Source organism: Ceratotherium simum, chromosome 31, assembly GCF_057802395.1.
Source record: "Ceratotherium simum simum isolate JZ-2026a chromosome 31, ASM5780239v1, whole genome shotgun sequence".
NCBI classification, from domain to species: Eukaryota; Metazoa; Chordata; class Mammalia; order Perissodactyla; family Rhinocerotidae; genus Ceratotherium; species Ceratotherium simum.
The window spans coordinates 9,563,679-9,635,767 of NC_141930.1; the positions used below are offsets into that span (position 1 = coordinate 9,563,679).

At 36.6% G+C, this 72,089-nt stretch overlaps 1 long non-coding RNA gene across 1 annotated transcript; it reads right to left on the bottom strand.

Annotated features, from left to right (window-relative positions):
- Window positions 1-15,009: 15,009 nt before the first annotated feature.
- On the bottom strand, window positions 15,010-55,465 carry LOC147913019 (uncharacterized). Its single transcript, XR_015549275.1, has 3 exons — window positions 55,384-55,465; window positions 18,808-18,923; window positions 15,010-15,070 (listed from the first exon to the last, which is right to left on the bottom strand). It is a non-coding gene; the product is annotated as an uncharacterized LOC147913019 (long non-coding RNA).
- Window positions 55,466-72,089: the final 16,624 nt, after the last annotated feature.

A 72,089-nucleotide genomic window follows, 5' to 3' on the forward strand; every position in this document is an offset into this window, starting at 1 on the left:
TTACTCTCTTCTTTTTTGTTTTGTTCATTATTTGTTGTGAAATATTTTAATTCTCTTCTCATTTTCTGTTGTGTATATTACATATCTATTTTCTTCATGGTTACCATAGGGATTACACTTGTCATTCTAAACTTATAACACACTAATTTGAATTTTTACCAGCTAAATTTCAATACAGTACAAAAACTCTGCTCCTTTACAGCTCTGTCTTCACCTCTTTTGGTTGTTGATGTCATAAAATTACATCTTTAACATTGTATGCTCCAAAACATAAATGATTTTTTTAAATGCATAATTTTCTTAAATCGTGTATAAAACAAAATGTTGAGTTATAAACCAAAGCTACAATAGTGTTAACTTTCAGAGTAATAATTTTTAAAAATGTGTTAGTCTCTTACATCATGTAGAAAACAAAAAGTGGACTTACAAATCATTGTTACACTATTGCTAGCTTTTATGATTGCTCTACCCTTGGTGAGATCTTTATCTCTTCACATGACTTTGTGTTGCTGCCTTGTGTCCTTTCTTTTCACCATTACAGGACTCCCTTGAGCATTTCTTGAAGGGTAGGTCTAGTAGTAACAAGCTCCTGATTCAGCTTTTGTTGTCTACAAATGTCTTAATTTCTTCCTCACTTTTGAAGGACAGTTTTGCTGGATATAGGATTCTTGGTTGGCAGTTCTTTTCTTTTAGCACTTTGCATATATTGGCCCACTGCTTTCTGACCTTCAAAGTTTGTGATAAGAAATCTGCTGATAATCATATTGAGGATTATTTGTGTGTAACGAGTCACTTCCTTCTTGCTGCTTTCAAGGTTCTCTCTTTGTCTTTTGAAAGTTTGATTATAATGTATCTCAATGTGGATCTCTTTGAGTCCATCATACTTGGAATTTGTTGAGTTTCTTGGATGTTTGTATTCATGTCTCTCATCAAATTTAGGAAATTTTCAGCAATTACTTTTACGAAGATTTTCTTTTCCCCTTTCACTTTTTCTTGTCTTTCTGGGACTCCACAGTGTATATCTTGTTTCACTTGATGGTGTCCCACAGGTCCCTGATACTCTGTTCACTTGTCTTCAATCTTTTCTCTTTCTGTTCCTCAGAGTCAATAATTTCCATTATTCTGTTTTCAATGTCACTGATTCTTTCTTCTGCCTGCTCAAATCTGCCTTTAAGTCCCTCTAGTGAATTTTTTATCAGTTATTGTGCTTTTCAGTTCCAGATTTTTTTGGTTCCTTTTAGGTTTTATATCTCTTTATTGATATTTTTATTTTGTTCATGCATCATTTCTTTGACCTTTTCTCATCTTTCTTTAGTTCTTTGAGCATCTTTAAGACAGTGGTTTTAAAATCTCTGTCTAGTACATCTGCCTTCAGGTATTTTTCAGGGACAGTTTCTTTTGATTTACTATTATTATTTTTATAAATTGGCCATTGTTTTCTGTTTCTTTATGCACCATGTGCTCTTTTGTTGAAAATTGGATTTTTGAATCTAATAATGTGCTATCTCTGGAAATCAGATTCTCCTCCTTCCTCAGGGTTTGCTGCTTTTGTTTTTTTTATTGTTGTAGGCTGTCTCTGTGCCAAGGAAGAGCCTGAGGTGTAAACTTAAGTTCTTCTTAGATCTTTTCTGAGCTTGCACCTTTCCCTGGGCTTGGACAGTCACATTCTAATTTTCCCTGTATATGCAGTTGTTTTTAATGTCCTAGTCTTTAGTGTCTGGCTCCCAAAAGGACAAAAATAGAAAAATAAAGAGAGAGACGTTTAAATCCTCTGGAAGTCACTTCAGACAGAGGGAGAGGAGCTTGCAATCATAGGGAGAGGTGCGACAATGGCCACTGCCTCCTTGTCTGCATCTTAGTGATCAGAAGCAGCAATCAGTGATCAGAACCTAGATCCCCAATATTTGGAAAAGAGTATTCTTTTTGCCCACCCTGCCTCCTTCAAGCTGTATGTTAGCTTCTCCAGGAACACATGCACAGACTCCCACACAGATACCTGCCACAGGTGTGGGAGGTGGGGTGGGTGATGTGTAGCTGCTACTGTGCTAAGAGCTGAAATTGACTGAAATTAACCACAATTTATCTTTCAGGACTTCTACTGGGAGTTGTAAGCCTTTAATAGACTTCAGAGTTCCAAAATAGTTACATCTGACAGATTCTGCCAGTGCAGTTGTTGTCTAGGTGGGAAGACAGATCTCTGAGGCTTCCTACTTTGCCATCTTCCCCAAATGTATTTTATTTGTTTGTTTTTATCCAAGAGAGCTGGTTGTTCAGTGTCGACCTATATCCCGCTGTGTAGATGCATGTGTATGTTTGCTGAGAGCTGTGTTGGGTATTTTTATTGGCAATTCACAAACGTTGTCTTCTTTCAAAGTCCCCCACTCAAAGATAAGATGGAGTAGACAACACTTGTCCCTTTTTGTTCCATTATATACAGTTGAAAAACCTTGATGTTATACAAAAAAAGCAAACAAACAGAAAAGAAAGCTCTGAAAGATGGAGAGAGGATACATATACATATATATATATATATATTTAGGATATATATACATATATATTTTATACACATACATATACACATATATACATATATGTCTATTTTTCTAACCAACTTCTCTTCAAATAACCATGAGCAAGCAATCTTACATAAAGACAATGAACAAGAATATAGACGTTGAATATTGTCATATAAATGTAGTGGAAAATAAAATAAGTATTTATTACTTTACCATTAAATTCATTGTGGAAATATGTTTTTGCCATTTGAATGTAAAGACATTTCTAACAAAACTTTTTTTCCATTCATCTTAAAAATGTCTGTGAAGCCATTAGTTCGTAGTTGCTAATACTTTGGCTAAAATAAAATTGAGCAACAACAGTAAATTCTGGTATACAATTTAGAGTCAAGCATTTTGTGTCCTGTGTGTGATCTTTGGAAACTCCAAGGAAAATACCATAGACTAGGCTGCTTAAACAAAGTAAATTTAATTTCTCATTGTTCTAGAGTCTCAAACTCTGAGAACAGGGTGCCAGCGTGGTCAGGTTCCAGTGAGAACTCTTTTCTTGGCTTACAGAACAGACAACCGACTTCTCACTTGGTGGAGAGAGGAAGCTCTGGTGTCTCTACTGTTTTTATAAAGGCACTAATCCTATCAGGGGGGTTCCGCCCTCATGACCTCATCTAATTCTAATTACCTCCCAAAGTCCCCTTCCCCTAATACCATCACCTTAGGTGTTAGGGCCTCAATATATGAATTTTAGGGGACAGAAACATTCAGTTCATAACAGGTTTATTTTATTGAAAAATCCAAATGAGCTTTTCATTTAAAATAGAACACCCCTTATTGTACTTCATGTAAATTGTTCCTGTAATTCTTTATATCAGTATTGTCCAAAATGAATCTATATCAAAATATCTGTGATGCTTCTTTAAAATTCAGATTCACAGATCCGAAATCCATGTTTTTACAAGCTCTTATTTGCATTAATATTGGGCAACTATTGTACTAAATGTTAAAAAACAGCCATTTCAACAGTCAAGAGATAACTTCATAACATATATACTATTGAAAATGCATATTCATTTAATGGAGAAGTCATTATATGATTATCTGAACATTCAAATTGCCACATCCTTAATGTAAAGATATTAATAACAATGTAATGATAACTACATTTTTTAAACATGAAGTAAGTCATCGCAGTTTACTTGTATTATTACATTTTAATTTCACAGTAGCACTACAAGGTGACTAATAATAACATTCTCAGTTTTATTATGTGGAAACTGAGATTTATATGGATCAAGTCATCTAGCTAACAAATGGAAGATCAAGCATATGAATTCATGATGATCTAGATCTCATTCCATTTCCTATGCTCCTAACCAGAATGAACAAGGAAGAGTGAAGCTACTTTTAAAACCTCATAAAGAAAACACCAAAGAGAAAGGTTTGCATATTTTATTTATTTAATTAATTATTTACATATTTATATTTCATTGTAATCTGTTAACATCACCCAATACACAACTTCAAATTTGCAGCTTTGAAATATGGTCTTTTGGTGACTGGTGCCAGCATTTTGAACTTTAGCATCTTGAGAATCTGCAGGAGAGTAATGAGTTTAATTTTCTATAGAATAAACAGACGTCTTTGGTCAACCAACCTAAAGACTAAAGTTTGCAAATTTCTCATAGGTTAGATCTAGCATATCTTTTCTCCTCATTACAGAAATACAAAGAGGAAGTGACTGAAATTTTTGCTTTTATAGATCCTGCCTATGGCTGCAAAATTCTATGTGGCAAGGGGGTGCTGTTTCAGTTGTGAACTCCCATGCTTTGAAACTGTAGACTAGAGTATATCTTTTGGTGCCTCGGTTAGAAATCTGAAACCCTCATTATTTCTGCATTTGTTAAACTATGTCTTTTGTTCCACTTGTAGACCAAGTAGTCGGCTTTGATAAAACTTGATCTACATTCAGAGATCTGCTCTGATCTTGGCTTTCTGAATGGTTCATCCCAGGGCACCCTAGAATGTTTGAGAAAATACTTTTAACTGGTTTCCTTTTTTTTTTCCTTTTAGCTTGGCTGTTTTCATTTACATACCTGAAACTTTTGAATTTTGCATTTGCTCTGTCTATTTCTAGGACTGGAATGGTTTTATGACTATTTTTAATCATAAAAGTTTTGCATCACATCTATTTTGAAGGGCTTTTATGAATTAATTTTTCTTATTTGTCTTGAGAGCTCTCAGCCACCCGGCCAAAACATTCTTTTGATTGAACTGTGCTGCAGTCTGTGACACCTCCTACAATAATCTTCATTTCAGCACTCTTTTCTTATACAAGACTCATATTTATATCACAAGCTGAAGATTATCTCCACTTTCTCCTACTGCCCCTCCATCTCACCTTCATCTCTAATCCCATTTTGTCTTCTGCTTCTTGGAGAACCCAAACGAATATAAATGGTAACTAGAGTACTTCAAGAAAACTGGTGGTAAAATGAGGATTTGGGGTTGATTCACTCTCCAGTATGCTGGTGAACAGTATACCATTCTGAGTGGTAATTGGGTCATAGATAGTTCTTAACACAAAATAGTCACCCACTTACTAAAAAATTTCCTGTTTAAGACTTAGGAAAGCATCCTGGTAGAGGGAAATATCCTTGAAGCTGTGATTGACTCAGGCATTTGTAAGACATGGTGGAAATTGTGCCTATAAATAGAGTAGTATAAATGGTTACTGCTAATCTGTATGGACTCCTTGTAGAAGATAATGAGAAACCAAGGGCAATTAGCAAGCAGTTAAAGACCTCTTTGGTAACTTACAAAAGGGCCTTTATCTCCCACAGTTCAGGCTAAGCAGCATACCAAAGATCTGTGACAGTGGGGATCAAGAGACATTTGAATGCTCCCCCAAGGCAGATCTGAGCACCTTTGAACCTGAAAGTGGTGATGGAAACTTCTAGAAGGATGCCTCTGAGAATGTGTCTCTGCAGACTGTTGAACCCTAAGAGTTTATAGAGATGTCTCACTTTTTCTTCCAAGAGCTAGCACTTCTCCTGTTTTGGACGATGCTGCAAAAGCCTCTTCTCCACAAGTGACATGTGAGCTTTCAGTAGCTTCCACTGCCACTGTTGCTGCCTCACAAGCTGATAACGAGGGTTAAATACCAGCATAACTTGGCTAGGGACATGCAGGGTCTAATAAAAGAGAAAAGAGATTATATACTGGAAATAATGCAAAAATTAGCTAATAGGTACCAATAGCAGTCAAAGAGGCACCCTAGAATTGGATTTTAATGATGCTTGATCAACAGGGTTGGAATTTAATACTGGATAAATAATAATTCATTGACTTTGAAACATATTCCCTGGGCATGGAATATAACCAGAGTTTCTGCAAAGTCAGAACTTTCTGAGCAAGAGCAACAGGACTAGAGCACATTTACTGCTAGAGAAGCTTCTATAAGCATGGAAAATGTGATGGCCAATGCTAAACCTTTGATATGGCTCTATTCCTATAAAAAAAGCAACTGGCCTTGTTGACTATAAAGGGTCCCTTACATTGCAGAAGGGCCAGCTGTCCATCCCCACAGGGACAGATACTTATTCTGAGTACAAGTTTGCCTTTCTTGCCCTCAGAGTCCCAGCATAGCTATCCATGGGATTATGCAATGCCTGATTCATAGGCATAGAACTCCATACAATGTACGATCTGACCAGAAGACTCACTTTATAGTGAAGGAGGTACAGGATTGGGCCCATGACCATGGAATCTACCAGTCACATCACAAAGTATACCAGCCAGAAGTATCTGGCTGCATAAAGTAGTTGAGTGACTTTCTAAAGGCATGGATAAATCACCAGCTTGGAGGCAAACTCTGAAAGGATAGATTGCTATCCTACAGGATGTAGTTTATGCATTAAATAAGGATGCATACTTTATATGGCACCATGTCCCCAATAGTGCCAGCATACTTGGGATGACCAGCAGGTGTAAAGAGAAGGCACTATTATGGTAGGAATCAGCAGGAGGGGTTAGGGCTGTTGTCATAAAATGCAGTCAAGGAGAAATCCATGTGGAACCCAGATGACACACTTGAGCACCTCTTGGTACTCCCTGGCCCCTTTGATATAGTGAACAAACATGTTCAGAAGACCTGGCCTGAGATCTGTATCATTGACAAGAGCTCTGAACCTCAGGAATGAATGTCTAAGTCATACCTCCAAGACCTTTTGAAGTGATAGTGGGAAACAAGGCTCCATGAAAATTTTCATGTTTCTGCAAAATCAGAGCTTTCTGAGAAAAGATTACTGTGTAAAGGATAGTTGGATGGCAAGCATGCCTTGGAAATTAGATTGTGAATTGTTCAAGTGTCCTTTGCTTGCATTCTAATGTAATAAATCTGGAGATCCCTTTTTTATGTCTCCCAGAGCCATTTGGTTACAATTCAGAGTAGCATAGAGAGGACTTGTTTGCACTGCAAAGTGCAAGTCTCTTGTCTCTCTCTCTTTCTCTCTTCCCTCACCCCCGAGAGGTGAAGCAACAGATATGCCAATCACCCTACATAAGCTCCAAGTCTCATAATTTCAAAGTCCCTTTTCTGTAGTGCAACCCCTGCCCATTCAGGTGACACCTGGCTCATCTTATCCAGTCAGGGGTATTTAGAATTGGTACCAGAAAAGGTCAAGGATGAGTACCAGCTGGGAGTTCTGGGACAATTTGTAGATAGAGGGGCTGTTGTTCATCTCACGGACTTTCCACTTTTAAGACTTTCCTCGGGAAGATAAGCCCTTAGGAACCACGGAGGAGATGTTCCCCTGAACATCACGGAGAAGCAGATATGTGTAGCACCAGGGATGGACTGGGGTAGCTTTGAAAACACAACACTCAGGTCTTCTATTACAGGGAACATAATTGACTGATGCCTCCAATTACTACCACACTTTCTGCAGGCTGCGCCCAGCACAGGACAGAGCCCCATGGGGGCAGGGAAGCAGGCCATTCCTGTGAAATACAAGATTGCTCCAACAGGTGACTTTGGCTCTAGGATGTCCCATTGGCCTTGCCAAAACTTTCTTGGAACTGCAATGTAGTCTGAGATTCTTCCTATTCACTTTTCCTTTCTTTTCTCTGTGCTTCCGTGAGTACCAGATCTGCACCATGTCCTGAAGGCTCTCCTTACCTTCTCATGCTCCTTCCCCTAACAAATCTCTTGCAAGTCTAATCCTATCTTGCCATCTGCTTTTCCATGGACCCAAAATATCTCAAGAAGTAAACTTATGGAACTGCCTGAGGGAATCTAACACGATCTTCTCTTATGCACCTAATGGGAAATTAGAAAATGTTTCTCAAATATCTCTTGAGTGAATATTTGCTGGAATGTGCATGAGGACAAAGACTAGTAGCCATCATTTATTGCTGTTTGCCATGTTACCATATTTTCATCTTTTGTAATGAGTGAATGTAGCCAGCTATTAGCCTGTATGGACAGAGGGAAGAAAGAAAGGATTCTTCATTTTGAGAGTGAGTGAAAATAGCAGTTGGCTCTATAGATGGATGTTGAGAGTTGTACCCTGTGGAGGGACAAAAGGAGATTGTCCCATGCTGACAACCATCTGTTGCTTGGTAGCATAATGCAGAAACATTTCCCTGTCAAATAAATGTACACATAAGTATAGTATTGTCAATCAAGCTGGCTTTTTTTTTAGAAAGTATGAGGGATTCTCCCTCTGATTTGGTCTAGAAAGAAAAGGAGAAAGAAGAAAGAAGGCAAAAAACCAAAACAATCAAGCACAGCATTATTACTAAGCAGTTGGCAGGGACGGTTTATCATTACTATGGAAGAAATTACTATTTGGGATCTTGTCATCCACTCTGGGAATTGTTCATATATAATACAGACTCACACACATATCTTATGCTGCTATCTACACTGACTAAGCTGTTGATTAGCATCCCCAAAATGTTCTGATTGTTGGATACTCACTTGTGCCACTTGGGGAGTTTTAAAAAATACCCATGCTTGGGCCACACCTCTGGAGATTGTGATTAAACTGGTCTGGATGGGGTCTAGGCATTAGTATTTTTACGAGTTCCCAGGGTATTTCTGAAATGCAACCAGGAATGAGAAAAATTGGTAAAGTGTGGGGAAAAAAAAAAAGAGTGAGAGAGAAGGACTGATTATTACTTCTATTTTCTAGATCAATGGAAAGCTATGTGTCCACCAGAACTGTTTGCAGAGGTGACAGTAGTAATTATACTGCACTAGCAAGGTTTCAGAGGCATTTCCTTGTCACGTTATTTCTTGATGGGCTAGATCAAATTACTCTCTGTCTCAATCTAAAGACCCATGCCATACTCTTTAATTGATCACATCTAAAGCCTCCAAGTTGATCCTACTATAACTTTGTCAGGGTCATCCAGCCTAGATCTGTGAGAGTTACATATTATGGTTTTTATTCATATTGTTTTAAACCGTATTTTCAAGTGATTGGTAATTTTATTTACACTTTTTTTTTTTTTTTAGTTCTCTCTTTAAATGAAAGAAGATATTCCATTGTGTCAAAAGACGTTTACAGGAATAAACCTGGCCAAATAGTAAGTCGATGCTCAGGGATTAGACCGCAGGGCCATTTGCTCCCCATTCTGCTGCTTAACTCATTGAGGCATGCTGCTAGTATATAGCTTTGATGCCAGCCACAGACTCTTTGGATTAATCCTTAGCCTTAATGCCTTTAGACTTAGTGAGCTGCAACATACCAATTCCCACACGTCCCGTTTCTCTTAGTGATGGGTTAGTTTTCGCTTCATCATTTCTGCAAGTATCACAAGTGTCAAATGGGTCGATAAAAGCATCACCATTAGGAAAGTTCATGTCCCGATTGTCAGCTAGTGCCCACATGCTGAGAATCAAGTGCTGTAACATTCCATGAATGTCCCCAAGACATGAGGATTAGGCTACATTGACACGTTTCTCAGATGGAGGAAAACAATAATTTCTAATCTGCTGCATTCCATTGTTGGATTGCTCGGTCATTTCATAGAAACTTCTGGTAACAATTAATACAGCCATAAAAAAAGGGAAAATAACAGGGGAAAACATGCACACAAATTGAAAACAGATATTTGAATGCTATTGTCCCACAAATCTACATCAACCACACAACTGCCTGGAAATTTGTGAATAGCATTCATCAGTGACGTTATCATATAAAGTGTGGTGGGGAAATCACAATGGAGCCTACTTGTACATTCTGGAATTAATATCTATGTGCAGATAATTAAGAGAACAATACAAATATGCAAAACGAATGTACACAGGGGAAGGTAGGAACTGAACACGATCCAAAGATATCATACTGTAGAAACCTTGGGGAAATAAGGTTTTATGGGATACTGGCAGATAGCTTTGCTGCTGGAACCAGGATTTTGAGGTCTTGCAGCTTGGAAATAATGCTTTCAGTTACAAGGATGTGTGGGTGGAATTAAACTCACTACTCCCACTATTGTAGTCAGAATTATGTGCCTAATTCCCATGCACTGTCCTGGAAACAATTCTTGCAACCTCTTTTGTGAGAATGCTTTTGAACAAGCCATGGTAGCATCAAATGATATCAAGATAAACTTTCTTCCTGTTGCTTATGTGCACATTCTGTTCACATTATGAAGGTTTATATATGCACACAGGCATCAAGAACACTCCAGTGTGTTCCAAGAGAACAAACCTTAGCCTGGTGACTCAATTTTAATTTTTGACCCAATGAAAATCCTTTCAAAGACTACAGAGGTTATTAAAAGGCAAAGCCACTACATGAAACAGTACCTTCACAATCTAGGGCTTCCTAGTTTTAGGAAGGTGTGTTGAAAGAATATTTGCAATAATAGAGATACAGGGCCAGATATGGTCTAAGTTATTTAAATGTTTTGTTTATAGATCTCACACTATAATGCAGCAGGCTTTGGGAAAAAGCAATTCTCATATCTGAGGCACAATTATGCAACCTTCTGTGCACTATTTCAGTGCACTTCAATTTATAACAGACTAGAATTCAAAATCAATAAGTTTATATTGTCAATTGTGTGTGTTCATGTGTGTGTGCATGTGTTGGAGAAAAAGGAGTTCAGATTTGTTTTAAGAAGTCTTTTGTATTTCTTTACAAAAAAAATTCCAATGAAATTAAAACAAATGAGGATTTTTATAGATAATTGTAAAAGAAAATACAAAAATTAAACATAAGGGAATTTCTGGACATAGTTTCCAAGGACACAAAGACATGTATTTTCTTTTGAGATGATAGACAAAATGCATTAAGTTCAGTGAATAGTGTAAGCACAACCATTTTTGTCACAAATTGCTTTAAAACAATGTGTTTCCATGTTCACTTATCTTTATGAAATTAAATTAACAAGAACAGAACCACTCTCAATAGTAAAAAGATACTAAATGAAAACTTCCACACATACATTTTTAGATGTCCTTCAGTAAAGTGCCCCATTGAAAAAGCCAATAGGGCCAGCCCCGTGGCTTAGTGGTTAAGTGCGCGCGCTCCGCTACTGGCGGCCTGGGTTCGGATCCCAGGCGCGCACCAACGCACTGCTTGTCTGGCCATGCTGAGGCCACGTCCCACATACAGCAACTAGAAGGATGTGCAACTATGACATACAACTATCTACTGGGGCTTTGAGGAAAAAAAAAAGGAGGAGGATTGGTAATAGATGTTAGCTCAGAGCCTGTCTTCCTCAGCAAAAAGAGGAGGATTAGCATGGATGTTAGCTCAGGGCTGATCTTCCTCACACACACAAAAAAAGAAAAAGCCAATAAAAACAAAAAATTAAAACCAAATATATTACCTCTATAATAATAAATATTTCTTTTCCATGATCTTTGTCCTATATCATCTGATGATTCATAATAAATTGTTTTGTATGTCATCATGAGAAATACAACTTTTGTCACATGTCAGGAAGACTTGCTTGACTTAAAATGGAAACACTATTGCATTGGGATGTGTGCTTCTACAGACAAATATCAGTAGATTTATTTACTATTAAAAAATATCTCAGGTTGTTAATAATGAAAGGGCCATAAATAATATTTGTTGTTAGTCCAAGAAGGAGTCAGTTAGTCATCATAGGAGAAAGGATCACATATTGAAAGCAGCTTCAACTCTGTGACACCTGTAGGATCCGTATTAAAATTATTATCCCCCAGCCTCTTGCTGGGAAGATTTGGAGAAAAAGTCTTTTTGACTGTGATGTGGTTCATCCTCCCATTAATTCTCAGGCTTGATAATTCTAGGCAGGAGAGAGTACTCCTGCCAGTGGCAAAACTGTGACGAAGGTGAAGTGTTACTTGATCTACATAAATGTACATGGAGTTACCTGCCCTTCCCCCATCTCTGTCATGCACTTTCTCAGCTCTGCTCCCTAGCAAAACCATCTCTGGAACATAAATTCATTCATACTTCCAGGGACTAAGGGTCACTTCTCTGCTGGGCCTGTGAGATTTTAAGAAATGTACTTAGACTTATTTCACTTAAACTAAAACCTGAGTGACTTTCGGAAATAGAGGGAATGTCCTAATGAGAGTGTGTGTGTGTATCCATGTGTTATTTTGGGCACAGTGGAAAGTTCTCTGGAGGTATAATACACAGTATGGAAACTGCACCCTATTCTGTCTATTTAGGAGGACAGCCCTATTTTGGGCAGCTCTCAGGGATCAAAACTCCTTCACATTCACACTACTCTTAGCAGCCACATCATCAGAAAACTGTAACAAAAGTAAAGCTTTCACTATTTATGAATGTTCTTCAGAATTTTCCTTTACTAATTAGGGTCTCAGTTGTTCAGTGAGTTATTCCTTTAGAGGGTGCCTTGCACATTTCAGACACTCAGTGTTTATTTATTTTATTAGATATGTGATATCCCTGCAAATTATGTTATGTTTGGCTGATATCCAAGATGGGGTCATAAGGGCCACCTTCATGATTGCGTAAGGAAAACCAAAATTCAGTGATAAATTGGCTTCAATAACTATGTACACAAAGAAAAATAAAAATACAACTATTATTTGCTTTTAATGGTCCAATATTGGGAGCTGATCATGTCATAACAAAAACAAAAGTTAAGAATCATTCTGTACCTGAAACCCCTCTCCCCCAAACAAACACAATGCTCTATAAAAATGGAAACAAACTTATTCAGAATTTATAGTATATCCCTTACCTCTAGGGGCATCCTTACCTAAAAGTGAATCTCTAGAGATTAAAAATGACAAATTCTTAATTCTCATCCAAAGCATATTTTTGAGATGTGTGCATTAAGTGATCTTTTTCATATAAGATCAGCTGCTCCCTCCTTCCATTGCTTACTTTAGTCTTTCAAGCTGTTATTGAATGCTATTTTAATCACTGGTGAATGCAGAGATATATGAAATATGCACATGATGAAATTCTTTACTTTGATAAATTCTCCAATCTAGTGCAAAATAGGATGCACAAGCAAATAATTTTATTACAATGTGACAATTTCTTCCATAGAAAAAGTGCTCTGAAATCATGAAAAGGAAGAGATTCAGAAAAATAGGCGATATTTCAGTTGATTATGGAAAGATCGGTAAGGACTGTTACAAGCATAGGTAGAGATAGGACAAGCCAGGCAAGTCAAGTAGAAATCGTATTTCAAAAGCCATAAGAACTTCGTGTGGTTGGAAAATAAAGGTGAATAAGAAGGGACAGAGCAAAGTGTTTAAAGGTAAGCATGACGCGATAGGTTGGGTCTAGATTGAATAAACCATGCTGTGTACAAAAGCAGTGTGTACCTCACCTTATGCACAGTAGGGAGTTTTAAAACATATTTATCAGATTTGTGGTTATATGGCAGTGCACAGATTATGGCGGGGAGAGAATTAGATGGGAAAAGAGGGATAGAATAATCAATTCTGATGGATTTGGAAACTTTATTTCTGTTTTAATGAGTAAGACCCAACCTTGGAAGAAACCAAGTAGCAGACTGTCAAATTTGCATTGATCAAACGTGAAAGCATGCAAGATCAGCATACCCTTTGGAAGGCTGGCTGCCGCTGTGTCTGCCTTGCACATGGTCGAAAGTGCACAGCCAAAATACTGAGTGGTTCTCATTCCCCATGGCTCATTAAGATGAGATGAAAAGGGGTGAGACTCACGTTTTCAGCTCCACATCTCTAATAGAGAAATGTCACTGGGTTGTGGCAAATTGGAATGACAAAATGTTACTCTTTTGTAATACAGGGTATGATAAAATTGTGTGCATAATCTAGTGTCGAAATGCAGAAAAATAATTCCAGAACCAGTGCAGTGATATTGCCCACAATTCTTTACGTTAGCCTGACGTAAATATTCTTTCCAGCGTCATGGGGGTGAGGGGTGGGGTATCTCATGAAAAATTATAATATATCGTGTGTAACATATAATCATCTAAAAGAAGAAGCAGACAACTTCTCTAGATGCTTGTTTAAAGGGATGTTTCATAAATAGACAACGTAAGAGAAATGAACAAAAATCCAGTGTCTTGGCTATTGGAACTCTTTTCTTTTCGGGTGGAAGTAGTTTAGTACTGTATGTGTCTGGCCACTACATTGCATCTGAACTGAGCATGTGACCTTCTAAATCAACTAATGCCAAAAAGGAAAAGTAACAACACATTATTCATTCATTCATCTTATACTTCCTCGTAACTACCCTTTTAAATAACTTGACTAAGCACTGTGGATACAAAGCTAATAAAAGTAATGACTCTGCACTTGAGGAATTTTCAGACTAGTAGAGGTAAAAAGTAGACACGCAGTTAGATAAATTATAACATAATGTGGCAAGTGCAATGCAAAAGTGGAAACAATTCTGTCTAGGATAATCTAGGAAGGATTCACAGAAGTGATATTGGAATTTTGTCTTAAGGTATGAATGGCAGTGAGCCAGGTCTAAAGGGGGAAGTCATACTAATAAAGAAATTATGCTAAAAAAAATGTATCTCTAAGAAAAATAGCTTCAAAACCTTGAAAGATAATAGAATGATACTTTCAAAAGCAACAAGAAACAATAGGTAACAGATACATTGGATGTGCAGTAGGCAACTGGGAGTCTCTATCTTTTCAGGAAGCATCGGATAGTCTACTGCGTTTTGCCAAAAACAGTAACAAAGGAAATCTTTTGTTCCATTCAATGCTAAAATTTCCCCTTCTAATGCTGTACTTTTCTTTCATTATACCCTCATTTTTAATAGCAGCACCATTAGAAACATTATTTAGGATATGAGTATTCGTACATATCATATTGAGAGCCTGCAATCATATGTTTAAATATTTTAGCTTAGTGGAAAATGATTACTGGACTTGAAATTTCACCTGTTTAATTAAAGGCTTAGTTTTGTTTCTTAATAAATATATGAATTTAAGTAAACTATTTACTGAGTTTTCAGAACCTTAGTTTACTAATATATAGAAAGGAAGTAATTTCCTTGCTTACCTGCTGTACAAGCGGAAGAGACATGCTCCCTGGATTGTGTTTTACATTGGAAAATGTAAAACGCTGTAAATGTAAATGTGATGTTATTATAATAATGATTATCTGTGACATCAATGCATGTCTGTTGATTTAGGGTCAGAATGAATGCCCTGTTAACAAGAAACATACTCTGCTTTACCTTTTGGAAGAGAATGGGGGAAACTGAGTAAAAATATCTATTTTCTCATCTTAGCCCTACTAATTATTGGTCATGTGGCCATCACCTTTCCTTTCTGAATCTCAGTGTTTCTCGTTGTAAATTGTGAATGGGAATAATTAACACATATACATAGAATATATTTCTGTTTACAATATAATTTTGCATGTAATAGTTTGCGAAATTTACAACAAACATATTAAGTAAGCAATTGTATAATCCACATGTTTCTTTATGTAAAAACTGAGACTCAAAAAAGTGTATCACTTGTTCGAACCCACAAGTTTAATAGCTAAGGGAGCCAAACTTTGATTCCTCTCATTTTTTGTTATATCTTAGGTTCTTTCTGCAATACCATGTAGTTGCCTTACCTAATTCCTGATACACTACATTTCTTAAAGGGTTGTGGGGAGGACCAAACAAAGTAATATGTTCAGATTCTAATTGAATTAATGCCTAGGCATAAGGCATTGTTACTGTGATGGTGATCTAGAAAATAAGGGTGAAAGACATGTAACATATTTCATGCCTGTTTCCATGTATATACATGTCTTTTTAACATTCACTTTAAATTATATAAATATCTTATTCCCTCAAATTATAAAATAAAGTAAATGTTCTTGGATTTTTACACTTTGATGATTTTCTATAAGTATGGAAGATTTTAATTTTATTCCAGATACATAAGATAAGTCATCAATGTTTTGCTAGTTTGAGTGTTTTATGATAGAAAAAGCCCATTCAGGCCACAGTTGCTCCTAATTCACACACTTAGACTCTGTTTGCTTAAGTTTGATTATAAGCGGTGGCATTCTCAAAGCATTAGCTGTGGGCAAGGAAGAAATCTTTATTCTCTTGGAATAATCAACTGAATCACCCTGGGATAGGAAAACAGGAGTGAAACAAGGGTTTGAGTACTTTCAAGCCCGGTATTAGATTTGAGGACACTTGTCTGCCTACACTAAGGGATTTTAAACAAAAAGGTATCCATTTACCTTAAGAAGTACAAAGTTTATTTAAGAGCCCCTGATTTCTTTAGAATATGATATGAGTCTTGGCAGTGAACAGAAACACGTGATCTCACAACATGTGTCCACATGTGGTTCCTGTACTCCACATGTGTTCTTTCAATGGGTCCCGTGACCTTGCTGTGGATCACATGTGTTTTACATATGTTTTGTATGGTTCACATCTGTTTTAAACATTTTTTTTTCCTGACAGTAGACACTCTTGTTATATTACCATTTGCTATAATAATTAAATTCAAGGAACTTAACTTGAGAGGATTTGTGTGGGAGGGCGTTTGTTAGTTTTGATTTATATTTGGTGCTGTGCTGAGTGATACCCATTATAACTGCTTATCGGATCTCTTTGTAGGCACACTGTTGCTGCGTTTAACCTCACTGAAGCCAGACTAATCCAGAGATGTTCTTAAACTCCTCTGACTCCTAGGAAGGTTATCACTTTAGAAGAGACCTTGAAAACATACTCTGGATTTAGGGTAAAAAAAATAAACTGACATTTCCAAGAGGAAAGACTTATTTTTAATTTTATATTGTAGATGTAGAGCTAAAATATACTTAAAGACATACAGTAAATAACATAATATTAATCATGTAATAAGAATTAGATTTAAATGAGAACCTTATGTAGTAGATCACGTCACAAAAGAAGATACAAAATTAATGTGGACACCTGCCTATTTTACTTATGTCAAAAGAAAATAAAATTTATTGTAATTTATTGAAGTACTGTCTGTTATAGTACACTTAATTATCTCCTCCTTTTACCCCCAGGAAGTATCTTTTTAAACTCACAGCTGTATCTCAATACATGCTATCTATTAGACAGGGAAGCAATACTTTTTATCAATTACAGTGTATTTGTTTTCACCTGGCTTTGAAGAACATTCTAAAATTAGCGACTTGCCCCCTAAATGAAACAATACTGAGCTTAATGAAGTCTGAGAAGCAGTGGCTCCATTGCATATCTTTTCTTGACGTGTGGATGTAATGCTCATTAGCGTTAATAATACTTGGAAGTAAATGAAGCATATTGGATTGTGGCTACCTTATCCATACACTGAGTAGGAACGTGGCGCCCCCCAGCCAACAAGTTACCTAATGTGCAGTTGGCCAAATGTTAAAAGAGATTTGGTGCTGTAGGCGATTAAATCCACAGTCTGCCCCTGAGGACCGGGCAGCCGTAAATAAGCATTTTAAAAGAATCTCAGGCTTTAATGAAGAACAGGGGAATTTCGATCAGTAATCAGAAACAGCTTTGGAAATACCGGGACAGTGGTATGCATATTTTGATTTGGTGCACAGAACACGCATTGTTTTAGACATTCCAAAGAATGGATCCCACTGTATTTGCAAATGTTTAGTGGGTTTTGAACATTTGAAGAATTTAGAGGCAACATTCTAGAGTAAAAAGAAGCATCCTGGTGAGAAATGATTATACTTAATTAAAAATACACGACAGAATGAAATGAGAGAAAGAACAGGTACACCAAAAAAGAAAAATATATGAAATACAAAGTGTAGCAATCCTAATACTTGCAGGACTGCATATAAATTTATGTGTATATTTAGAAAGAACTTTTAAATAAGAAAGAAAACATGCTTTTATCATATAGTCTGTAATAACAAGCACATAATACAGCATACAAAATCATTCCAGCTTTAATGAATCATCAGAATTCTCAGGAGTAAATAAAATTCCATTCCCATGCAGTTAAATGTACTTAGAACAGACCAGAAAAACATTAAAAGTAAAGGTAGTTTAGAAGGAAAAAGTGAGAACTAGTAATGGGAGGAACACACATTCAGACTGATGAAATAAACATGATTTAAAGTGTTTATCTTCATCTATGAGGATCACTATTCTGACTAAATTTGATGGTCAAAGTGGTCATTTATTTTGTTTCATTCTTTTTTTCCTTCTGCTTCGAGTCGATAATCACCCTGAACATCTTGAGTATGAGATTGAAGTTCAGAGATATAATGTCAGGCAAATAATGTCTAAATGTGGAGAGATGGCAAAAAATAGTACCAAGAATTGGTAAGGCTGTCCCTTTGCCTCCCACCATGCGTCTGTCCAACATGCTTGCAGAGATGATCTCATACAGCTCTACCAACACCGTGTTGGGTGGGGTGGCAATGAAGGTATTTTTATTACTTATTGTCATACTAACATGCATGGATGTAATGAGAGAAATGATTAACAACATGTTGTCAATGCATGAAAGTAATGGGCACATTTAAAACATCATGATATGGTGAGTCCATCCTTGTGATGTCACTCCAAGAGTAACCACACCTTGATAATGTACGTCACTGCCTCCTTGATGCTAAATCGGGGTAAATATCTGAAGTCATATAGTGGTCATCTCACATTTCAACAAAATCACAACTAGACCCCTGATTCTCCCTGATTCCCCAAACCCTACCCACCGCACAATTTTGCCAGCTCGTTACAAGTCAACTCCATCCTCTCAGATACTGGTACCAAAAATATTGAAGCTGTCCATAACCTCTCTTGTTCACATCCGCATCCAGTCTGTGAACACACCCTATTTGTTCTATTCCCGAAGGCCACATACCTGGAATACAAATTCTTTCTCCAGCTTCATCACTGCTAGCTCTTGTCCAAGGGACCATCATTTCTTGCCCGGATTATTCCAATAGTCTTCCAATTGCTTGTTTTCTTTCAATCTATCTGCAACATATCAGTCAAAGGCATTTTTTTGTAAACTATGTTTGATTATGTCCCTTCGCTACTCCATCCCTTCAATGGCTTCATGCTGCTCTGAGAGTAATGCAGAAATGTGGCTACACGTTTCTCACACAGGCATGCGTGATCTCATCGCCTGGAGCATCATCATCGCTTTGCTTCCCTCACTTTGCTCCAGACACACTGGATTCTGTGATGTCCTAGACACCCAGCGGGATCCTGCTGCAGGGCGTTTGTAGTTAGTTACTGTTATTTCTCCCTTAGACACTCAGGCCTTAAATATCCTCCTGGATTATTCACTGTCTTCCTGGAGGTCTCTGCTCAAATGTCACCTTATTGGAGAACTGACACTCCCTAGCTCTACATGATTTTTCTCCATAGCATGTCTTGCCATCTGATATAGCACTCATGTGTCCACAGAGTTTAGAATAGTATCAGGCACATAGTATTTATTCGATAAACTTTTATTGAAGGAATTAATTCCTATATGGCAAGTGAAGAAAACTAAAGGCCTGGAAAGCTTATCAAGTCTCCACTTGTCACAAAAAGCTATAGATTAAAGAGGTAGAAAGTAGATCAAGTGTCCATGAAAGGAAACATCAAAAAGAAGAGCTTTAGAGATGTGCTCCCAGGACTGTCCGAGGCTGTTAAGGAACACTAAATGGAAAAATATACATCAGACATTCATCACACGCTTACTCTGTGCTAGGATTTTTTTTCTAAGTACATGGGAGATTCTAACACTATAAGGTAAAGATTACACTTATCTTCTTTTCAAAAATGAGGACATCAAGGTAAAGAGACATCAAATAACTTGTCCAAGTCACTAGGTTAGAAAATGTTAGAGCTGGCATTGAAACGAAGGCAAGCTGGCTCAGGACCTTTTCTCTTAAATATTATAATATGTTGCCTTGAATACTTTTGTGGTCAAGAGGACCCACACTTGTTTCCCTCCTGACTTAGTAGACGTTTCTGGACTTTCAAACTTAAGTTAGTAATTCTGAAATTATTGTGACTCTGCCAGCTGCGCCCTGGCACCACCTGAGATTCTGTAACTGTGTAAAACTCACAGTAGATGATAGGATAGGCATCTCTGTATCTTACCTCTCTTTAGATGCGACATACATCAAGGCATGGATAGCCAACCTTAGAAAGATGTTATTCTCAATGAAGATGACTATACACTTAGGCTGTAAGCCTAAATGTCTTTGCTTAATTCATCTATTACAGAGTAAGATCAGGCCAATTTTTGCATGTATGACTTTAACCACCTTCAAATTAGAACTGTTGCATTTTGATGACATCCATATTTACATTTTATAAGCCAAGTAGAATACCCCCAAATAATGAAGATGCTTAATATTCATATGAGAAGTTATAGGTTTTATACTTATGTATTATTCAAGATGCAGTCCCATTAGTGTGTACTCACACATGTATGTAGGTGTGGGTGGTTACCACAGGTGCACACACACACATGACAGACACACATGCTTTCATTTCTCCTTGGAAATATTTGGCAATGCGTACAACATTAGATAAAGCATTTGATATTGGAACTTAGCCTTTTTTCTTGAAAATATATTCATTAGCTACAAGAAAAATTCCTGAATTCAACTTGAGAAAATTAAAATCTCTTTACTTTTAGTCTCTACTGTTTTTTTCTTAGAGGTAGAAGAAACCTAAAAGTTTATAGTACAATACATTGATTTTCCATCTGACTAAACTGAGTCACAGAAAATTTCAATGGCTATGCAAAAGGTACCGTTATTAAATAGCAAAGAAAGAACTTGATCATTGGTGTGTTGCTTCCCAGTCTATTGCTTTGTGAATGTGCACAAAGGGAGCAGAGACCAGTATTTATCTTAAATAACTAAGCTGCAGGCTTCTTACAGAGAGATAAAGGTTCTATATGGCTCCCTAGGGTCCTTTGTGTTACTGTTATCTTGTCACATTGTTTCTGACCCTTCTTTTTATTCCCTTAATTTTTTGTGTCTCTTTCTGTATAAAATGAAACATTGGCATTTTGAAAAATGAATGCATCCAGTGATAGTATGTTTTGGATTTAAATGTAAACGTATATGTGTAGATAGATAAATAGATAGACAAATAGACATCATTATCTCTACTACATCTATAGACATTCAATATTAAAACTCAGAATTGATGTATTGGGGGAGAGGTGACTCAGGGGTTTAACAGACGAAGATGAGCAGTGTTTCTCTTTTTGCATCAAAAGTGGAAAAATCCTGCCTTTTCTGCTTATTTTTTCTTGCTTTTTGACAGTAATCTATTTCCCATTATTTCAGGGCTGGTGCTTATGCTACTATTTATTTTTTATATTCGTAAACTCAGCTTTAAACCTTTCCCATAGAAAACACTTCTCTTGGTTTCCTTTATGGATTAACAAATACGTTTAAAACAAAAGATGAACAAGGTGGTAAGAAGGCCCATTTATATACCATCTGCCACAGTGTATCAGTGAGTTTTCTAAGCTCTGAAGAGCTTTTAAGAAATATAAGCTCTTAATGCTAAGATCATTATTGTGTTAACAAATACTTTTCTATAAACTCAAACTCCACAGATGTATGAAATATCTTTTTATTTATTTTTTTGGTTTAAAAATTTTATTGCAACCGAGACATCTATCTTTTATGATCATGCATTTTGAATGCATAGTTGGGTCAAGTCTTACTACCTTGGTCTAATAAACAGACATGAAAATTGAGCAGCTGAATGAAGCCCTAAAACTCTGACTTTTGTGTCACTTAACTCAGCCACCTGGTTGCCTACAAAAAGATCTTGACCTATGTCACAAAAGCATTGCTGTGAAGATTGAATAACAAATAGCTGAAAGTGATTTTGAAGGGTGACTCGGGGTGACTTTTGGGTGTTAGTTTACCCTAGTTGCCCTGTGAGAAGCCAGAGAACAATATGATGCACTTGTCCTGTGGTGTTAGACTTGACTATTGGCATGTAGCCAATATACTTTATTTTGATTATGGTAGACGGCCAGGATTAAAAACAAAATATCACTTAAAGACGAAATTATATTCAGTCCAAGTAACAGACAGTCTTAAAATTCTGGACTTTTCTTATTTGTTTTTCTTTTTCTTTTTTTTTTTTTTTTAAGTAAAAAGAAGTTAGAGAAAGCCAATAGATCTTCATTACTTTTTTTTTTCAACTTTTAATTTCATCAAATGCTGAGGTAAAGGATTATCTCCTTGGCTTAAGGTTTTATTATATATTTTTTGCCTTAAAATGAGAAGAGCAAGTGCTCTGTTAAATTAATTGGAAAGTCTGGTGCCCCTCTTCAGGACAGACTCTATAAGTTTTTGTCAGCAGATCGCGTGTGAGTTAGTGTATATGCAAAAGAATACAGACAGCTAATTAATGGAATGGTAAATACTAATCAAATAAAGAAACTGCTTTAAAATGCATTTCTTAAAATCTAAGTAGATTTGTTTTACTTTAATATTTGTTTATCTACAATTGTAAGAGCAATTTGTTAATAGTGATATATTGATTTTGTTGGACTGTATTTACCATACTTATTCTGTTTTTTCTGAGGAAGTTTTGGGGTGAGCTAACTCTATGCCAATCTTCACCTATTTTGTATGTGGGTCACCATCACAGCATGGCTGCCAACAAGTGGTGTAGGGCCGTGCCTGGGGACTGAACCTGGGTGGAACTTAACCACTAGGCCCCAGGGCTGGCCCCTACCATACTTATTCTTGTAATAGGTTTCCATTCTTTCATGAGCAAGGGTATTCCTTCTCATTCCCCACTGCCACCCCCAGCCCAGGTTCTCAGTAACTCATCCCTGGGCTCTTTTCTCCTTCTCACCAAGCTTTCCCCTTCCAGTCCCTCCTAGACAACATATCCACTCTGTCTTTATAACTCAACTTATATGACCTCCCCCATTTTCTAGAGGACACAGTTCAAAACCTGTAGTCTTGCAGTGAAATCACTCTACACACTCCCTTTATTTATTGGCCCGATTTTATCTTTTATTATTTTTCTACATAAAACCCTCACTCCAGCCAAATTATTTTACTAATTAGTCCTCATACTTATTAATTTAGCAACTATCTGTCATCCACTTGTCCATGTGTCTGTGATGATTCAAAGGAATATGAGGTTAGATCCTCTCTGTCCTCCTCAGTAGTACCTACGCTCTTCCTCCAGCCAGGAGTTCTTTGTCTGCTCCTTTCCTAGCTTCACTTGAAGACTTTCAAGGAAAGTTCTAGTCTTAATGATCAGTTTCTCTTCTACGTATATAAAGATTATATGACTATATCAGTAAATTGGCTGCATCAGTTTATCCATAGGAAGTAGGGACCTTATGTTTATTTGTAGCCTTTATAGGTCCTTCCCAGTATCCTTCATAAAATACAATCTTAGTAATTATTTATTGGGAGGAAACATAAGAAAACAAAAGAATATGTTTTAAGTCAGACACAAGTTTGAATCCTGTTTGTGCCACTGTCTAGCTGTGTGTCCTTAGGCAATTATTTAATCCTTCTTAGTGTTTTTTCCTCTTTTCATAATGAGCATGATAATAACTACTCCATAGAGAGCTATGCGTGCTAAATATTTAATCATCTTTCCTCTTGATGATGAAGAGGTACTGAAATTAGAACTTGTGAATTTATTTTTTGGATAATCATTTTTTGAAAGAAAATTTTACAGAAGAATGGTAGCCCATTCCTGCTATAATCAAAGATGAATTGTCTTTCTGGATTATGTATACACTCAACATTTGCATATGTGTGATGGTATTGTGGCTGATTGTCTTTAGTTGAGGTTGTTGCCTCCTTTAAGTTCTGGTTTTGATATTTAGCAATAAATAGAAGAAACCAGTTTCCACTTGCAAATGTCATTGAATATGTTTTCATGAGGCCAAAGATTTGTCCATTTTAATCATAATTGCCTAGTAAAAAACTTCTTAGCAGAATATTAATGAGTTTGAATAATATCTAAATTTTTTAATGATTTGATCTGTGTTATAGACTGCTAACATTACTCAGGAAGAAGTGATACTGCCTATCTGGCCTGGAGCAGCATTTTCCCCTCTTATGTCATAGTCCTGTCAATCAGCTTTTAGAAACTATAGATCCTGACATTTTGCAGTTCTCAGTATAAGCTGTCACCATAGGGAATTATGGTGCCAACCATTCAACCAGAGAGAGAGCTGACATGGTGGTTAGTTCTCCAAGCCACCTAGCTATTTCCTGAGCTTTAAATAAGAAATGATATCTCGAGGCTGGCAAACCGTGGTAGACACTAAGCATTTTTCTCTAGGGCCTGAAGCATGGTGGTGCCTGAGGTTTGTGCTGGCCCCTTAAGGGCTTATAAATGGTTCTCAAAAAGACAGAAATATAGAAGCCTAAAAGAAAGCATCAACAAATTCATTATTTTTCTCACCTCAGTAGGGGAATCAACCTGAACAATTATGAAAAACAAAAGAAAAATATTTTTTGATTCAGATGAGATGAAAATTTAGTGGTTGATTGAGTGTGACCAATATGGCTATCTATTATTTGCTTTTTAAAAAAAAATAAGGGCTTTTTTTTTATTGTGGCAAAATACACATAACATCAAATTTACCGTCTTAACCATTTTTAAGTCTACAGTTCAGTGGTGTTAAACACATTCACATTGTTGTGCAACCATCACCACTATCCACCTCCAGAAGTTTTTCATCATCCCTTCCTGTGCGCATCAAAGAATAATTCCCCATTCTTCCCTCCTGATTCCAGCCCCTGGTAACCACTGTCCCACTTTCTGTCTCTATGAGTTTGACTACTCTAGGCGCCCATATGTTTGCCTTCTTTCTTTCACTTTTCACCTCCTAAAAATATGAATTCTTAACTTTGTTGTCTTTGGAAATGTGGACTTGATTACAAACAATTAGCTAAGAAGTGGCCCAGCTCGTTGTGCTGGTAAGTTGATCTGATTCCACCCTGAGCAACACAGCTCTGCTACTGCCTTTACCCAGCTGAGTTGGTGAACTGTGCCTCCTGAGTGTTGCTCCTCAGACTTACTTTAAGAGACTGTTAAGTGACCCTGTGAGGCAACCTTTGGATCACAGATGCCCAAGCAAAGACATTTACCATTACGACGTAATGGAAAGCAGATTTTAACATTCAGGGAAAATGTGATTTCAGAAATATTGAAGATCTTTATGTGGAAAAGGCATCTTTTTAACTGAGTCCCTGCAGGAAACAAATCTCCCCTTGGGTGTTATGTAACATAAGCATGGCTCGGGCTTTGAAAGAGGGTTCAGGCAATTTAATGGGGGACAAGCAACACACTGAAGATATCTAAACTTGAACTTGAAAGAAGTACAGATGGAAAAAATATAAAGTGATCAAAATTTATACAGCATTGGTCTGATCAGGAAACAAGTTCATCAAAAGAAATGGTTTGCAAAGTATTTATAACAATAATTTAAAATATTCTTTTCTCCACAAGTTGCCTTTTAACGCTTTATTGCATGATAGATGCAAAGTAGAATACTGTACATAATAAATTCCTACAATTGACTTATTCTTTCATGATTATTTGTGTGTATAGAGAATAATGTACTGCCCTTCAGGGAATACCAGGTTTTAATTCACTTAAGTGACTTTATTCTCATATAAATTGGAAAAATATGTATTCAGTTGTCTTTGGATCATCTCTTGGTGTTATTATCACTAACAATAATAATCATAAGATTGTACACATTACTTATAATTAAATCATTTTTTCTTTTCATTTATAAAATGCTGAAGGTTTTCAACACTCATTTCTAAACATACAGATGTCAATGCTAAGGTATTGCAAAGGCATTAAAACGGAATTTTTATGCATTGATCTAGCAGGAAGCAGTTTCCACTGATGTCAGTGAAAGAAAATTACCGGTTTATTCTCTGTGACCCCTCCCCGGGAAATGAACTGGCATTTATATGTTATAAACAGCCAAACAGCATCTTTTAAATATAAAACTTAACAGTCAAATGCCAGTATTTAGATCCGATATGAATTCTCTGATGAGCATTATGGTATAGTGAGGAAAATGCCAGGAAAACAAAGACTTATAGGAAGAGAATTCCTCAAGGGAAACCAAGCTCCAAACCCTGCAATCAAAGCATCAGGCACATTTCTAGTCCTCCATTTAGCCAGTGGTGTTGATACTGACTTATATTCTGAGTGAGAAAAAACATAAAATTTGAACAATTGCAAGACGTGCAGTAGACCTTTGTTATGACTCTGGCTTTGCCTGTAAACAATGTCTTCCCAGCGCAGAAATCAGTTTGGAGGCAAAGAGAATTTGGAGAAACATCTTTGTCACACATTTGCCTATGCCCATTTCCCATAATTCCCCATATATCCCGAACTGTCTCAAGAGTTTACAAATATCAGTTAACTCTTGTAAGACCTATTTTGTATGTCACATCCACTCTAAAGTAAAAATGGTTTGTTACTTTTTAACCTTTATCCTTATCTTTTTCCCTCTCTCTTTGAATTTAATTTTGACTATAATGATCATTGCCAAAAATATCATCAATACTGTTTGCATGAAACATTGAAGAAACCTATGCCTTCTCACAAAGACGCTAACATTCCAGTTCCTGTTGGTGAGAAATTTGAGTCCTGTTGGCAATAACAACCAAGCAGAGTTTGCAACCGTCTGCCACCTATCTTTCCAGCTATACTGACTTTCTCATTGTTCCAAACACAATCTATTTTCTATTTTCCACTCATGCTTTTTTGTATTCCATTCTGCCCTCTGAAATATTCTTTCTCCTCTTCTCTTCAATGACAATCCTAGCAATCTTTTATATCTGACCTCCTCTATAAAGCTTTCTTTAATCATTTCAGACGAGTTTAATAGAACGTAATAGATGATATACTATGACTTTTGCTCTTGTTACTATATTGCGTGTTTTCACCTACAAATATATAAAATCATTATTGTTTTTCAAACATAAACTTGAGACCCAAGGATGTGTCTTCTTTTATCCTCTGTAGTACCTTTAATATTAATTTTTATTGTAGGACAATGAGGTGTCTTGTCTTACTAAAATCCATCCACTTTTTAAATTATAAGGAGCCTATCTAAAATAAGTAATCTGTTCATATTGATTAAAACCCCAAATCCTTGTTAGCAATGATAGGACTCCCTATGACCTCTGCCTCCCTCTCCAACTTCATCCTGAAACTACTGTTGCTTTTACGCTCTTGTGGTAAGGAATTGTGTCTTACAGCACACACTATTGCATTTTTTTTTTGTATAGTTTCACCATTTCCTTGTCTTGTCCTTCTCTTCCCATTCATCTACTAATTCTTAGTCATCTTTTAAGATTCAAGTCAAACGTCACCTCCTCGTGAAAGCCCTTGCCCCTGCAGACACACACACCTCCCCAGACATAACATCTGTCCTCCGTTAGTGCTTAAGGTATCCTTCTGTCCTGGTAGGTTTCACATTACATGGTATTCAAAAGTACTGTCCATGTCTCTTTTTTCTCTGGTGGGCTGTAAACTCTTCAAAGAAAGGGGTTGTGTTTTATCTGTCCCTGAATTTCTTGCATGTGGCACAGACTGTCGCGTGGTAAACAGGTTAACAAATCTGGCCAGAGGTGATGGTACAAGGATTAAATGCCTGTTTCTCAAGTAAACCGTGGTTTACTGCCCAGGGCTGAACTTGAGCAACATCTTTACGTAGGTTAATAACTACAACATATAAAATAAGTGAATGTGTTTTTAAAGCACTGTCAAGTAGGGTTAATATTTATTATGCAAGAGGCTTTAGCAATGGGCATTGATTTTTAAGTTTATTTTATTATAAATATGCAAATAGTTAGGACAATTAGTGATGAACCATTCAGTCTGTTTTTTGCTTAGTCAGGCTTTCTTTGCCACAAGTGGTCACAGACTTGGGCAAACCCAGATAGCATTTAGCTGTTGGCTTTCTGTTTCAGTGAGCGAGGAGATGAATGCCATCACCTTCTTCAGCTGGCTGCGTATGGAACAGTTCAGGCTCCAGTTCCCCATCACATGACAACTCCAGGCTTTCAGGGTGCTCCCGGGAGAACTACAGGAGCATGGATGAGCCCCCGAAAGAGAGACGATAGTGGGGCAGAGGATCATGAAGCAGGGAGCAATGAAATGGGGGTTGGTGAAAGATGGGTGTACACACAGAGACTATTTTTCATCTCAAAATGTGCCGTTGTATTCTACATTCTCCTTGAAACATTTCAAGTGCTACGTTTCCATATAGTACATTTTTTCTTTTCACTCTATGTTCTCCATCCCTATTGAATCACGTCTAAACCTACGAACGGTTGCTCGTTTGTACTTCTACGACTCTACAAATTAAATTAAAAATTGGAAGTAGGGGTTTTGCATAATGTGTTTTCCTTTTTGCCTAGCATTTTAAGTCTATCCTTTACAAATATTTGGACCAGTAAGAATGAGAGTAAACCTGCATTGGTGGAAATCTATTCTAGAAGTGCTCCTAAGACCCACGGACACATTTTATTTCAGTGATTACAGTAGTCAAAACTACCTACAGCACTGTAAGGGCTCTTCATTAGTAGAACTTTCATATTAATTCTATCACTGTTTAAATATAATTACATTTCTCTAGTTAAGTAAATAGTTTGCTTAAATTAGTTTGTTTTTTTTCAATTGTCAATTCCTCCTCTGAAATGAATTTACTGAAAATATAGATTTTATTTCTCCTAACAATTAAAATGCATGAATCTACACCCTGGCTTGTAAAAATGTAAAATCATTATTATCCCTAACAATGTAAAATTCTAATAAAATAGATTTAAATATTTTTGAAAGAAAATTGATCATAAGAAGATTTTTGGGGCCTGAGAATATGCATTGGTCTCAGGCACATTTAGCATCCATCATGGGAGAAAGGTCATCTTTTTCTGTTTCACACACAGCTTTAAGTGGATATCTTATGTTTTCTAACATTTCTTGTATAAAATTTAAAGAAAAAAAGACACACAAAAAAAGAATGGAGGAATTGAATATTTTAACGCTTCCTTAATCCTATCACTTATTTTGGGGGGTATTGGTGTGATGGGCTTTTGCATTTTCTCTACTTTTTTTCCCTAGTTTTATTGAGATATGATTGACATGTAACATTGTATAAGTTGAAAGTGTACAACATAATGATTTCATGTATGTACATATTGTGAAATCATCACTACAACAAGTTTAGTTAACATTTATCACCTTACGTAGTTACAATTTATTTCCTTGTGATGAGAACTTTTAAGATCTAGTTCCTTAGCAGCTTTCAAATATACAAAACAATATTGTGAACTAATGTCACCATGCTGTACATTACATCCCCAGGGTATTTTTGCCTTATAACTAGAAATTTGTGCCTTTTGACCACCCCCACCTCTACTATGGCAACAACTAATTTGATTTCTCTTTTTGTGAGTTTGGTTTCTTTAGATTCCACATGTAAGTGAGATCACAACAGCATTTGCCTTTCTCTGACTTATTTCACTCAGCATAATGCCCTCTCTACTTTCTGGATGACTTTGTTATTTGCACTAATTTAATAACAACAACAAAATGTTAATTGAAATTCAGTGTGAACATTAAGACTAAATTTAAAACTGTCTCATGCATTTACAAAATGTCTCACAGAGTCATTTAACTCATCTATCTACTGTCTACACATATTCTAAGGACACATTTGACTTTCGGTTGATTTTCAGTTTAGCTTACTGAATTTGCTGGCTGCTGTGGCCTCAAGGTTGTTGATAAAAATAATCTGTAAAAATTAAAAAAATACTTTGTCAATTTTTCTGCTTCTTTGACCAGTGTGTTCTGTCTACCAGGCCTCAGACACTAATATTTATTTCTATATATATATATATATATTTTTTTTTTTTACAGTTTTATTTATTTATTTGTGAGGAAGATCAGCCCTGAGCTAACATCCATGCTAATCCTCCTCTTTTTGCTGAGGAAGACCGGCTCTGAGCTAACATCTATTGCCAATCCTCCTCCTTTTTTGTTTTTCCCCAAAGCCCCAGTAGATAGTTGTATGTCATAGCTGCACATCCTTCTAGTTGCTGTATGTGGGACGTGGCCTCAGCATGGCTGGAGAAGCGGTGCCTCGGTGCGCTCCCGGGCTCCGCACCTGGGCCCCGCACCCGGGCCGCCAGTAGCGGAGCGCGCGCACTTAACTGCTAAGCCACGGGGCCGGCCCTATTTGTTTATATCTTAGCCATGGCGGTTAAAGTATCTGCATACCTTCCATTAATGGTGAAATGAGTACCTTGCTAGAGGATTAACCCCATCTTCAATTATGCTGTGATTAAATGTGGTACCACAGGCATGGCTGGTCTTTTACTCTGTTCACGAGTGAATGTGTGACCAATAAATGCAAATGAACAAACTAAATTGTTATTGTTACTACGATAATTTATTGTGTGGGTGTATGCATACTTTATTTCTTACTCCTGGGATTCCATCTGCTTCCCTTTCTTTTCCTTTTATGCAGTATATGTCAATATTTAAAGCCAATTCTGTTCTTCAATGATGTGACAGAAATATCGGTTTAAACTTATGTCACTGATTGCAACAGAGGATTGGGGCTATAAAAAATGATTTTGAATTGGGGAATATGCCTTACATTAAGTGAGTCAGTAAAGATCTGGAATTTTCCCCAAAGACTTAAAGAGGCTGAAAATATGCCTGGTTATAAGGGAAAAGAACTCTAAGACAAACTTTGAGTTAAACCAAAATGAACATAGTTATGGAATAATACTTTAGCCTAATAAATCTGGAACTATTTTAAGAGTTCCAGTTTCAAAATTAGGTTTTTAGTCTATAAACTTGCTTGTTTAACATTTTCTTCCTTTTAATAATATAGAATTCTATCTGATTCTTACTATTTTTCCCCAAAAAAGTATAATAGATTTTAAAAAGCTAATATATTTTCTTGAATTCATAATATATAAATTAAAATGCCTTAAAATTCAATATTCCTAATTTTAAAGCACTATTAATAAATACAAATATTTATGTGTTTGTTCTCCTACCTGTATTATCTTTTCAAACTCGTATAAACAAACTGTAAAAAAAGAGTCAAGTTTAACTTTTTTTTATATAAAAAGCTTCGAGTTTCTCAATAAAAATGTACCAAATTCTGCATATTCTTCTATAAAAAAATCACTTCATCTAAACAATAAAACAAAGTTAGATAATGTGTTTATTAGCACGCGAAATATTCTGGTGTTATAAATATTTGGGAAAGACGATAGAACTAGTGAATATTTCAAATTGAAATAATGTTTAAAATATCCTACATTAAAATAGCCTTTGGCCACTAACTCTTGTTGTGCCTTCTCCCATTTTTCTTTTAAAATATATATGTATGATTCACAAAAACTAAAAATTTGTATTTAAAACATCTTTATAGAGTAGTCACGTTGTAATACATTGGATTTTCAAAGGCACAATCCTCCTGGTTGAAAGTATTGGCAAAATAAAGAAGGAATTTTTCCCAGCTAGGAGGGTAAAGAATTGGAGTTAAAACACAACAGCTAGAAGAAAGCTTGCCTACCAGCACTAGGCGGTCAGAACCAAGGAGACCTTAAGGCAAGATGCTCAGTCAGCCCACTCCACAGAAGATCAGGGTCAGAGATGACCAGTCTGTGCTATGCTGGGTCATAACATAACAGTGCTTTGTTAATAGAAACATGCCAATAGTCACGAGAAACTTCCAGCCTCTTCAGTGGCTAATTTTCAGAGATGATTGGAAGATTCTTCTAAGTATAGGGACCTTACCCATGCCATTGTCCAGGTAATTTTATGTCCTCCTGTGAGAGGGATCAGCAGCAGCTGGACATTTCAATGGGGAATCTTTGGGACAACCGAGAAGTTATCTTTCTGGAATCCTGCTGCATGGCTCACGAAGGCTCTACCGGTTGTTCCTGGCTCCCGCGCTTTTATTCTTTTTCACACAAAGCTTAAAAAACAAATCACAGCAGAAAATTTTTGACAAAATATACTTATTATTTCACTAGAAAGTTTGTGGAGGGTTATGGGCTTGAGAAAGATGAAAAGAGAGTTTTTATATAAAGGCCAGAAATAAGAAAAATAATTAACAAAAGCAACATCAGAGGGGCCGGCCCTGTAGCATAGTAGCTCAGTGCTTGCTCTCCGCTGCTGGCGGCCCGGGTTCGGATCCCAGGCGCGCACCAAGGCACCGCTTGTCGAGCCATGCTGTGGTGGCGTCCCATATAAAGTGGAGGAAGATGGGCACAGATGTTAGCCCAGGGCCAGTCTTCCTCAGCAAAAAGAGGAGGATTAGCATGGATGTTAGCTCAGGGCTGATCTTCCTCACACACAATAAAAGGCAAGATCATAATCTAATCCAACACTGAGTTTGAGCACAACACCAGTTTATAAATTTTGAAAGAGGTGGGGTGGGGAAGGAGGATGACTTGACCAGTCATAAAAGATAATGTGCTCTTTGGTCAGCATAAAGCATCTTGCAGAGAGATCTCACATGTGCATTCTGCCTAAACAAAAAGATTCAGAATCAATATTTTATTCATTGTTTGTCATCACACACTGTTTTTTAAATTATAAAAAACAATTATAGGGGCTGGCCCAGGGGCGTAGTGATTAAGTTCAGCGTGCTCTGCTTTGGTGGCCCAGGTTTCCAGGTTCGGATCCCAGGCGCGGACCTACACACCACTCATCAAGGCATGCAATGACAACAATCCACATAAAACACAGAGGAAGACTGGCACAGATGTTAGCTCAGGGCCAATCTTCCTCAAGCAAAAAAAAAAAACAATTACATATTTGTTTAAGGCAATTTTCCCAAAAAGTATTACAGGACTTCTTTAAGTAAAGAAGAACTCCTTTAAGAAACTAAAGAATAAGAGATGTGGTCAAATGATACTTCCTGGGAAATATACAGCTTGAATGAATTTCTTATTTGATAATATATATCAGTATGGACTCATGGATCTGTATTTTACTCTAAGGGGTAAAAATTCAATACTGTTATACTAATTTTGTTCTAATCTTGGTCATTAAGAGCTCCTATTCTAAATTTAAAGGAATATTTTGGAAACAAAAATAAATAAATAATTTAACTGAGTAATCCATCCAAGTAGCTAAAAACATAACAAGATAAACATGAAAAACGTTTAAAAGAATTAATAATAAAAACAATAAACGAAATATAAAAACAAAATAAATAAAACTAAACACAACACTTTAAAGAGACACAGATACATTCTGTGTAAAGTATTTTTTAAAAAGAAAGAATATTCGTTTTGAGATATTGAAGAGATTGAGAAATCATGTGATTCCTACTTGTACTCCAATATAAGTAAATTTTAAATAAAATATTACATGAAAAATTTTCAGATACACAAATTGATAAAATCAAATTAGGTCAAATTGAGAAACCAGAAACAGCAGAAAGTGTGTTAAAAGTTGTACTTGATGTCTCTACTAAAATGTCTCCTTCTCCATGAGATCTACTCTGATCACTGTATTTAAAATTGTAGCTCCTCTTCTTAGTCTCTTTCTCAATTCCATAGACTTTGCCTTATCTTTTATTTTCTTCCATAGTATTTACCGACTTCTAAGATACTATATTGCTTACTTATTTATTATGCTTTTTGTTGACTGTTTCTCTCGCTAGAGGGCAGCCTCAAAAGCTCAAAGGTCTTTGTCTGTATTGTTCACTGATATATTTCAAGAACCTAGGGCATTTTCTAGCATACAACAAACATTAAAAGTTTTTGTTGAATAATAAAAAAAAAGAATGAACATAAAAAGCATTCCCAATGAGGTGGAAATAAGAAAAAAGGTGTGTTATCACTACTGTTATTACATATTACTCTGGAGGGCCTAGACAATTGAAATAAGACCAGAAAAAAAGATATATGTTTACATATAGTAAACAATTCATATATAGGATTAGTAAGTAATTTTTAAAAATGTAGTGAAAATATCATGTTTAAAATAGTAATAATGATAAAAATAAACTGCAGAATTATATCCAAAACTAAGAAAAATACAACATAACGTTTTGGTGAAATATATAAAAAGAGGCTTTAATCAATGAAAAATCCTACTAAGTTTCTGGATGAGAAGATAAAATTTGGTTAAAATTTTACTTGTTTCTAAGTTAAGCTAAAAAGATTAAATAAAATTACAAAAAGGGGCCGCCTGGTGGCGCAGCAAAGTGCAGGCGCTCCACTGCTGCTCCCTGGGGTTCGCAGGATCAGATCTGAGACACGCAGCGACGCACACTTGTTAAGTCATGCTGTGGCAATGTCCCATATAAAGTAGAAGAAGATGGGCACCGATGTTAGCCCAGGGCCAGTCTTCCTCAAGAAAAAAGGGGAGGATTGGCATCAGATGTTAGCTCAGAGCTAGTCCTCCTCACAAAACAAAACAAAAATTACAATTAAAATCACAATATATGTTATGAGAATTAGCAAGATGATTAAAAATTTCATCTAAAAGAGTAAATGATAGACATAAGACTAATTCAGGAGATCCATTAAAAGACAAAGATACTAAGGTTGAGTTAAACTACCTAATATTTGAAAAAACACATCTAAAATCAAAGTGATTTAGAAAACTTAAAATGAAAGGACATACTGAGATTTAACCTGCAAGTACAAGCAAACAAAAAAGGCTCATGGGACAAACCAAGCCTCACAATGCCTGTCTCGCTTTGAGATTCCTTCTGAGTAGACATGCCCACCCACAGCCCATGTTAAAAGGACGGCCATATTTCAGGCTGCATAATGACGGACACCACTTCCGCACAGCTGGTTAAACCAAAAGTGCACTCTGGGTTCAAGGACAATCAATTCTTAGGCAAATCTGTGACTATGTATGACATGAGTATGATGAAATAATGAACGAGATCATCAAATCCTTTCTTTCTTGGAAAGTTGAATTAGGAAATACTAAGTTAATGGGGCAGTGCAAGGTGGCAACTGAAGCCCACAAGATTCTATGAAGATTAGGGGCATGATCATAATGAAAAGCATGCTGCATGTATAACGTGAAGGAGCAGAAATCAACAAATTAAGAAGCAAGTGATTCAAACAAGAAAGATATTTTGAGGAGAGGATGAGGAGTCTGATAAGTAGACAGTATCAGAAAATGAAAATCAGAGAGAAGCAGAGATACCTGGAAAAAAATAACAAATGGCCCACGGGAGATTGGAAAAGTAGGCGTTCATTAGAAATTCCTCTAATTCTAAAGCAGGGGTCAGCAAACTAACTACAGCCCATGGGCTAAATACAGCCGTCCTCCTATTTTATCCTACTCACAAATCAAGAACTTTTTTACAGTTTTAAATGATTTTTAAAAAATCAAAATAAGAATAATGTTAAGTGAAAATAAGAATTATAAGAAATTCAAATTTCAGTGTCCATAAAGAAAGTTGTGAGAACTGGCACACACACTGGTTTATAGGTTGTCTACGGTTGTTTTTATGCTACAACGGTGGCGTTGGATATTTGCAAAGGAGACCGTATCACTCTGCACCTATGCTTGGTGCTCTGCAAATCTGTGTGATGCAGTTACAACTCACAGCAATTAAGCCATGGTGCATGATAAAACACAAATACATTCAAAGATGAGATATGCAAAATCTCATAACAGATATTTATTAACAGATGAACATTTGCAGTTTGCAATTGATTTTGACGATGGGGAACACTAATTCTGAATCCCAATTAGACAAAATGCTATCCCCTCAGAAAAGAATTTCATTCTTCTCATTAGTCAACTTGTGTTACAAATTTTTTTTTTGTGTGTGAGGAAGATCAGCCCTGAGCTAACATCCATGCCAATTCTCTTCTTTTTGCTGAGGAAGACTGGCCCCGGGCTAACATCTGTGCCTATCTTCCTCCACTTTATATGGGATGCCGCCACAGCATGGCTTGACAAGCGATGCCTCGGTGTGCCCGGGATCCGAACCCAGGCCACCAGCAGTGGAGTGCGTGCACTTAACCACTACACCACGGGGCTGGCCCCTGTATTACAAAAAATCTTATTCAATTATTATTAAATTTTGTATTTTGTGGAAATCTGTTCTCTCTCTTAAGTGAGTACATAAACATTATCCTCAATTTTGACTCTTGTCTGCAAAACCTTAAATATTGAACAGAAAATTTTTTTTTTTTTTACAGAAAAAGCTTGTGAACCTCTTCTAAAGGGTCCCCTGTTTGGATTTCAATGGAAAGTATCCTCACACTATGTCTGTGATGGTTGATTTTAAGTGTCAACTTCTCTGTGCCAAGGGATGCCCAGATAGCTGGTTAAAGGTTATTTCTGGGTGTGTCTGTGAAGGTGTTTCAGAATGAGAGGATGAGACCAGCATTTGAATTGGTAGACTGAGTAAAGCAGATTGCTCTCCACAGTGTAAGTGGGCTTCATCCAATCTTTGAAGGCCTGAATAGAACCAAAAGGTAGCGGAAAGTTGAATACTCTTTGCCAGACTGTTTGAGCTGCTCTCTGCTCTCCCAGTTCTCAGGCCTTCAGAATAACACTGGAGGGCCGGCTCCGTGGCTTAGCGGTTAAGTGCTCGCGCTCTGATGCTGGCGGCCCGGGTTCGGATCCCGGGCGCGCCCCAAGGCACCACTTCTCTGTCCAACCCGAGGCCGAGTCCCACGTATAGCAACTAGAAGGAGGCGAACCTATGACATACAACTATCTACTGGGGCTTTGGGGGGAAAAAATGAATAAATAAAATCTTTAAAAAAAAAAAAAAAAAGAATAACACTGGAATCTATACCATCAGCTCTCAGGCCTTCGAACTACACTACTGGCTTTCCTGAGTCTCCAGCTGGCAGATGGCAGATCACGGGACTTCTCAGCCTCCATAACTGTGTGAGCCAATTCTTTATAATAAATCTCTCTATGTATATACAGTCACACTTATATATTTTACAAACACACGCATACATATATAGGTGTGTGTGTCTATTTTCTAACCAACTTCTCCTCAAACAACCATCAGCAAGCAAACTTACACAAAGACAAAGAACAAGAATATAGACGTTGAATATCGTTATATAAATGTAGTGGAAAATAAGAGGTATTTATTACTTTACTGTTAAATTTATTGTGAAAATACATTTTTGCCATTTGAATGCAAAAAAATTTCTAACAAAACTTTTTTTTTCCATTCGTCTTAAAAATGTCTGTGCAGGCATTAGTCCATAGTTTCTAATACTTTGGATAAAATAAAATTGAGCGACGACAGTAAATTCTAGTGTGGTCATGAGCCCCATAACTATGTTTCAGTCCACAATGAACCACATATAGGATGGTGGTCCCACAAGATTAGTATCATATAGTCTAGGTGTGTAGTAGGCTATACCATCTAGATTAGTGTAAGTACGCTCTATGACATTCACACAATGATGAAATCCCCTAACGACACATATCTCAGAACATATCCCTGTCATTATGTGACACATGACGGTAGATAGATAGATAGATAGATAGATAGATAGATAGATAGATATGGATATAGATGTAGATATAGATATAGATACTCTATTCTCTCTATATGTTGGTTCTATTTCCCTGGAAAACTTTGACTCATACAATGTCCCATGTTGTTTGAGGGAAATTTTGGAATTTTTCTTCATGAGAAAAATAAAAGGAACAACTACAACAGTAGGAGTATCAAGAGTGTAAGTTGTCTAGGGGCCGGCCCGGTGGCACAAGCAGTTAAGTGTGCATACTCTGCTGCAGTGGCCCGGGGCTCACAGATTCAGAACCCCGGGCGCACACTGCCACACCGCTGTACTGTTTGTTGAGCCATGCTGTGGCGATGTCCCATATAAAGTAGAGGAAGATGGGGATGGATGTTAGCCCAGGGCTAATAGATACAATTTGATTTAAACATTTCAATTAAATAAAAAATTCTATGGAAAATATAAAAATATAATATTGCTTCAAGAATATATTAAAAAATCTGAACAGACTACATATCAAACAAAAGGACTTCTCATCCATGTGGTTATGGAGTTAATTCTTAAAATTTCCATAAACAAATAATTTTCATGATAAGTAAATAGTTTAAGAATACAGAAAAACAAGGAAAATTCTCTTGTTTGATAAATTGTGGAGAAAAGTCATGCAGATCTCTAACCTTGGCTGCGTTTCACTTTCCTCTTTGACCCTTGTATATTCAGATTTTGTACTTTTCCTTAATTGGATGCTGGAAATATATATCTCCAGCAATAATTTCTAGTAATAATACTTTCCATATCATTGGTAAACAATTCTGTGTAGTATTCTCTATTAATTTTTTAATTATTTTTTCTGAAGTTATGTTTCATTTTAAAATTCTTTGCTATCTATGCTCTTTTTTGATTTGTTTTTCTTTTCTTGGTCTAACTTGTCAACTGCTTGCCAATTTTATTTGTTTTCTTTTTTAAGAACATGAATGCCATGAGGTCAAGGTTGTTAAAACACTATTGACACTTAGTATTCAGAACAGCCGTAGGCATACTGTACGCCCGTTAGTGAATCCTTTCCATAAGAAGACAAATGTCTGTCTCAGAAATTCTCCTTTGTTATTTATTTGAATATTACCTCCTCCATCCTCTCTCTTGCCCCCCATCTGAACACTGATGATTCCTCTCCTTCCAGACACAGAAAGAACTGCATTCCCTCACTCTTTGAAACTAGATTTGGCCATGTACCTTGCTTTGGGCAGTGAACTTTACAATGGAAGCATTGATCCGGTAGGGTCTGGTGCCATTATAATGGTGTACTTCCATTTGACTGAATTACTCAGCTGGCACATGATGGAGCATTGCTCTGTAGAATAACCTGGGTGTGCAGCATGTTTGTGAGACCGAAAGAAAGCCTGAATTTTCCAAACCATCGAGATTTGTGGAATATTTGTCTCTGGCCTAATATTGACTCTAATAGAAGTATTTTCCAACTTCTGGATCAGTCCTTTATATCTCATACATTTTCATCCATATAATTCCATCCACATAATTCCTTTAACTCTGTGTGTTCTATTGTTCTAGAAATTCTCTACTCAACTTCCTGCTTAGTAATTTCCTCTTCAGCTATAACCAGTCTGCTATTTATTTCATCTACTGTTGCTTTTGTATTAAATATAAATAACATTTAATTTTTACAATATTTATTGATTTTTCTGGACAAATGCATATCTTTCTCAGAATAATATGTTCATTTTAGAACATGTTGTAACTGTTCTATTGACTGTTTTCTCTGATAGTACTTACACCATTTGTCTAATGGTGCACATTTTTTATGGTGTTGCCTTTCCTCAAATTTTCTGTGATCATCAGTAGTGTGTTCATCTTAGACTATCTCTTGAATCTGCTTGTGGAAGACTGCTTGGAGGTTGGGATATAATGTTCTCTCATGGATTATATTCTGGCTTGTTTATAGTGAGAACGGAGAATGGAGGAGGGAGGAAAGTTCTCAGGGGCATGCCTGGGTGGCTGGTCCTCTGGGTGTGGGTTCTTCCTAGATGTTATTTAGACATCCTAGACAGGCCATTGTCCCTTCTCTCACAGAATCTCCTGTATCCACTGCCCTATCAGGCCCATGATGTGCCTGTGTGTGTGTGCTCATATGTGCACATATGCACACATACACGCACAAGACTCTATCTACAAAGTTTCTCCTGCTCCTGAACTTCATCTCATATTCATGTTACTTGCCACTAAATTCCCTCTTGTGCCAGGAATCCTCCCTTTTTCCAACATTATTTTCCTGTGAATATACGACCAGTCAATGGAATGAGTTGGATGTTGAATGGCACAATCAGAAACCAGCTTCATGAATTCTCTCACCAACTTTCCCTTCAGATCTGCTCAGTGGACTAACTCAATCTTGCCTCACAGATAAAATCTCAAGAAGGTTCAACAACCTTTTTTGTTGTTGTTGTTATTCTTACATAATAAATAATTCTCTTTTTCCAGGTATTAAAAATTATAAACCAAAATTATAATGACATGATCATTATCCAAATTCGAATCCAATTAAATTTTCTGTCATAGTCTAGCCTAGATGGTTCTGGAACCTTAAAATACAGATTCTAGAGAAGGGAGAGGTAAGGGACTAGCATCTAGGGTCTTATATGATGATTCCACTGTGATCTAGCAATTGAGCCTTCTGAGTGTTATACAAGTCCAGAAATGACCCTTCTTTTCCTAGGTCGCATTGGCAGATTCTTTAGAGACCTTGACCTCAGGTCCTAGGTTATGGCATGTAAATCTTCTCCGGATGGCCACTTAAAATTTCTCCCCTCCCCTGGGCTTTTGGCAACATATCCCCTAGTTTGGGATAGTTCATACTTTCAAGTGTCCTTCTCGGGCAATTTCCCTTTGAGGACAGTTCCAGACTGGCTCTCTCACATGGGCTTACATCTGGTCCTCAGGAAAACATATCAACTCTAGAAAGTAGCTTTCTCTCAACAGCCTTCTTTCACTTTTCTCTACCAGCTCTAGTCAATCAGTTGTCATGAAAGTTCTATTGTAGAAGTCAAACAGTGGTCCACACACTCCAAATTCCAGAGAACATAAATCCAGTCTCTCTGAGTGCTTTGGAGATAGCCTTCGGTGTGCACTGTCTTCTCTCCAAAACTCCTGCTTCTCTTGCAAGGGAACCTGACAGTGTCTCAGAGATTCCACTCTAGAGGCCTCTTCACCGCAATTCTCGCTGTAGGATAGTGATGAGCAACAGATGACAGAACACATTTTACAATTTCTTAGTATGTCCTTCATGCAAGGTCCAACATCACTCTTTAGGATGCGAGTATTCTTGACAATTATCTTATTTTCTTCTTTTGCCTCCCTAGTTGAAACAGACAGAGGCTGATTTTCATATTTTCTTACATTTGTCAAAAGTTCCAATCTGATCTTGTCTTCTATATATCTAGCAGGGATCTTTATTTTATTTTCTGGTCAATTAAGAGGTCCTTTTTTGTTTTCCTGCACAATTACGGTTCATAAAGTAAGTACTGTATCAACCATTGCTAGGAATCGACAGCAGGAGTGGAAGACTAGAAGCATGGACTCAGTCCATAATCTTAAAATGGAAGGTTTTAGCTAGTTTTATTTATCATAAAATATGTTACTTTTCCCCTCCGGACATCTACTTCTTTTATTCTGACCAACCATATCTCAAACATTTAACTGTATAGATAAATCCCCTCCATGAACATACAGTACCCTTTGTAGAGTTCTTATTATGTGCCAGATACTCCTCCAATGTTCTAATGATCAAAGAAATGACATAATATCACAGGTACATAGATAGATAGATAGATAGATAGATAGATAGATAGATAGATAGAGAGAGAGAGAGAGAGACAGATAGATAGATAAACAGACACATATCATTAAATATTTCAATAACAGAATTAATAAAATAATATGGAATGAGAGCACAAGGAATACCACATGCACATATGTGTGTTGGTGTGTGAGAAGCATGAAGGGGAATGTTAGGCACAGCACCTTTCCTAGACATTACTTTTCACCTCTTGACATTTGGTCTTGGGTCAAGTGATCATCCAGATCATTTTATTTTTTAGTCGAATGGGAATTCTGGAAGCACTGCCAAGCTTGGAAAGGTGCCATAACTTGAAGTTGTCAGAGTCAGTGATATAGAATCTCTTTTAGCCATGGCGATGAAATCTGCTGCCATATGGCATTCTCATGTTTTCAGACGGTCATTCAAGACCTTAAGTGAAGACCTTGATATCCAGTCTATCTGCTAAAGAACCAGACATCTTATAACCATAAGTCACTTATACTTTAATCATCCGTGAACATTCTGCAAAGTTTCTGGATCATTTCCCTTTTTCAGTTGATGCTTTGTTATGATTTGTTGTGCTGGATCTGTTGTAGTGTTATATCACAGGTGACGTGATATCTAATAGGTTGTAGTGCTTCCTACCGTAGTATTACGCTATGCACAGAGGGGCTGCCCAGTTAATGCATAGTGATTCAATTTTTTAAAAAAATATTGCCCATTTGCCCATCCACTTGAAAATACTTCTTAGACATAGTGTGAAGGATAGAACTAAGGCAGAAATTGAATCTCCAGAAGCTCTCTACTTTTAGTTCCAAAATTTCTTTTCTAAATGGAAAGCAAACTTTCATAGTGACTCAGATTCATCTTTATACTTAGAATTGGGAAATAATCCTCGTCTTTACCAGTCTGACAGCCGTAATCAGTTGCCAGGTACCTGTAACATGGAAAGTTGGTGTGCAAAGACCTACGTGTCAGTGAGGGCCCAAAGAAACCACTTAGCCATTCCTGGATCAAGGGCACTCCAGGAAAGCTGGTGAGTGGCTATTTCCAATTCTAAGTCTCTTTTCATATAAAAACAATAATGATAGCACTAAATTAAGCATCTCAAGTCCCCATGCTGTAGTGCTGAATTGCAATGAACCTGGCTTCAGTGCCTGTGGAGTGATGGCATTCCCCAATCTCATTACTGGAATCTCTGCCTTGTCTTTAAACATCTAGTGGAGCATGCAATGTGCAGGTGGAATTTTCTTTCAGTTTAAATACACGACTGTAACAGCAAATTGTGGTCCTCTTCATCTGCGGGACAATTCATTCATTTTTGCATATATTGAATAAATTTTCTTACGTATCTGTTGTATGCCAACACGATGTCATTTGCTAAGGGAGACGAGAGAATCATCGTTCATGATCCCAAGATTACAGATGCTTAAGTTGAAACCTTCAATTTTACCTGAAGTTTCCTTTTACCTCACTTCTCATTGAGCGACAATGATACAGGCATCACCTTCTGATCATTTATCATGTTCTAGGCACCACGACAAGCACCTTCTAAAATCAGCTCATTGATTGCATCATTATCTTTACAGAAAACACCATTTTACTAATTCAGAAACTGAGTCTGAAAGAGGTTAATATCTTGCCCAAAGTAAGTCAGCCAGCAAGTAAAGTAATATCATAGTTACTAAGTAAAATGATAGACCCAGGACCTCAGTTCAGATTTGTTTCACTTCAAAGTAATTTATTTTAACTTCTATTCTATACTGCCTCCAAAGTGCTAAATCAAAACCAAAGTTCTTATATCTTCAAAGGAAAGCAGAAGTCAAAGTAAGTAAGAGAAAAGATCAGTTAGAAGCACCTTAAAGGGACCTCTACATCAGAGGCCTGGGAGACATAGTGGATTATTCTCTTCTCATTCTTCACATGCAAATCTTTTCCAAGTGTTCCTCCTCTTTATTTTGACTATTGCTGCCCTATTACAACAGCTTCCTAACTTGTTTCTCTGCCTCAAATTTTGTCCCATTAATCTACCCTCTGAATTATCACATAATAATCAATCTAATATACAATTCTGACCATGTCACCCTCATGCAGAGAACTTGTCAACGCCCTTCCAACATACATCTAATGCCCCATGTATGGCATGGGATTTAGCCCCAAACTTCACCTCCTGCCACACCCTTGCTTCCCACTAGAGGTCCTGGTGGTACAAAAACCTGTATATTTTTCTGCACACATCACTCTGTTTCATACATCCTTTCCTTTAAACATGTGCTTCCTTTCTCCTTGGATACTTGATTATCTCTCTATATTTCTAATACACCCAGCACACATCTCTCTCTTAGCACTTCCCATTTGAGATTGAATATACCTATTTTGGTGTTTTTGCTTTCCCAACACACTGGACTACCTTAGTGCAGAGGCCACGTCTTTTTCATATTTTGACTTTCAGTGCCCAGCCAAGGGCCTAACAATAAATGTTTATTAAAGTGAATTAAAACTAACTGACAGCAAAACCAACCAACAAACAAAAAAACAGAAACAGAGATATTCCTAGTTTTTCTAGCAGAACATAGGAACTACTTTGTCAAGTGAATATGGTAAGAAATCAAAAGATTTAGCGATCTCTCCCCGGTTTACCACATCTTTGCATTCACTTGTTATGTGATCTTGGATTAACCACTGAATGATTTGAGGTGAATCTAAATTTCCTACTTAGTTAGATGGTTGCATTGGATCATCCTTGGACATCATTTCAGGCATAAACTCTATGGTTGCCATTCTAACTACCCCGCACACCAGAAGCCACATTTCAGGAGATACAACTCTTCTAGAGGCCACGGATATGAACCAAGACAAGATCAATGAAGAAAAACCAAAACATAATCAAAATTCTGTTTTGTAGGCAGAAACTGCTCACCCGACCCTATTATCCACCCTAAAATGACATGCCACTAGTTAGAAGGAACTAAATAAGAAAGTATGGATACAAAATTGCAACATAGCACCCCAAGAAGAAAGTAAACCCTAAACATTGGGACTATATCATAGCCTTCAAGCATTTTTCACAACTTATTCTATGTGAAAAGCTGCCAGAACAGTCTGTCATTCTACCTTTACATCTAACGAGCTTATTGAAACCTAAAGGACTAAAGATTCAGGAGCGGCCATCCTTGGGTCCAAGAAGCATTGCTTCCTCAGTGAAACAAAGGTTTAGCTTGAGAAACAATCTCAGCTATGGCACTGGACTCCACATGAAAAGATCCCTCATTAGTGTGGCTGGGCTGTTTGGTTTCTGGGGCTGGCACAGCGCTCATCTCTCCAGCTCTAACATGCTCAAGTTACTGATGTTGGAAAGCTGGCCTAACAGTTTACAAAAAGAGCAACACATAGCCTGCAAGAGTCGTGCACACTGTCAATTCCCCCTACTTAGAAGGCTAAAATTGTAGTTCTAGAATTTGGGGACTTTATGGTTGGTTGAACAAAGGGAAATAAAAATGCGTTTGTCAATTTTTACACTGTTAGAGGGTTCAGGCTTTGGTAAAGTGGGATTCGGTCACAGCAGGCTGGTTCCTGAAACTGGAATCCTTTTGACATTATTAAGAATCAATTAAGCATTGTTCCCCTAGGTATTGCCATGGCCCCTTGGCAATTCATCCAGGCTTTGTACATTCACAGCCTCTTTGGAGGTGCACTATAAATGGGTCTGATTTAGATCAAAGATAGTTTTAAAACTAATGAGTGGATCTCAGGGACAGACTAATGAAAACCTTTACGAGAAATTTTCTCAACTATCTTCTCTGCATGTGCCCAACTTGACTAAAGCATTTAGCAGTTTCCATTGACTTACTTTAGAACAAAAAGGACCATATTTATATAAAGAGCCAATAAAAATTACACTGAATTATATAAATATAACTAAAAGTACACAATTTATAGTAGCATTGAGACTTAAATTTGTCTTCAGAAAAAGGAGACAGTTGGTTTCAATCTAAGAAATTATTAAAGTCATAATTAAAAAAATCATTGTTGAGGGATTTGTTAAAAGCAGATCATGGGTCTCAGCTTTTAGTGAATTTATTTTGAACCTCCTGAAGCAGACACTGCAAATTTTTACATTCTAATGAGTGAACTAAAAACATATATTTCAAAGCAAACAGCACTCATAAATTACGTTTATGACACATGAGGTTGCTCACTGCTGTGCAGGGAGCACAGAGTAATGGTGCTAATATGCACTCCAGCTTGATTTTCTCAGTTCCCAACATGCTCTAATTCCACACTACAAATCTTTAAATGGCAGTTATATTTTAATTAATGTGATTATGTGCTGCCATTAGCAAACCCTCCCCCAGCACATTTCTCCTGCCAGGCCCATGAATGCCAGTAAACCATTAACATAAAAGGGCTGTTTGCTTATTAAATTCATCTACACAAATAAGCAAGGGTTGCAATTGTTGATTTGCCACTGAAAGAGCAGAATGAGAAGGAGTTGCTCAGTGCCTGGCAGTTGCAATTATCTAGTATAATTAAGTCTAATTTATAAAGCCCCCCTCAAATGAGAAAGTAACAATTTTTGTTAATTAACAAGAGCATTTGTAAAGCTCGTTAACTCCATCATGCGCATTCCGCTTGGAAAAAAAGGGAGCATATGGCTATTACGATGGGACATGTTGCATATGTGTATTTGCGCATTAATCTGTTTGGAAGGTCTAATGATTGAAATGGGAGCTAGAAATGGATGTTATATTACTGAGGAAAGAAGATCTACTGTTTTCATTTATCTTTACAGCAATGTGAGTGCTTTGTCATTATGTTCTGCATACGGTTTCATTATCCTGATACAGCACTCCACATTGCCTCATACCATCATGCCCATAAGCCTGCAGGGTACAAGAGCACTTATCTTTCCTGATGACTGTTGAATCATTTAAAACAAGTTATTAGTGAAACAATTAAAATGATATTGGTTCACAATTGTATTTATAGCTGGCAGGCATAATGGAGCATTCTGAATAGCAGTCGGGGGTTCTCAGAATGGATGGAAAATGCTGTTAATCAGAGACAAGAGAAACCTCTAAAGAAAACCTAAATTGCAAGAGCACGTTAATTGTATTGGAGCATTTCATTTAATTGAGAACAAAGGGAAGGTAAAAATCATATTATCAATGTTTTATGAACATGGAGAAATAGGAAAATTACTATGTCATTTGTCACGTATCTTCTATTAGAAGTGAAAATTAAAAAGGCAGTATTTAACTTTAAGCAGAGCAGGCCAAATGCATCATGTTGTTACACATTTTCATTTTCAAAGGGAACACCAAAATAAAATATCACAAATAAATTAATTAACTAATAAACACAGAGCAAGACATTGGGCAGAACACTCATGCACATGGGAAGGTTCCAATGAAGCTTAGAGATTGTTAAGAGGCTATAAAAGACAATGAAGGTGGTCGCTGCTCAGTTGCATTCATGATTTTCAAGAAATTACTGTGATCAGATTATCTGTGAGGTGTATATAAACATGTTATTTCTTTCTTGCCTTTGGTGGTAGAAGTCACTGGAATTTATTAGAGATGATTGACAACATATAGGTAGATGAATAGCAAACTTCTCCTCTCACATAAACCGATTCATCTTAAACATGCCTTGACTGGTATTGTGAATGGCAGCTGTCAATCACACCACATTGTGTGTGTGAGTGTGTTTCTATGTGCTTGAAAGAAGCAGAAGTAGAAGACTAGAGTTGGGGTAGGTGACAGTGAGAATGAGGTTGATTGAAATAAACAAGGCTCAGATTACAGTTTTTCTCTAATAAGCCAACTTTTTTGGGAACTCAGGTTTCTTCAGTGAAAGGCTAGTTTATTAAACCAGTGAGCTGGTGTCTAGTTCAAATCAGTTTACTCTTGGGTTGTATTCAAAATATGGACCCACATGTAGACCATTTTATTGTTATCAACAACTTAAAATCTTTGATTGGGTTGCACATAAATGTAGAAAGTCCAAATAGCATATGTATAGCACTAGCCATCAACCTAACCACTGTGAATCCAAGATGGCAGTTGTGTGAATAAGCATACCACAGGTATGGAACAGAAAACAATTTTTTATATACAAGAAGAACTTAAAATGGATATTAAAATAGGGAGATGAGTTTTCAAATGAGGAAATATTTTATTGAGTGAGAAGGCCTGAACCTGTTGAAATGATTACATCACAAAATCATAGACAATTTAAGGATACTAGCAGGACTATGGATCTTAAAGAAATAGATTTTAATAGTAACAGCTAATGCTTATTGAGTTCTTACTGCATACCAAGAATTGTTCTAAATTCATGAACTGACTTTTAAAAACTATAGAACATTCCTCAAAACAACCCTATGAACTATTAATATCCTCATTTTATAGATGAAGGGATGTGGGAACAGAAAGTTTACGTAACTTGCTTGATGATACACTGCTAGTCACTGGGAGAAATCCTCTGTCAATTGATTAGACAGGTTATAATCCATTAAGCTGAATATTTGAACTTATATATTGCTTCTACTCACATATCCTCTTCCGTTGAGAAAAAAATATTAAAAAATAATTTTCCTATGACAATTTCTCCATATTTGTTTTTCCAGTTCTGAAATTACAAGCCCAATATAAATATATATACATGCATATGTAGATATAAATACACACATTTATTAAAGATAGAATAATTTGGGGTCTTAGATCAGATAAACAATTAAAATAACGTTTTTCTGGTGTATTTTTCTGACTGCTGCCTTGAGGAGGTGGGGGCAGCTGGGGAGAGAAAGGGCAGTGGAAGAAATGATAAAATCTAGAAGAGAACTGTCCCTCAATCATTGTCTCCTTCTGGCTTTCTCCTACTGCCCTCCCCCACCCAGGTATATAGAGCTCCCTGGTCCCCTAGTACCATTCCAGTTCATGCGGAAAATGGCAAATATATGACTGGCGGCAGCGACAATCTAGGTGTTCTGCCCGTAGATGTGAATTGGTTTGAGTTTATTATTATTGCGAGTACGCCTACAGCATTCTGTACACACTTGACTCTTGCAATAAGTAGATGTTATAGAAGGTTGGTTTTTGCCTTAGTTTTTTTTTTGCTAAGGAAGATTTGCCCTGAGATAACATCTGCTGCCAGTCTTCCTCTTTTTGTATGCGAGCCACCACCACAGCATGGCCACTGACAGATGAGTGGTGTAGATCCACGCCCAGGAACCAAACCCAGGCCGCTGAAGAGGAACACACTGAACTTAACCACTAGGCCACTGGGGCTGGCCCTTGCCTTAGTATTTTTGAACTGCAACTCATTGTACCAAATAATCAAGACTGATAATATAGGAAAATACTTAACACTCTGTAATATGGTATTTTTAAATTTTTTCCTAAAAACATAGAAAAAGAAAATCCAACTTTTTAAGTTTAAATGAAATTTTTTAGTTTTCAATCAAAACTCCAATGCATTTCTTATTTTTTACTTTAGAAAGTAGGAAAAATATTTCATACACTTTATGTAAATCCACGATCACAGGATAAACTTTAAAGATTATCTTGATTGGGTTTATTTAAGAAAACACAACTGAATATGAATATCATGGCCAATCTATTCATCTTGCAGGTCTATCTGATTTAGAAGTACTAGGACCTGCTGTTTGATGAAGAGAGACAAATTAGTTATACCCGAGTTTGTTATCTATGTGTACCATTCCATTCCATTTGTTTTACTGAAATCTTTCTTATATATAGTTAAGCCTCTGCAGAGAAGGCAATCTCACATTACAAAGTATCATTACAAAGAATTTAATGAGACAAAGCAAATGTGAAGTTCAGAGCTTGAAGACAAGGAAGGAATTGTGTTTGTCTGTCATATTAACCAGAATTTCCATAGTGAAATAAGCAAGAAGACTTGGATTTAGTTAAAAATGCTAACTGAAGAAAGTAGAGAGCTCTCGCAATACACATGCTGGTAAATGCTAAAATGTGCTACCCTGAGAGCTTATTGGATTTCCCAGTCTGAGAATTTTAGTAATAGTGGAGATTTACTTGTATCATCTCTTATAAATCCCAGAAGAGGATTTTAGATAAAGCAGACCTCTTCTAGTCTGAAGAGTTTAAGAAATGTTTATTAAACTATGCCTATAAAAGAGTCATCAGATAAAATGAGGTAACCCAAATATGTAGTTTGGCACCTACTGACACATTAAAAGTTCACTAAATATTATGCTCTATTACAGCTTAAAATGTTTTAACTCTTAAAATGCTGTCATTATAATTGCTCCATCAATGAACAAAAGCTTCTAGCATCGAAAGGCAAAATTACAATGCCATTGATAGTCACATTGTGAAAAGATCAATTTACACACAGTGATTAATAAAAAAATAATAGCCACTAACAGACATTTCTCTTCTGTGTAATCAAACTCAATGTTTTAGTTTAATGGTGACGTGTAGCCAATGTTAGAGAGGGGGGAATGTATCCCTGCTTTGTGACAGTGTCATAAAAATTTGACTTGCAAGGTATATGGCAAAGCCACCTTGAACTTTCCTATATACACAAGTATAGCCATAGACATGTCGTTTTTTTTTTTTTTTTTTTTCCCCTGAGGAAGATTCCCCTTGAGCTAACACCTGTGCCAGTCTTCCTCTATTTCGTATGTGGGTCACTGCCACAGCATGGCCACTGACGAGTGGTGTCGGTCCTTGCCCAGGAACCGAACCTGGGCTGCCGAAGTGGAGTGTGCTGTACTTAACCACTAGGCCATGGGACCGGCCCCCATATACGTGTTCTTTTGTTATTGCTGTCAAGTGGATTCCAACTCCTAGTGACCTTGTGTCTAGCAAAGTGAACTATGCCGGGTCATTTTGCACCATCCTCTCACCTTCTGCGCTAGTGCTGTATCGGGCAATGCTCTGCTGCTATTCATAGAGTTTTCATGGCCACTTTTTTTTGGAAGTGAGTGGCCAGGTTCTTCTTCCTAGTCTTTTTAGTCTGGAAGCTCTGCTGAAACCTGTCCACCATGGGTGACCCTGCTGGTATTTGAAATACCAGAAGCATAGCTTTCAGCATCACAGCAACATGCAGCCCCCACAGTATGACAACCAACAGATGGGTGATGTGGTTCCCTGACCCAGAAGGGAACCGGACCGGGGGATGAGAGTGTAGAATCTTAACCACTAAACCACCACACACACATGTACAGTTACTATAAAACAATTTCAGAATAAATTGAAGGTTAGCAAAAATTATACTTCTCAAGATAGTTAATCAAGATAAGCTGAATTTGTCATTGCCCTACAGCATCCTTCCAGCTAGTGGTGCTTTGTGCTCAGGACTAGATTCTGGTTAGCACGATGCTTTAATGGAGTTTATACTGGCTGCAGTCGGCTTCCCAGCCTTGCCTTCCTCAAGACCACTGGGAACCAGTGGTGGGTACTGGATAATAAAAATAATAACAATCAGAGTAATTTTTTATATTGTCTGCCCTTTAAGCATCCCGAGCTTTTCATGGTTAAATATTTCTTAACAAAAAATTATTAAAATTCACTCAGGTCATTTCTCACATTCTAGGGGTCTTTAAAAGCGGGTCATTTTTAGTTCTTTCTAGTTTAGAATTACTGAATAAGAAGAATGGAGAGAGAAAATAACTTTCCTAATAATAAACTTTATTCTACCTTCCCTTTCCCTCCTTTAGAGAAAGAAAGGGACAAGTGAAGTGTGGGAAGCTGAAATACAGCTGAGGCTGAGATGAGAACGGCAGTACTCCTAACTTTTCCCAAATCCCAACATTCTTAAATATTTCTCTGACTTCTCCATGGCCAAAAAAAGCAGGAAAAAATGAGAAAGTCAGGAAAACTGTTGTTCGGTTATACTAGTAAGAGCTCTTTCCTAATTGATAATGGAATTCAGTGCGGTTTCATAATGAGTCCAGTTAAATTTAATTTATGTTTTTTTCAGTCCTGTGAAAGCCATGTCAGACTCCGCTCTCTTTTTTGGGGAAAGTCTTTCAAGGTTCTTCGGCATGTTCACATGCTACCAGAGCAGTTAGCGAGCCAGTGGAACATTCTCTTTGGCAAAACTCTCTTAATCCCCTTGTTTGACTAAGTTCAAACGTTATTTGCTAACTGCATTTAATCAAATTACATCTCGTCTCATGTTCCCGTAATCCTTGGTCACCACCTAAACTTGTAGGCCCTCAGGTTATTCCCTGTCATGTTTTCTCTCCCATGACTGTTGTTTCTCTGTTTTATTTCTCCTTGGATCTGCTTTCCTCTCTCTCAAACCTTCACAAGGAATAGGCTGAAACTTTATACAATACTAAACACTATTTTATTCATCTTTAACTATTTATCTATCACAGGATCTAAAGGTAGGAAAGGTCTACTCCCACTACCTAATTGCCAGTGTCAGGTCACACATGCCGTCCCAGGTGCCTATCCTCCCACACACTACACTGTCTTCTCTCGTTGCTGCCATCTTCTGTTTTCCTGGTAACTACTCTATAGTTGAGGATTTGTGTCGCCTTTCCTGATACCCAGGCACCGTGCTCCATGACAACACTTTTCATGCAGGTTGTCCATCCAACCATCCACATTTATGATTATTAACTTCTCTTTCTTTCTTTTTTATTTTTTAAAGATTTGCCCTGAGCTAACATCTATTGCCAATCTTCCTCTCCTTCTTCTTTTTTGTTTTCTCCTCCACAAAGCCCCAGTACATAGTTGTATATTCTAGTTGTGAGTCCTTCTAGTTCTTCTATGTGAGCCACTGCCACAGCATGGCTGCCGACAGATGAGTGGTGTGGTTCCATGCCCGGGAACTGAACTCTGGCTGCCGAAGTGGAGTGTGCCAAACTTTAACCACTAGGCCATCGGGGCTGGCTCTGGTTCTTAACTTTTGATCTCCCCTGATAACCCCACCCACCTATCCACCCATGCACCCACAGATGCTCAGATTACACACTCGGTTAAACCATCCATTCCCAGGAGTACAGTATATCGTGGATTTGTCATCTAGAAATGCCATGAGATCAAAAAATTTGAACTCTAATTCCTTAGTCTTTATCCAAAGCCATGTAATCATTCTGATTCTCATATGTTTTCACTTATGTGGCGCTTTTAATGATCTCCATTTTCCATTTACCCTACTTACAACTTTCTCCACACACCACACCCTACTCATCAGCAATCTCTTGTGCTCACATCTCTACCAAGCTTAGATTGTAGTGCTCAGGAGTTCAGGGATGATGAACTACCCGTTTCTGGATCTAGGCAAAGAGTGCTAGAAGATAGTATAACCAGGCAGAGGTCATCTTTCATCACCATAAAAGCTTAACAGGTCTTCATGTGACCTGCTTGCTCTTACTCCCAGCTCCAACAGTATTTGAGTTTGTCCCTGGTGCAGTTGGTCATGGGAACCATATACATATCAATCCTCCACTTGTACAGTATCTCTTCTTCCACACTCCACTTGTAAAACACAGTTGTAGATCAAGTACACAGTCACTCTATTCATCTTATATACCTATGCTACTGAGGGAACTGTGGGAAAAAAACCCACAGCTTTGAAGACTGCTACCCCTACAAATTCACATTTTCTAATCTTCCACCTGATCTTTTAAGACTGTTTAACACTTAATGCTGTTAGTGTATTACAAAAGCTCTGTTGAGAAAATAGAGGCCCTCAGGTATTGACTTGAAAATATCTATCTCCCTCTGTACATTCTTATCTCTGCCCTCCAGGGCCAGAGGATAGGATGTCCATGTCCTAAAGCTAGGCCTTCTTGCTTCCCTACTATTCCATCTTCAGCTAGAGCAGGGTTACTTTGCTGTCCTTCTTCCTGTCTTGTCTTTCTCCTGTCTATTATGCCCACATCCCTGTCAAAGTGATTTTCCTAAAACGCAAATCTTATCATGTCACTACTCTTCTGAAATCCTCTTCAACAGTTCTCCATTGCTCTTAAACCGAAGTCTAAATATTTCAACTTAGCTTTCAAGACTCTAAATTACTTGATTCCAGATGTTTCATCTCTTACCATACTCACCCTTGCACTTATTTCCTCTTGCCTTAGGACTTTTATGCTGACTCTTTGCCTAGAACACTCTCCTTTCATCTACCCAATCTTTCACTTTATAACCCAACTGCTCCACCCTCCAATGAGCCATTCCTTTCACACCTACCTCAGGTTTCATTTGATCCTTCAGATTTCAAATTAGACTTCGACTTTCTCTAAGAAGATATCGCTAAACCTCCAAATTTGGATTAGGTGACATGCTCCCATGAAATCCTGTATTATCCCTAACATAGCCTTTATCACAGGGTGTTTTAACTTTTTGTTTACTTGTCTATGTTTCTCACTAGACATTAAGCACTATAAGATCAAGGACAACATCCATGCTTTTCACTGATTCTTCTTAGAGGATAAGCATTAGGATCTGACACATAAATATTTTGTGAACTTAACAGCACTAGAATTGATCCAAGATCACAGACTCAAAAGCACATTTAGATCAGCAATTGAAATCTGAAAGGACTCACAAGAGCATAAGATCTGTTTTACAGAGACAACCGCATATGATAGGTGTGTGATCTAAAAAAATTTAAGGTCATTTAGAAATTTCTTCCCCCAAAAAACAAACAAACAAAATGTGTGAGAATTCACAGGCATGGAATGGAGATATTTAGAAGTATGATTGACTGTCACAAATAAGTCCCTATTAATATTTTCTACACTGAGGTACAAGAAGGATGGAAATTGTGTATTATTATTTTTTAACTGCTTGACTCTGTTTATTGAATACACCATTTCCCTCACACTAGTTGAAAAGGATTTCTTTTGCTTTTGTTCAATGCATTTATGTTGTTTACATATGGTGATCTCCCTGTTTCTTTTTAATTACATATTTTATTTATTAACTGCCAACTCTATTAAGCTCACAGTCAGAGGCAGAGACGAAAAGATAGAACCTGCATTTGGACTGATTCTTTCAGGGAGAACCAGGCAGCAATCTGTCAGAGAGGCCATGAATGTTTTGGCAAAAAATTATCACAGGTAAAGCTAATTCTGTCTCCAGGGTGTTTGAGAAATATCTTTTCAGTTGTATAGGTTAACTGATGGTCACCTACAGCCTTTATTTCATGTGAAATATTCAAGTTACTGGGTGTTTCTCAAATTGAAATAGGATTGAAGAGGTAGAATACAAACCTATCTGTATCCCAGGTTGTAAGTAAGTGAAGCATTTTGCTTATATGTTACGGGTTTATAGGTTATAAAGTAAATGAAGCATTTTGGCATCATGCGCATTATCTGCCAGAAAAAATACTAAAGGCAGCAAATTTATAAGGATTTATATTTACATTCTGTAGGAAAAAAAAATTCTGAAAACTTTCCAGTGTCTAGCAAATAAAAATTAACTATAAATATTCCAGAATGCATAACTCCTCATAGCTATTCTCTTTCTTTAGTTTGCTCTTTCCTGTTTTATTCTAGTGAGTGTAAAATACTTGTATGAGTTTTTCATGCACATGCACTCCTGATCTCAAACTTTCTAATTCTGTTTTTTTGAAATCACAAATTTGAGATTTAATATTAATTTAATATTTAATTTATCATGCATCTTTTAGTAACATAATCCTGAAGGCTGGAGAGGTAACATTATCTTGCATTTATTAAAATTTTTTTACTTCAGGTCAGGATTCAAAATTTTAACAATTATAATCTCTTTTAATCTTATATTTATTTTTGTTTTTGATTAACTATATTATTGGTGAAATCACACACAAAAAAAGTCATCTTAGCTGATGTGGGAACGGGGATCTGCAGCATTTAATTCAGTAGTCAAGCCCTAGGTCAGGGTGATAATTATATCTAAGAAATTATGCCAAGTGGTTGGCAGCCACAAGAAAACAATAACACACCCTTATCCTTAGATAGCCTAGAATAGAATGTCCCTGGTGCCTGTATTTTAAGTGAAATGTACGGGCAAACTCGAAGCTTCCACTAAGTTCTGTGTCTCCCTAAATTATTAACATAAAACAAAGAGTCAAATATCAGCGATATAGCACAATATTAGTGGCAATGAAAACTCACCCATTGTTCTTCTGAAATGACTGTTTCCTCCAGCATGACCCTTAAATCCGCAGGTCTCCTAAATGTTGCTTACAGGAGACACTAGGAGTTTGAATTACTGGCTGAGTCATCAGGTCACAGAGACCTCAGATAGAAATTTCTGAAGTTTATTTAAGAAATGAAAGAGATTTGTAGAAATATGGAAATTACAGTCTGTCATATGCAGGAAAATCTCTTTGTTTTAGCATTCTCAAGAAATATGCAAGCACTATAAACAACCTAATGCTAAAATTTTTTCAACACCACAATTCAGAGAAATAATAAAACGTAATTGATAGGCATAGAGATGATGAAGGAGCTGTTGTTTGTTGAGGGGTTTTTGCACCACAATGTTCTATTACTGAAATAATTTACTTTTATATCTGGTGCTGATATTGGAATCTGTACATTTCTGGTATAAAATAACTTTAGGCATTTTAAATATATTTTATGTTCAAGTGAGAACCAGAGAAGGAAGCTTTGGTGTTCCTAAACCACTCTGGATGTCTTATATTTCCTTCTGTTCAAAGAGTGCACCACAATCATTCAATGCACAAGGAAAGAAATCCTGAGCTCAAATACCGTTAGGCAGTGGTAAGAACACACGTTGAGCCAAGCTGAATGACTTCCCAGATCTGAGCAGTATGTTGCACTTTCCAGGCTGATGGATGCTGACACACACAGCTCCCTAAATCACCCCGCCTTTAATATCCCCGCCCTGCTGCAGGGACTGGGGTGATGTGAGCCTCAATCCAAGGCCGCCCCTGCTGGATTTTATTCAGCTGGAAAAACGAACATGTAACAGCCACTGGAATGGGCTTTGCTTGTATGGGAAGCCCTCCCAGCCACTGCTTTAACTCCAGTGACCTTCTCTCCAACACTTAAGTCTGCAAGGAACTTGGCGATGTGGGAGAGGGGGAAAAAACAACAGTTTTCAGAATTTGGGTTGGCAGGGCTGCAAGCTACTGAGACCATATGAGTTATGCAGCAAGAGGCCAACTGTGATTGCTAAAGTTCACTCCTTTCAGCCTAGATAGCCTACTTAACATCACACGTGCCCTTCTTTTTAAAGAATATTTTTGATCATGGTAGTCCACCTCCTCACGTGCCTTTTTCTCCCCTCAATTAACAAGCTTTTTAAGAACTTCAACTTCAGTAGTGACAAGATTTACCTCTCCTTTAAGATGCTTTCGCATTGCTGAAGACTGGATGCTTGCTTTTGGTTAGCTAATTGTCGGTCTGCAAAGTTCCAACATTTCTCATTTTACCCGTAGTGAAAAACAAATCCTCTGCGAGAAGCGACCACATACTTATAAGAAAGACTGCTTTCTTGCTTGTCAGCACTTTAGGAGGTGGGGCGCAAACAAAACTTCACTTTTCACTGGACTTGAGACCTTGTTTGGCTCCTGTCCCACTTTATAGAGAACCAAACAGAGGCAGATTCACACCGTGTCCTAGAGCAAATCAGAATCAGGTACCGGGGAGGTCGGTGATAGGGGACAAGAATATGTACCTTGACGTATCACAACTCTGGAATGCTCATTATTTTCAACTTTATGGGCTAAACATATATAAACATCAGTTAAAGAGTACCCTGCATATGCAGCTCTCTTGAAAAATCAATAGATATGATTGAACACCACTTTTAGAAAGTAAATACTTTTATTATTACTTATACCACACAGTAGAATTCATACCACTTAAAAATATGTAAAAGTTGTGGTTACTGTTTTCTTGGAAGGAAATCCTCTGTTTCTCAATCCCCATTTATTACAAAATGGTTTGGATCATTAGAATGGGGAATTATTTTCAACCGCGAGAGAAAATGTTTCTTCAAAGAAGTTTGTTCTTTTGTCAGTTTGCTACACAAGTGGCCTCTAACCCTGCTTTGCAAGATTGAAAACTCTTCTTGTGGGGTGTGGAAGGGAACAGAGGCCTGCTTCCCTGTTATTCTATCTGATGTCTCTATTCATGTGCATTTAACTTGCATTTGGTGGATAAAAATGGAATACATTGGATCTAATTCATTTCAGGTACAGATTAGTTAGCAAGTTTATAATAGCAGTCCTTATAGTACTGTAAGTGAAGTAGTCTCCAATTAGGATAATATACAATGTCTTGTGAGACAGTTTTATACAAGCAAAACACTATTTGGTGTCGGCTGAGTTCTACGCCTCTCCTATGTGGTAGCTCATCAGTAACAAAGTGAATTGAATCGTCAATATTGCAGAAATATTCTGCTGCTGAAAACTTTCTAATCTCTAGAGCACATTAGCCCTTGATATTTTGGAAACATAGCCATCTTATTATCCTCCAATAGTCATGGTGATTTTTACTCACATAGGGAAAAATAGAATCCTCTCAACCCAATGTAGCAATAAACACTGGTAAACAAAGAAACAGGAAAATGAAAAAACAGTCTCAGAATATAATATCGCGACACTCTGTGTATATATCCTATGTAGATGTTGATGATTTGATTTACTTTCCGTATCAAAAGCAATATCCTTGCTAAGGCAATATTAGACTAGTTTTTAATGATAGTGGATTGAGCTATGATGATGACTTTAAAAAAAAATAAATTTAATAATTTTTACCATAAGTCCTGTTACTTGAAAACCTACATGAAACCAGATAAATCTTAGCTAAATACTCTGTACTAGAGGTGAGTTGGACTTAAAAGTGATAATGTCTTAATTGCCAAGATTGCTGTCTTAAATACAGCAGTGACAAGTTTAAGAGAGAATAACATTTCAGGATTAATTCTCTAAATTAACAACTCACAACTTCCTAGACTCCATTGCATTCTATCATGTTGAAGATAGGCAAAGTTTATATTCAGGAACACCTATTACATTTTCTAGGATTTCTTGGCCTTATTAATTCAAATCTTACTCTCAATGCATGCATGTAGCCAAGATAATTACTAGAAGGCAAGATCAAAGCCAGCATATTATAGTCCTATTCCATTTTCTGCTGATGTGAGTGATCTGCCTCTCCTTTGATGTTGTATGCTTCTACAGCGAAAGTACAGAGGATAAAAATACTACACCATGTAATCTGGCATTTATCCCATGAGAGCAGAATTCCAAATTGTGACACATGTCAAGAACTTAAAAAAAATAACTTAAAAGAGTCCTATGCTTTATAAAGTGACATACTCTGCATTTAAACACCATCAAACATCATTTTCCATTACAAATTTCGTCCCTGATATAAAATTCAAAGAATTTGTGTAACTTTAGTAGAAGAAAATAGTTACCATATTTACTAGCAATTACATTAAGCACGTGCCTGAGCCTTTAGTCCACCTAATGATGGCAGTTGAGAGGAAGAAGACGCACAGCGTACGCACACACATATTTGTGTTTGTACATCCATTCAAGGATTCAGAGTCAGTTAGTGTGTACTCTACACACATATCCAGATGGTTTTAGTTTGCTATGAATCTCCTATCACCTTAGGTCATGAGATTGAGCAACTGACAGATCTCTGGACTACTTGTTGTTGATTAGAGAAAAAGATTTCGTGGTCTATAACGTGATGTTTCAGTAAATATTTTCCCTTGTTCTCTATCTCTGACAATGTTCTATTGGATCCTAAATGTTGTTAGTCTGATCTTACTGTATCAGACAGTGTCCTTTCTTGTCCTGGTCTACCTTTTAGAAATATATTAAATATGTGTGTTTGCTTATATGTACATGAATGTAGAGACTGCAGTATTATTTCTAAGTTACCTTTCCTGGTAAACTAAATTGAATTCCTGCCCTTCTGAAAAAAAATATTTTCCAATCACTCCTAAGTTACTAGTTGATTCTGGTCCATTGCATTTTGGTCTCAGTGTCCTCTAGGGTACCATGATCAGATATAAATGTCTTGTCAGGAAAATGAAAAATTGTTTAGACTTCATGACTGTCACCTCTAGAGCAGAGCACCCAATATTGAGAAAATTGATTTGATAGAATACAACTTAACCCACCCACTTCACTTCAAATCGAAATCAAAACTATTTTTTATTTTGAAAAATAATGGCTTTTCTCCTTCCCATAAACTAAATTTTCAAGGACTTCCAAATGCTTGAATGATTGTAAGGTGTGGTAAGGTAGCAAGACCAAAACAAATAAAATCTCCAAACAAATATATGTATGGGATTTCTTGCTTCCACCTTCTCCATTGATTGGAGTAAGCTTCAAATAATAAGATAAATTACAATAAAATAAGGATCATTAATTGTAGGTGAACACCGAACGTAGACAGAGAAGTAGCTCTGATGATCTTCGGCATCTTGTAGAATACAGTGGTGCTAGAACACTGAATATGAGCATATGTCGTAATCACTTTTGGACACTGTAAACGTGCAGCCTTGATATAGATCTCTGACAAAATTTTAAGGTACATTTTTAAACAAATGCTTCTGAGATGGAGTTGAAGTAAGGGTGGGAGTTACATTTTGCCGATATGGGTTCAGTTAGAACCAATTATGTCTGTACAATCTCAATCCCTTTACCTTGAGTGCTACAATAAGAAAATACCATTTTACTTCATTTATTAATTTAATCTTGGTCTTTTGGCCCTACTGTATGTCAAGCTGGACACATCGAGTCTTACTTCCAGTTAACTGGGATCTTCTCTTCCCTCACTGGTTACTCCTTTTCATTGTTTTTCACTAGGTCCTCCTCAGTTTCCTCACCTGTAAACATTGGATTTCTCCAGGTATCAAGCATCTGAGCTCTTTATTTTTCTATCTACACTCAATCTTTTGGTCATCTCATCCTCAGCTTTAAATGCCATCCAGATGCTAAAGCCCCCCACATTATACTGCTAGCCCCAAACCTCCCCTCTGAATCTAGACTCATATACCCAACTTCCTTCTCAATATCTCTCTTTGTCCATTTCTGTTTTTCTGTCGTTCCAACCTTATTAAGCCATTCTTATGTTTTAGGCACTGTTCTAAATGTTTTACATGTCTTAACTAATTTAATTCTCACAATAATTCCGTGAGGTTGATGATATTATTACTCCCAAATTATAGACAAGGAATCTGGGATATAATTACTTGCTCAAGTTTGCACAGATAAATATATATATTAAACACGTGCCTTTTAAGATATGTATATATCTTAGACTTAACATGTCTCAAATCTAACTCTTGATTTCTCCGCTACAGCTGATCCTTTGCCAGTTCCCCATACCAGTGCATGGCACATCCATCCATTCTTGCAATTGCTTCAAAGTATTTGGATCAACCTAGATTTCTTTTATTGTTTTGCACGCTACATCCAAACCATCAGCAAACTTTGTCCAGTCTCTGACCACATCTCAAGGCCAACATCATCATCTCTCACCTAGACTATTGCAGTATCCTCCTAACAGGTCACTCTGCAGCCATGATAATCCTATTGCAACAAAATAAAAATCAGTAACTTCTGTGCTCAGTGTCATTTTAGGGCTTCCCATCTCACTCAGAATAAAATGTGACCTCCTTAGTATGGCCTGTAAGATCCTCATGATTTTGTCCCAGTCTACATCTCTTCTATAATTCACCTAGCTCATCCTTCTCTGCATCCTTCTCTGATTTCTTTTGGATCTCTTTTCTAATATTATCCTTATCAAAGTTGCATTTCTTCATCGCACTAACTACAGTAACGCCTACCTCACCCCATCATTCTATGTCCTCTTTATTTTTAAATAGCCCTAATTTTCAAATAACGTGCTCTCTAGTATTTGTTTATATCCTCTTTTTCCTACTATAATACAAACTCATTAGGACTATAGCTTTTTATTTTTTTCTATTACTGAATCCTAAATGCCTAAACTATGTTTGGCATCAATTAAGAATCAATAAATATTTCGTGATTAAATTAATGAATAGGTAAGATAGTTTTGAGAATGGCCCCAAACCTACTAGTTATTGTTTTCATGGAGATGGACCAAAGTACAATAAGGATGGTAAATTCTCTAGAGGAATCCACTCACTTGGATAAGCAAAGGAACTGACATATTAAGAATGTATTAACAAACTAATTAATATTATTAAAGGATAATGATTTTAACTGTTGACAAAAGGGATTTGAATTGGTTATTAAAATTTATCTAAACAGTCTGGGTTTGCAAATCTCTATTTGCTCAGAAGCATATTTTTGCTCTATTGCTCTCGTCATTTCACTTTTGACACCCCTGAGAAGATGTTTTTCCCTAAATATTATGCTTTAAATTAAAATTATAATATCCGTTGCTTAGTATTTACTGTGACTGTGTGGTGTGGAAGAGATTCAATTTTCTTACTCCTTGTTATGACTAGAATGTGTTTTTTTCTTAAACTGGGCCCACGGCTGAACACAATAAAGGCTATTTCCCAATCTCTATTGTAAGTAGCTGGGGCCACAGGACTATGTTCCAGTAAATGGAAGTGTTATGTGTGTCTGTCACACGTGTCTTTAAAAGGAATGTATAGACCATTTGTGGAGCAGACTTCTAAATATAAACTGAATTTTTTTTCCATAATAATAAATTTGTAGCTGGGAGATAGATGCCCAGATGGACGCTGCATTACCCGGCCTCAGTCACTCCTAAATGTAGCCGTGTATTGACATCCTTGCCAATAAGAGATGAGTAGAAGTGATTAATGTGGGTCATTTCCAGGTCCAGACCTTGAAACATTGTACATGGATTCTTCTACTTTTTCCCCTTCCTATGAGCTGCAATGAACATGTCTATGTTCCAGGTTTAGCTGCATAAAGTAAGACTAGGAATGATGATGAAAAAAAGTGGAAGGAATCTGTGTCCCTTATTGACCACCAGAGTGGAGAGCAGCCAGCTTAACCAATCTGAAATGCTGCACGTAAGGAAAACAAATTCTTTGTTCTTTAATTACATGTTTGGGATATGTCAGTAGCCTTTTATCCTAAATAATGCACATTTCCTTATCCTTCAATGTTCATTGTGGCTAAAATGTGAATTTGGAATGTTGGAGCTTGAACAGCCATCTTAGACAATGAGTTAAAAGCTCAGTGTTGATAACACAAGGGACCCAGATTCTTGGAACGCGTAAGAGCCCAGAGCTGCTTGTTCCCAGATTTTGTTTATGTGAAAGAGAGAAAAAAGTGGCTTTATTTTATCTACTTTTATTTTGAGTTTCTATCACTTGAGCTGAATCTAATTCATACTAATAAACCATGTTGTATTCCGTACTAACTGAATTCTTTGCATTCTATCAATTACTACAGAGCTAGTTCGGAAGCAATTCTGCTATGGCCAAGAGAGTTGCCTCCAGTCTGGATATCAGCACATTCTTTATTTATTATACAGGAGAACATGATTCTTTTACAGGCAGTCGTTCTTCGTGAACTATTACGTCACATGTACAAATGAGTGGGTATTGTTATAAACCTGAGACACAGGAGTTTTCATTACAAAGTTTCCATTTATCTTGTTTGAAGAGTTGCCTATTTCTTTCCTCTGGTATCCCTGGAAGATAAATTTCTTGCAATAAGATAAAGGAAACTCTTCATTGAAAAGCACAGCAAACTCAAGTCAGTTTTAAAGTGTATTTTCCACACTCCACATTATTACTGCAGGTCCAATTAAATTGTAGTGCCCAGAGACAATTCTTGCTATTATCTTTGAATAGAACCTGGTGTAATATTATCTTTGAAGCAGAGTTTCAGATTACAAAATTACCACCCTCCCCACTCTGTTCTGCCTTTAGTGCCTTTCCGTGGAATCTCTCTCAGGATATGGAACCTGAATTGTTTCCAAACTCACGTTCTATAGTTTCAGGACAAGATTTGGATTTTTCATGTATTTGGGAAATAGCCTTACAATCCACCCCATTTGAGAACAAATTCCTATAATCATACTGAAGAAAAGAAGAAACAACATTGTAAATTGATACACCAAGATCTATCTGGAATAGCCCTTCTCTCGTTTTATTTAGCTATCAAAAGAAAGATTTTGTGGTCTGTTTCAAAAGTTCCAGGCAATTAATAACTGAGTGTACTTTGAAAATAATAGTAACAGATAATACTGATGGACTAAAACAATTTAAACCTAATGTGGATAATTATAACTAATATTTTGTAGTACATTATAGTTTCTGAAACATTTGAATAGCAAGTATTCCATTTGGTTTTCATAGTAGTTCTACAAAGCAAAGTGAGCAGGTATTACCATATTACACATTTTTTTTAGATATGTAACCTAAGGCTCCTATAACTTTAGCAACTATATAGCTAACACGTGGCAAAGGTAGGTTTCTAGATTCCAGAGCCTGCCATCTTCCTACTTGGCATACAATGTATAAATAAAAAACTTAAAATCTCTCTTTGGAAGATTGCATTGCTGTCTAACTTTACATATACTGAAAAATAGTACCAATCTATGCAAAAGTAGAATAAATGAGACACAAACTTAGTGAGACTTCTGCCTCCTTCACTGGAGTGCTGGCCAGTTGTGAGAACGTGCTTCAAGTTCAAGGGATGAAAAGTATTACTTAAATATTTTAATGAAGTTAGTTTTTTATGATATGGCTTATTCTAATGTGAAATTTGGTTTCACCTTCAAAGAAAGCATCCAACACCAAAAGATCAATCTATACTGGGAAATATCACTCATAATTATATCACTGTAACCATTACTATCATTATGAAATTACATCACATATTATATTTTAATGCCTTTTCTATATGTTCTTTATAAAACTGAAAATAGTATAGGGTAATCTTTTTGTTTAGTATCAGTAAAGCAATGGGTATCATTCTGGTCTGTGCTTCTGTGCCCTAACAGTGTACTTTGAGAGTAGGGTGTTTGGTTTTGAACAGTCTGAGGCAGTCATCCTAGATACCTCAGGATCTATGTGTGGCTGGCTGCCTGAATATTTTGAGCTGAGTACCTACTCAGTATTATCAAACAAATGATGATTTTTGGTGTTGTTGCTTAAAAAAATTTAATTTTTCCACACAACTGCTTGATTGACTGGTAGTTTTGGCATTTTATGTAGGCAGCCAGTTTCTTTAATGATTATTCCCATGCCTAGTGAATAGTGATTTCTTAAAGGAACTCATCTGATGCAGATGCCTTAAATATGATTCGGTAATTCAAGGGGAACACACGAAGTTTAGAAAGGGGGTCATTGAAGCAGCTCAGAAAGCATTGTAAATGTATGAAAAATATGTGCTTTTCCTTCTTCCCTGAGTAAACTGCACAGAAACCTACATAAATGGTGCATAAAGCTTTCGTGACTTAGGCCCTAGGCTACATACGTAAGTGGTCCCCACCGTGTTCACATATAAACGGTGGTGCTGTATATTAAGAATCACAATAACGGCAAAACAACTATAACATTATTAGCATGATTTTATTTTTATTTTTATAGCTTCTTGAACACTTTGACAAGTATCTACTAGCTTTCAGAAAACGCCTAAAATGCCAGATATACGTACTTTATGTCGGAGAAGATAGACAGCTTTAGTTTTACTCCTGGGATCATCCACAGGAAAGCTTCTCAGACAAAAATTTGGGGGTCTCAAGTTACAATGAACATTCCCTATACAGGCTTCCTTGTTATCAGTTAATTCAACTGACTTCTTCATCAATATTTTCCCCCTTCAGTCTTGATGGTTTTATGACCTAGACCCAGACAATACCCTTAGGCAATCCATGTGATAATTGACACATTCTCTAACACGGCATAGTGATGCCCAAGTCACTGCTTTCGGGCCGTGACTTGAGCTTATTGGAGTCTGCAGCAGGGGATCCTTTTATCCTCATACATCAGAATACACTGACAGCTCTCCCATGCAGGGACCACGCAGATCTCTCCCCCAGGAAAATATATGCAAACACCTCCAGAACATTGTAATGTTTGCTAGGCATCACAATGGTGACATCTTTATGATAAACACAGTACGCAGAAGAAGGTCTAATAAAAGAATAACAAATTATTACATCCAGAGGGCAATTTTACAAGATTAACGGGTGTAATAAATTTCCACTAGAGCCAGACTACCATGTTACCTTTTAAGGTATTTCACAGTGGAGACAAAATGAACTGGTCTATAAAAACTCAGAGAATGCAGGAGAGAATAACAAACTGCCTTTTCACATTTCTGAAAGATAGTCGTGCTGCTTGCCTTATAGTATGGTGAGTTCAGTAAGTAATTATTGCAAAATAAGGGTATGCATGCCATTCATGCTAAGATGTTGATTATTATTTTTCATACCTCTATTGTACGTTCAGTAACATTGCAATCTATATACTATCAACTTAATCAAAATCTTGTAGCATTTTATTTCTAAAACAATTTCAATACATAAAATATTACATAGTAAATGCCAGGCAGGACTCAAATATATTTTATAATAATTAGTAAATACACGTTTTTGACAAGACAGTGGGAGTTTTGGTGTTTCCACAAAAGGCGATGAATTGTCTCATTTGATGATTTTGATCAAGTGTTCAAAAAATTAAAAGGAAAATGTTTCTAGATATCCATATTTAATTTGCTACATTGCAGATATGACGTTTGCGATATATAGAATTATTATTTTATTTTTTTAAAAGAGCAGTAGCTATTCAGACATTTCGAAAGTGAGTCTAATTTTTCCCAAGAAATAAAGAAAATTTAAGGAAAGAATGGAGGGGATGGAGGAAGGAAAAGAGAGAGAAAGGGAGAGAGAGAGAAAGAGATGAAAGAAAAGAGAGAAGAGAGAAAGAAAGGAGAGAAATAAAGGAAGGAAGGAAAGCCATGAGGCTGTTCATGTTTTATCCCCTCTCCAAATGTCCTGATACTCGGAGTTGAAAAGTTGAGTTTCTATTAAAATATTTTTTAAACAGCTGCTTTAAGCTATGACTCATTGGATATAAATAATGCCACCATTATTTACTGACGAATATTTTGAGCCGTTTGTTGCTGTTATGGGTGGGCCAGTGGACTCAAGCTTGACCTAAGGAAATGTTGCAGTAAAAAACGTTGCATTCACATTCCTTTTATTCTTTTTATCACAGTTCATGACTACTTAAGATCAGGATCATGTCCTATTCATCTCCTTCCCACCACCCACAACCCTCATAGTGCTTTCTATTGTGGCTTCCATACAGTGGTAATTTATAAGTGGATGAATGTATAAAGAGTACAGTGTTCCCAATAGCACCACAGTTCAAGCACTTGAAAGGATGGTCTTCACCTAATCAGAATAATTGACTAATCTTGAGATCTCCTCAAAGTGAGTTTGCTAATGTTGACAGCACAGCTCTTGTGGGTAGAGGAAGGGAGGGGTTGAGTTCGTATTGATAATTCCTGGGTACAGATTGGACACAGAGTTGGGGAATGAGGAATAAGATAGGCATTGAAGTTCCACAAGAAGAATTTATGCATTTTATCCTCCTCATTGGGAGATACACAAGGTAAAAAAGGAAGCTCAATTAAGTCGAATGATTAATGAATACTAATTAGATATCCATCTGTGGGAGTCATTACTCATTTTTTTAATATAAATTGCTTTTTTAATTATCATGTAAAGAATGCTTTATTTATTCCTTCTTTGATGCTCTTCCTCTCTTTATGTAGCTCCAAGTTTCTGACCTATATCAGAATACTTCTTGCATACCTGAAGTTGCAACTATTAGTCAGCCACTAATTAAACTTACAGTTAGCTACACACTACATCTATTTTGCACATCTCTCTGGAAGGCTGTGTGCATGATGGATAATAATGCATGCTGTAAAGCTCATCTGCTAGGATTCTTCTTGAATATGAAGAATTTTGACTCTTTTTCTTATTAATTTTGTGACTTGGATGAGGTCACCTATGGACGTCCCAGTTTCCTCATCTGTGAAAATGGGAATAACAATAGTTTATCTCATAGGACTATTGTGAAGATCAAGATACATTTAATGCATTTAAAACGTTGCTAGCCACTTCTTAAGCCCTATGTTACCTAAATAGTGTCTTAAGAAAAATGTTCATTATAAGAATTGTCGTCTAGACTTCAAATTTAGCCCTTGTAGCATTGATTTCAAAACTGGGGTCATCTAGGTTTAGGAGGATTTTAGCTAATAAAGATATTTACATTTTTCTATAAGAACAAGAGAAAAACATATTTATTCATAACGGGATACACTGATAGGTATATAATTTTCTTTTGCTGATGTTCCTGCAATTGTTGTTGTTATTGTTGTCATTGTAATACAATTCCCTTTAAAAGCATGTTGATTAGCTCTGACTCATTAGGAACCAAATGGCACATATTAGTAGAAAAATGCCATGACATCATTATGTAATAAATGTTCATCTGGTAGATAAAGACTTTCAAAGTATATATGCATAAGGGAAAAACAGCGGGAGTTCTTGATAGAAAAAATCAGGGAGAAACTGGGCTATATTTTTACAAATAAGTAGTAGAAATTTTTGAAAGAGGAAGTTTTAGCTTCCCATAACTCTATCCTCTAGGTTACATGCCTAATATGTACTGAGTAACCCCTGAAAATTAGCCCATTTTTAGTGTTCTTTATAATTTTTTGTACGTGGCTTGGAATAAAGAAAATATTCCACTGGCACCTGAACCAAAAAATGTCTTTTCATCTCTTATTTCAATAAGACATTCTATGTACTTTACAGTAATTAAATATAGCCATGATCCATGGAACAGTGAAAAAGATCACTCATTTTTCAGGTGTATAGTAACTCCACCTTTACATACTATCATGGTAATGTTAATATGTCATATTTATAGAGTCCTCTATCTGAGGAGCTCTAAGTGTTTTATGAATATTATACCTATTAATCCTACGTGACAAGCATTACTATTCCCAGTATACAGATGAAGACACAACAGTGAGGCTGCTGCACTAGCAGAATAGTTTGCTCTGTGTCCTGTGAGAGAGAAATGTACATAATATCCAAGACTTTTCTATTAAGAACGCCTTGGAGACTGATTTTTTGGGATGACAGCAGAAAAGGTATAGGTCAAGAGTAGTTTTTGCAGTTCTTGGAGCAAAGTTAGTCTCAGCTTGAAAAGTTGAAGCAACATCAGTAAATTTGTTACCTATGTGTGCTTACTATTCTGAATCAGCAACAGGCTAGAGACAACAATGGATTTTTTGGTAATCTCGTTTTATTAAATGAAGCCATTTTTCTTAGAGATCTTGCTGCCCCAACTTCAAAGAATGGGCACATATGTCTTCCTTTGCTCTTTGGATGGGAGTTGAGTGAACTGGTGGGATACAGCTCACTGAGTGACCTCTGTTTTCATCTGTCTTTAGCCTTTCACTTGACCTCTGATCTCCAGTTTAGTTTAGTTCCATCAATTTTTTGGTTTTGTAAATTTTGGCTTTTTATTGAATTTTTGATCTACAGTCTTTTCCATGACCTTTGCTCTTATATATTTTGCAACTTCATAGATAAATAAACCTAAGAAGATGAGACTCTCCTTCCAAGAAGTCATTGAGTGAATAAAAGAAAGAAAGCCCAGTTGCAGAGCAAAGAAAGTGTCAAGGACAAGCTAACACTTCGCAGACACCTGGGATAGATCAACACTTTCAATTCTATCCAGAGGTAAAAACTTGAAAGCAATCCTTTTCTATAGAATTAAAATTCTCATGAAGACTCTGCTTAATATCAGTGTCCAGTACAAATGGCTACAAATAAATGCCAAACCTATGGGAAGATTATTTTATGTATACTTTTTACTTAAAAATGGTAAATCTAAGTGCTTCAATACTATTCTCATTTAAAATGACCTTGTATATTTTATCTATTATTTGGCTAAGTTCCCTCAATTATTTTTTTCAGAGTTAACTAATTTAACACCATTAAGCAAAATAAATGCTATTTCTTTTATTGTGGCTGAAATAAAGAGTTGACTATGTGAAAAATGATGTGATCCCTTTTTAAAGTGTTGTTGCACTTTAAAAAAATAATAAAAATTGCGTACAAATCCTCAATAGTACTTCAGAAGATCATGTACTATTTTCCAGTCCCTTCTTGGGATTTTAATCTAAACTTACTCACTGACTATCTCCAGTTCTACACCTAGCTCTACTTGAATTGTTTATCTCTTATGGTGCTCTCTTAGTACTTGATCCAGTTATGGCCTATGACTTAGGATCTAATATTTTTCCCATACACAACCAGTCACAGAGCTTTCATTCCCTTCCTATTTTTGACTTCACGCCTCCATCTTTGTCCTGATGGCTCGAGTACGTGGGTGTTGGTGTCAATGTCGGAGGTGAGTGAGCACTACAATCTATCTCTAGGAAGCACCTAGAGGTCACTGAGAGCCAGAGGAAGATTTCTTGTTCAAAGTATTACCTGAATTCGAAAGCTTCAAGATTAGGAGAATTCAAACCTTAAACAGTAAGCAAGACTGAAGTAATAATGTGGCCAGAGATAGGCTATCTGGAACTCGGGTTTGGGAATCAGGGTTGGAATCAACTAGAGTTGTGTCCCAAAAGAGAGAGAGAAATTGTTAGCTCTGCAATTCAGAGGACTGTACTCTTATTGGATTAAAGTTTTTCTGTCTTTAGCCTTGGACTTACACAGGAACAACACGATCCTAGGTTGAAAATGTGGAATAAGAATGAGGATATGGAATTGCATGAGAATGACAACATTTTTATTACCAAATTATTTCGTCCCCATTATTACTGCCAAGTAAATAATCCATGGCTGGAAATGATTAAGGACTTTTTAATCTGTGGTGTCCTTTGCAGACAGGGATCACATCATTTTCACATAGTCAACTCTTTATAAGTGTAACTTAAATTAATGTCAAATAAAAAGAGGAAGCAGAATCCACAGGGAGCTCTCTGGTTAAAATTTGGTCTTTTCAAAAAGGACATATTAATTATAACAATAATATTAGTTACCATCTCTTGAGTAGCTACTTTGTGCCAAGATTAAGGGATCCTATTTGCATATAAAACTTAATCCTTTTAACAACCTTGCAAGATAGGTGATATTATTATCTCCATTTTATTTATGGGGAAATGGGGAAAGAATATGTGACTTTCCATAGGTCACACAACTTGTAAGTAATGCCAGAGTTCCTGCTGTTTCCTCTAACCCATGTGATGGTCCTTATCCACCTAAGTATGGTCCTAAAAAATAGTTTTTTGATTTCTTTTTTTTTAAAAAAGCATTTATTGACACCCAATATATGTCAGACACTGTACTGTATTTCTGGTGGTAAAACAATAAGTAAGGCACTGTTAGAACCATTGGGAACCAAGGATTCTAATGGGAGAAAACTGACAAATAAACAGGAAATTAGTGTGCATTATGATAAGGGTTGACATGAAATATATACTTGGTGTTAGGGGCACAATCAGAGTGAATTCAAAAAGTAGCATTATGTACATGCATACAAAAAAATGTATAGAAATATCTACTCTGGATACATAGTAAAAAGAACCAATAAAAGAATCAAATTTTACACTGTATTTTCATTTTTTAACTGGAATATTAATTAGGCATAGTGAGTTTAATTAATATATCATTATGGCTTGAAAAAAACCACCCAATTATCACAAACAATTAGAGTATTTCATTGCCTGCTGATCCATCACTTGCTCATAAAGACTGGTTTTGGTTGGGACCTGGATACTGAGACAATCTTAGCTACTAATCAATTAAATGCTAGGTAGTTCTCTTCCTCTTAATTTTCTATGTCTCAGTTAATCAAAATCTCACCCTCAGTTCTATTCGTTTCTCCTTACCTCCTTTTTCTAAACAATCTTATCCACATCCACACCGATGAATATATATTTACAGCCCTTTACTTCTCTTGAAATCCACGGACATATTTCATATTTCTAATTGCTGAATGACCTGATATTGCTATCATACATTTTACTTACCAATGGGGTTCACTTACTTTCCCCATAAATTCCTTTTTCTATTGTCATAAAGATAGTTGATGACAACATCATTAGCCAAATTCCCATCCAGAAACTACTCTCTCTTACACTACATTGCCATTAACATATTTTATCTAAGATGCTAGTGATTATGCGATGTTTTTATTTTTTATTGCACAAAAACTACAATTAAGCAATAATGCAATGCTTTCTTTGCACTTAGAATTTATTTTACACTTAAAATTTTTTAAATAGGCATTGATTTTATCATCAATTACTTTTGCACTTACATTGAAAGCAAAACATAATGAAAATAATTTGTTTAAGATACTTCTAAAACTATTTAACCTTCAAAGTCCTACTTTTTGAACTACTTTCAGAATTGAGAATTACTAATATCTGTGTTTTAACACTCAGTTGAGTTCTAGAGTGATTGGGATGTAGTGCCCATGAAATAAATAAAAGTCATTGGTGATGAGCTCTTAAGCCAGCTTTTTATTTTTTAAATAATAAAATTTATTTTTTAGAGAAGTTTTATGTTCACAGCAAAATTGAGTAGAAAGTACATAGGGTTGTCATATACTGCCTGTTCCCACACATGCACAGCCTCCCCCATGGTTGACACCCCACGCCACAGCGGTACATTTATTACCATCAATGAGCCTGTATTGACACATCGTTATCCGCCGAAGTTCATAGTTTACATCAGGGTTCTCATGTTGTTGTACATTCTATGAATTTTCACAGAGGTAGTGACATATATCCATCATTGTAATATCATACAGAGTATTTTCACTGCCCTAAAAAACCTCTATGCTCTGCCTATCTACC